The sequence below is a fragment of the Microcebus murinus genome, chromosome X, assembly GCF_040939455.1.
Source record: "Microcebus murinus isolate Inina chromosome X, M.murinus_Inina_mat1.0, whole genome shotgun sequence".
NCBI lineage: Eukaryota > Metazoa > Chordata > Mammalia > Primates > Cheirogaleidae > Microcebus > Microcebus murinus.
The window spans coordinates 23,534,543-23,606,631 of NC_134136.1; the positions used below are offsets into that span (position 1 = coordinate 23,534,543).

Sequence of the window (72,089 nt, forward strand, 5' to 3'; positions counted from 1 at the left end):
GTCATCCAAGCAGAATTTGTTCCTCCTATTTAACCATGACGAATCAATTTTGGTCAGTTTTACCATTGACCAATCTCTCCTTATCCCCATCCTTCTCCCTACCCTCCCCATCTCTAGTAACCACTATTCTACTCTCTAATGCTATGAAAACAACTTTTTAGATTATAGATATGACACATATGAGTGAGAGCATGTGGTATCTGTCTGTCTTTGGCTTATTTCACTTAATGTAATGCCCTCTATGTTCATCCATGTTGCTGCAAATGACAGGATTTCATTTTTTTTATGGCTAAATAGGATTCCAGTGTGTGTATACACCATATTTTCTTTATCCATTTATCCACTGATGGACAATTAGGTTGATTCCATATCTTGGCTATCGTGAATAGTGCTATAATAAACATAGGAGTGCAGATATCATATCAACATACTGACTTCATATCCCTTGGATATATACCCAGTAATAGGATTGCTGGATCATATGGTATTAATAGTTCTATTTTTAATTTTTGAGGAACTTCTAAACTGTTTTTTTAAAATAGCTGTACTAATTTACATTCCCACCAACAGTGTGTAAGGGTTGCTTTCTCCCCACATATCTCACTTTTTAATATTCAACTTATCTCTTCTAAGGCTCATCTTAGCTTTCCTTTTTCTGATCCTGAAAACACTAATTTTGTTTCCTCATTTTCTCTTAATCATGGATTCCTTTTTGATAACATTTTTGATGGTAGTCTTGTATTGTTGTCTCACCATTCATGTACCTTACTTCTTCCAGATACATTATAAAGTCCTTGAGAGATCATATATCATTTATTTATTTGTTTTCTTAATGGCACTTAACCAAGTGTTATGCACATAATAGGTGCTCATAAACTTGCAGTAAATGAATGCAAAAATGTGAATTATTTGTTAAAATCAACACTAATTTAATGATCACCTACTGTCTACTCAGCATTGTAGTAGCTGCTTTGAGGGTATAGAAAAATCAAACAACCTTGAAAGTTGCCTTAGGAGTATCTCACAACATAATTTAGATAAAAGCATGAAGCATCCCTGGAGCAATTATATAAATAAGTAAAAAGTAGCATGTGAAAATTATATATATCAGTGCTAGTCACATAAAAAGATGTAAAATGCAGGACTTAATTAGATATATATGAAGTACAAGCAGATTGATTTGTCTGGGATAAAGGGTTTAACTTGGAAAATGTTGAGATGGTATTGGAGAACATAAGGGTTGGAGAAGACTTTGAAAAAGAATGTTATAAATTTAGATTTAATATAATAGGTAGCAGTAATCATTTTTAAATTTTTAGAAATATTTTGGTAACAGCAATAGTTTGATTAAATAAAACAAAATCCATCTACGTAAAGGAACACTAAACTACTATCAACAGTGATAAATATTTATTGACTTAGAAAAATAGTCATAGTATTCAGTCCTTTAAGTAGGTTACCAAATATTATGTATATGACCTTATTTTTTAAATAAAGAGTATAAATCTGCATAAATATATCTGGAAGTAGGGCCAAGCATGATAGTCTACCCCTATAATCCCAGCACTTTGGGAGGCTAAAGTGGAAGGATTGCATAAAGCCAGAAGTTTGAGACCAGCCTGGGCAACATAGTGAGACCCTTTCTCTACAAAAAATTAGAAAAATTAGCGTGGCATGGTGGCACATGCCAGTAGTCCTAGCTACTCAGTAGGCTACAGCAGGAGGATTGCTTGAGCCCAAGAGTTCTAGCCTGCAGTGAGGTATGGTAGTGCCACTGCACTCCAGTCTGAGTGACACAGCAAATCCCTGTCTCTAAAAAAAAAACTAAAAAAATAAAAAAGCTTTATTGAAATATAATTACATACTATAAAATTCACTTATTACTAGTGTATAATTCAATGATTTTAGTAAACTTATAGATTTGTAGAAGCATTACTACATTAAGTTTTAGAATTTTTTTCATCTCAAACTGTTCTCTGAGGGCTCTTAGCAGTTAGTTAATTCTTGCACCCACGTCCAGGCTTAAGCAAACACTCTTGTTTTCTGTCTTTATAAATTTACTTCTTCTATGCTTTTCATATAAATGGAATCATACAATATGTGGCCCATTGTGCCTGGCTTCTTTGAGCATAAAGTTTTTGAGTTTTTTATTCCTCCTAGGAATATATCCATGCGAAATGAAACATATGTCCACACAAAGACATGTAAATATTTATTGTGGCATTGCTAATAATAGTGAAAAGTGGAAACAATCCAAATGTCCATTACCTGGTAAATGGATGAACAAAATATGATATAGTCATACAATGGAACTATTAATCCTTCAAAATGAATAAACTATTGATGCATTCTATAAATGGATGAACCTCAAAAACTTTATGTTCTCAGTGAAAAGAGCCAGGCATAATGGGCCACATATTGTATTATTCCATTTATATGGAAAATACAGAAGAGACAAATTCATAAAGATGGAAAACAAGAATATTTGCTTAAACCTGGATGTGGGAAGAAGTATTAATCTTTCAATCAATTTGAGAATAATTGCCATCCTGACAATATTGAATCTTCCAACTCAAGAACATGAAGTATCTCTTCATTTATTTACATACATATTTTTTAAATTTTTCTCAGCAGTGCTTTGTGGTTTTCAGTGAAGTCCTGGCAGAAACTCTGATCCAAATGAGCTGGGGGCGGGATGTATGGGAACAGCTCTCATAGTGGGCTACATATACCCACTGTTCTTATCCCAAGGTCAGCAATTTTTCAAGCATAAATGTTTTTCAAATGGATGTTTGTTTTTGCTCAATTTCCACAGTGCTGAGATGGTTCCTTTTGCTAAGTCTGTCCAGGTTTGTACAGGTTGAGTATCACTCGTCTGAATTACTTGCAATGAGAAGTGTTTTGGATTTCAGATTTTTTCAAATTTTGGAATATTTGCATTATACTTACTGGTGCAACAGCTCTAATCCAAATATCTGAAATCCAAAATGCTCTAGTGAGCATTTTGTATAAGTGTCATTTTGGCACTCAAAAAGTTTCAGGTTTGGGAGCATTTTGGATTTCTGATTTTCAGATTAGGGATATTCAACCTGTAGTGCTTTTGGGGAAAGGATTTCCTGATTTCTCACCCATAAATGAAAGTTCTATCATCTGTGTATTTTTATGATAATTTATGTTCCATTTGCTTCTGACTTCAAAAGATCAGTGACAATATGTAGTGAGTATGCCAATTCAGTCAAAAAAAATGTTGAATTACCACTTGTCTTATAAAGACAAAACATTTAGATTACTGAATAGGTCTTTTGTTTTTGCTTTGAATCGATTATATACTTAAGAGTTGTGATGAAATTGCTACTAAAATTGGCTATATAATTTAATTTGAATAAATAACCATATATATCTCATACTTCTTATGTGTTTGAAAGCATGGGAAATAATAGATGAGTAGATCATTATTGCTGCCGTAAAGGTACTAGTTATATGCTGTCATGGAATCCTATACATTTTCTTTATGGCACTATTACAGTTTTAATTATGTAGTTATTTGTGGATTCTTTATTTAATATAAGCATCCATAAAATCTATGCAATTAGGGACCATGATTGTATTGTTAATTTCTATGTCACCAGCATTTCCTAGCACAGTGCTGGGAACATAATAGACACTCAGTAAATATTCTACAAATGAATGAGTGAACAACATGCCATGGAAATATAGAATAGAAATAAATTGTGTACTATTAGGTAGATCTGGAAACTCTGGGATTAAATGAAAGCTTTCCAGCTCAACTAAACAACATGCTTGTTCAAAGTCAAAGAATTAGAAAAGATTTCAATATTTAGGGAGTGCTAGGGTATTTTTTGTGGCTGTAGCAAAGAGGTCAAAGTGATAGACTCAGGAAGAGAAGAGAATAAGGGGAAGAAAGTTACAGGGAGATGAGTTTGGAGAAGGAAGTTGAGGCCAGGGTCTTTCTGCCAAACTAATGAATTGGAATTTAATTAAATAAACATTAGGGGCTGATCAAATCAGCCTTTTTTTAAGGTAGGGAACTTGAGTTGGCAGTGTCAAAGATGGAATGGACAGAGAGAAAAGAGTAAAGAATAATATGCATGCAAGCTCGGCATACCCAGTGTACAGCATTTGCATGGCAGTCTGTATTATTTATAAAACCCTCCTAAAAGCTTATCAATGAGAGAAAAGAAAGTTTGTGTGTGTGTGTGGGGGGTGATGTTATTTAGATATTATTCCTTAATTTCAAAACATGCTTTCAAATTTTTGTTAAATGGAGTCATGGTTCTCTCTTTATGTGCCTATGGTATTATGACATGACAATTCTTAATATTAACAATTCTAATAATATGAAATTATATTACATCAGTATGATACATTTAAATTTCTGAAGTGTGTTCACATAGAGTTCACATATAGTACCATATAACAAATAGTACCATATAACAAATAGTACCATATTGGGTTTTTACAAAAAGTCATAAAATACAGATTGCTTTTCTCATTTTATCAATGTGAAGACTAGAGTAATAGAGGCTAAAAGACCAGCATATAGTTGGACAGCTAGTATATGTGAGATGTAATATTAGAACCCTTTTTAAAAAAATTTTCAAAATATTAAGGGGGTACAAATGTTTTTGTTATATGGATACCTTTTATAATGCTTAAGTTGGGGATTTTAGTGAGCCCATCACCCAAATAGTGTTCATTTTATCTGATAGGTAGGTTTTTACCCCTCCTTTTCTCCCCTCTCCCCCCTTCTTGATTCCCTATGACATTTACATCCCTTTGTGCCGATGTGTGCCCATCAATTAGCTCTCAGTTATTAGAGACTATATGTGGTGTTTGTTTTTCCATTCCTGAGATATATTACTTAGGATCATGTTCTCCAGTTCCATCCAAGTTGCTGCAAATGGCATTACTTCATTCCTTTTTATGGCTGAGTAGTACTCCAATATATATGTGTGTGTGTGTGTGTGTGTGTGTGTGTGTGTGTGTGTGTGTGTATTCCCCCATATTTCCTCAATCCACAAATGAATTGATGGGCACTTAGGTTGATTCCACATCTTTGCAACTGTGAATTTTGAGACAGTAAACATTTGAGTACAGCTGTCTTTTTGATAAAATGACTTCTTTTCCTTTGGGTAGATACCCAGAGGTGGGATTGCTGGATAGAATGGTAGGTCTACTTTTCGTTCTTTGAGAAACCTCCATACCATTTTCCATAGAGCTGGTACTGTTTTGCAGTCCCACCAAGAGTGTATAAGCATTCCTTTCTGTCCACATCCACACCAGCATCTATCATTTTTTGACTTTTTAATAATGGTCATTCTGACAGGGGTAAGGTGATATCTCATTGTGGTTTTGATTTGCATTTCCTTGATGATTAGTGATGTTGAGCCTTTTATCATATGTTTATTGGCCATTTGTCTATCTTCTTTTGAAAAGCTTCTATTCATGTCTTTTTCCCACTTTTTAATGGGGTTGTTGAGAACCTTTTCTTGTTTTAAGTACAAAGCCCTTCTTAATGCAGTGCCCATCCATGATGTTACTACTAATTTTGCTATTATCGCTTTTTTATCTCATGCTTCTTATAAAAGTTTTATAACAAAGTTTCATAACGTTGAACTAACAGCTAGGTTAGCATTTGCTTCCTTCAGGTGGTTATTTTGAAGTAGTTCCACAATGTGAAATGCTTGAACAAAGACTGACCAAAGAATTACCTAGATAAATGGATTAGAAATGTAATCTTCATTAAAATGCAAACGTTGATTATTAATCAGTACAATAAAAACACCTATATTTTAGACCTTTTAAAACAGCCAGGGATTATTTTTTAAAAAGGGAAACAATTAGTGACCAGCAAGGGGAATTACATTGGGTTAGCAAAACAGGAATCGTCTTATGTCTAGAAGGTGAAGGTAAAATCAAGAGTAGCTAGAGTTGAGATGCAAAAAGATGAAAATGCCAGTAAGACTAAACATGTTTTGGGAAAGATTATAAGGCATGCTTGTTGTTTATCATAATTTCATTTGGAATGATCTTTTAACACAGTATACATTTTGAAAATATTCTCCAATTACTAAAATAATTACAGTGCAAAACTTCTGACATGATGCTACCATTAGAATACAGGTATAGACATTATTCCGAAATTTGTAAGCACTCTTTAAAAGTTTATTGCTTACATTTTTAAAATTCCAAGTGTCTAATAAAATCAATACAGAGAGGTCAGAAATTCAAAGTGGATTTAGGAAAAATTAAAATCCCCAGTGAGATTAACTGCCTGCAAAAGTAATCTAAGAGGTAGTTTGTTGAGTGGGTAATTCAATTTGGAAACACTCAGAGTGTGGTTGAGTCTCAGGGAGTCATGAACAGACCGTTATTAGAAATTTAAAAAGTAAAATGTAATTATTTAACAAGAAACTGAACTATCAGGAAAAAAAAATAGTCACAGTAGGGAAAATCGGAGAAGTAGTTGTGGGTTCCCATCACATCTGGGAAAGGGAGTGCCCTGATTACAGTCCCCATCTCAGTGATGGATATGGATAAGAATATCAAATTAAACCTTGAGTCAGTACTCATTAATAAGATTTACTGATTCCCTTTTTAATGATTCCAGGTTCACCAAGGAACTCTCTGATTATAATTTTGTTTTGTTATGTGTTTTGTCCAATAGTTACTAAATATGGTGGTTATCAAACTGAGCATCATGCGTTTGCAGTATTTCCCATCATAAGCTAATAATGGGCATTCTTGGATATCTTATGCCGTTAGTGAGTGTGAATTACCCTCACCAATCCTGATATTACTGGCACTTTGGCAGAAAAGTAGATAGTGTCTACATGAAAGGAAGCAAATATTATTATGTCTTTTTGGAAGGGCATGTAGGTGACATCATCCGTTCATTTATCATCAGTAAAAGAACTAGGTGATAACAGAATATGTATATTTTTCCTATTCTTTTATTGTTTTTTGATGAAGTATTTCCTATGGCAATGGTTTTCAGACATTAGTTTCTACCACAATAATCCGAGGACATTTTAAAAATTCCTGAGTCTTACTCTCAGAGATTATAATACACTTGGTCTAGGGTAGAGCGCAGGAATCTGCATTTTTAAAAATCACCCTGTATGATTCTGAACCTGAGGAGTAGGGAACTATAACTTGAGCAGCACTGCCCTACAGAGGAGAATTTTTCCTTCTTTAAATAACCCTGTGATTTTTGAAGAGTTTGTTCACTGCTGGGCGACATTTTGTGGGTTTCTGTTAGGTTTCTGTTAACTGGCTGAATCGATAACCGTCATAACCAGTTCCAGGCCTCTGATTGGCCAGAACTGTGTATTCCGTTGAGGAAGTAGATGGCAGCTTTATAAGGATAACGGATTTGGGGCGGGGCTAGGGGAAGACAAAATGGCTGCCAGCCTCATGGCGCCAAGCACTCAAATGTGAAGAACAGAAAATAAAATCTTCTGGGGAGGTCTTCCCTGTTCAGTAGCAGAAACAAATAGGTAAGTGATGAAGCCGAGGAATAGCCTGGGAAAAGAGTATGCCCCTAGAATTGCCATCATTTCCCCATAGCCACCTCAAATAAGACAATCTAAGTAAAAGTGTGTTTCCTATGAAGTGCAATTTTTTAAAGTGACTACAAGACCCAGACTGCTATCCCTGGAACTTCCCTGATGTAAAAACTTCGAGCTTCCTGAACAAATGATCAGTTATTTAATTGAGGATATGTAGTTAGAAAAGGATTCCGTAAATAACGGGAGGGGAAACTAAAAGCTGGAAGTTGCTTAAGAATGATAACTGACTACGGTTACAATCGGAAAGTGGCAGACCTGGGGTTTGAATTCATCACACTCCGAACTTGATATACCTCTCCTTTTGATTTTTCTAACTTTAGTGTACAGATGAATCACCTTGGGGCCATGTTGAAAATGTAAATTCATGACCAGTCTCCCCCAAATTATGAGTTAGTAGGTCTTCTGTGGAGTCAAAAACCTATAATATTAACAAGTATCCCAGATGACTCTGATGCAGGTGGTCAGTGGACATTATTTGAGAAACTTTTTTTTCAGTGCAATTGTTCTGAAACTTTTTGGTCTCAGGATTGCCTTACACTATTACAAAATTACTGAAGACCTTAAGGAGCATGTGGTAAATGATATCTGATATATAATAGCTATTGATAAATGTGGTATTCAAACTAAAACTGAGAAATATTTAAAATACTTAACTGATTTGAAAATGCCAAGAATAAGGCCATTACTAGAAAACATTTTATTAAAACTCTGTATTTTCAAAATGAAAAATATTTAGTGAGATTATATTTTTCAGATTTCTTTACTGCCCCAATAATAATTCATTAATTCTCATATCTGCTTCCGTATGCAGTTTGTTGTGAGATGATATTATGGCCTCACACAAATAATGTAGTCAGAAAAAGGAGAACCTTGGAGACTCCCATGGTCCTGGGATCACACTTCAAGTTCCTATCTCAGGGATACTGAGGAAAACAGAAAATGAATATTTCTTAGATTGTTTAGGGTGGGGAAAATTATTATGAGTTGTACTTTGTAAAAATCACCCAAATATCGCTCTTTCATTAATTTGCTTTGTTAAGTTTAAAGCACAATTGAATTATAAAATAGCAATGTAGGTATTGGGCAGAATTTTGCTTAAAAAGATAGTTTTTTTTGAACAATGATTAGATTGAGGGTAGAGGGGTTTTAATTGGCACTGAAGAAGGAATACACTAGGTAAACAATTATTGGTAGAGAAAATAAGAGAGCAGGGAGCAATCTGTAGTTATTTATAGTAGATAGAATTGAATAAATAACTTCTCGTGAGAAAGTGCTAATCATAACCTTCTTAGGAGAGTGATTAGTTTCTCTGAATAAAAGAACTATTTTGTTCTTTTATTCTGGTCAGCCTACCTCCTCAAATTTGGTTACATTTTTTGTTAGTTTAACTTCTAGTTGTTTAACCTAAAATTTACTGCCAAGTAGGTGCAAGAATTTTAACAAACATTATCTCATTTCTCATTTATCTGTGATCAAAGTAGAAGAACCTGAAAAGGAAACTGAAAAGAGGCAGTTGGAAAGGTGAAGGGGAAACAAGAGTGTGTGCTATCTTGGAAGACAATTGAGGTAAGTGTTTCAAGGAAGAGGGAGTGATCCACTCTGTGAAATGATGCTGATTGACGAGCTTAAGATAAAAAAGTATTGGTCATTAGATTTAGTGACATAGAGATCATTAATGACCTGTATAAGAAAAGTTCCCACGTAGTGGTTGAGGTGAAAGCCCCAGTGGTGTGAGTTCAGGAGAGACTGGGAGGAAGGGAATTGAAAATTCTATTAACAGCTCTTTCCAGGTGTTTTGCTAAAAATGGAAGCAGAGAAATGAAGCAATAGATGATGAGGAAATTGGGTTAAGAGAGATGGTTTCTGTTAGTTTTTAAATGAGAGAAATAATAGTGTGTTTGCTGATTTTTTTTTGAGAACTTCATTGGTGAGTTTTGAATAGACAATATGCACAAATCCTTTCCTTATAGAAACCATAATCTAGTGTGAGGAAATGCTGTTAAAAAATTATTATACAAATAATTAGATAATTATAATTGTGATTAATATTTAAAAAGTACAAGGTCCTATTAGAATATAATTATCAGACCAAACTTTTTCAAGGATATTAAGAAAACCTTCTTTAAATAAATGATGTTCATGTTGCACTTAGGGAATAAGGCCCTGGACAGACGGAATATGGGATATCAGGGATACTGAAAGAAAAAAGGCCATTGAGTTTGAGTACAGAGAGGGAAAAGGATGAGTATGGCAGAAGGCAAGATAGAAGAGGTAGTCAGGACCAGATTATTTAGGTTGGAGCCCAAAGACTCGGTTAAGGTCTTTGGTTTTTATGCCAAGAGCATTAGGGATCCTTTACTTTATATGTTGCATATAGCAGAAGTGAACCTACCAAAATTGAAAGATAAAAGGTGGAACAGATAAGCAGCAGAATGAAAAGGTGAATTGCATTATGACTATTTATGCTACTGCAGACATGATTAGGCCAAGTCTATTTGTAGCTTCATAATCAATTAGTTTCTAATATACTTAATTTATTCAAATTTAGGCAATTGAGCTATTTCTGTCTAATTGATCAAATCATACAGTAATCATGTCCAATTTGTTTGTTAAGATGGCCAATAACAATAGATTATACTAAATAGACTCCAGTGACTCTTTTTTATCTTAAAAAATATGTTTTCAAACTTTTTATTATGAAAATTTTGAGTGCTTGGAAAACTTGAAAGAACATTACAGTGGACACTTATCTACCCACAATCTAGAGTCAAGAACTTTTATCATTTGTTGTATTTGGTTCCTCTGTTTTGCTGCATAATTTGAAAGTAAGTTATAGACCTTATGATGCTTCACATGCACATCTTTCAGCATGCATTGCCTAAAAATAAGGGTACTCTCCATACCCTCAATACTATCATGTTTAAGCTACTTAAAAATAATTCTGTATCATCTAGTACTTAATCAATATTTGATATTTTAGATGTTTCCCCCCAATTTTTTACAACTTTTTGAGTGTAGAATTTTTATACCATGAAAATTCTTCATTTTAAGTGTACAGCTTGATGATTTATTGCAAATTTATAAAATTTGTACAGCCATCACTAAAACCTAATTTCAGAGCATTCCATCTTTCTAAGACTTTAAGAAGAAGCCTCATATATGTGTTTTTCATTGAATCAGGATTAAATCAAGGTTCATACAAGGCATTTAATTATGTCTGTTTAAATCTTTATTTCTTAAAATAATTTTTTTTCCATTAAATTGATTTTTAGAAGAGACCAGCTATTTTAGGAAATCTCCCACATTCTAGAGTTTTCTTCCTATTTCCTCATTATGTTGTTTAACTTTTTCCTCTTTCTGCTCCCTAACCCCACCCCCAGTATTTACTATTGAAGTCCTGGTTAAACTCATTCTAACATATTTGGAATAAAACCCCAATTTACTAATTATTTTCCCTCTCTAAAATGTAAGCCTGATAAAGCTATGGACTTTGTCTTGTCTAATACCAAATTCAGGCTCATAGTTGGATTTCAATAAACATTTGTTGAATGAATAAGTGGATCACCTATATTCAGATTATATATTTTTGTCATACAGATTCAACCTCAGTTTAAGATATTTTTTCATTTTAAATTGTGTTATGGTTAAAATAAAGTTATAAAACAATGGTTTATTTTCTAAGCCAGTAATTCAGACAGATGGAAAGCAAGTTGTATTCCATGTTAGTGTGTCATAAACATTTTAAGTATTAATATTTCTTTCTTTTTTTTTTTTTTTTTTGAGACAGAGTCTCGCTTCATTGCCCAGGCTAGAGTGAGTGCTGTGGCGTCAGTCTAGCTCACAGCAACCTCAAACTCCTGGGCTCAAGCAATCCTGCTGCCTCAGCCTCCCGAGTAGCTGGGACTACAGGCATGTGCCACCATGCCCGGCTAATTTATTCTATATATATATGAGGTGGCCAATTAATTTCTTTCTATTTATAGTAGAGATGGGGTCTCGCTCTTGCTCTGGCTGGTTTTGAACTCCTGACCTCAAGTAATTCGCCCGCCTCGGCCTCCCAGAGTGCTAGGATTACAGGCATGAGCCACTGCGCCCGGCCTTAAAATTTCTTTAATATGTTAAGACACCAAATTAATTTCCATGATAAGGAATTTCATGCTGAAACATTTTGGAACTGGTTACAACAAATAGATTAGAAGGCTTTGATGGGTCTGTTTATCAGAAGATTTAAGGAATTACATAAGTAATCTGTGTGCCCATCATATTCAGGGCTGTTGATGTATTTGAGGCTGAAATTAACTTCTTCCTCCGTGTAGGAAAAAAAAAAGTTTTCTGGAGTTACTGATTTTGAGGTAAATCAAGTAAATGCACTGGGATCTTCAGATTCCTGATTCAGGTAATTATATGGGTAGATTAATTCAGTGTTGGTTAAAGGATGAAAAAGATTCAGAGGACTCTAGGTGAAAACAGCTGACTTCCCAGTATGGAATCATCTTATATTCCTGATTACTACATGACAAATGCTGCTGGCAGTGACACAGTAGGTAAGTAAAAATAATCGATAAGCTAGATCTATATGACATGGTGTTGAGTACCAAGTTAGCAAATTCTGTGATTTAGAATATTGTATCAAAGCCGTGGATACAGCATGGTAGTCTGGGAAATGCCAGAGCCTTTACTCTTTAGATCTTCAGGGATCTGCAATTTAATGAGGGAAAAGAAAATCACAAATGACAATCTACAAATATAAATGGCAGAAACATATACCACCATGCAAAGTAACACAAATAGCTAGTAAATAATCTGGAATATAAGAGGACACTTTCAGTAGAATTTATAGATTATTCAGGCTGATTTGGGTAGTTTCCATTTTCTTTTTGCTGGTTATAGTATATCACTATTTCTTTAGCATTCCCATAATGGTAGGTGTGAAGAGAGAGGGAAAACTTTAATCAGTCCATTTTAACAGCTTTGTTAATCAGGTTGAGTAAGGAAAGAAGTTGAAGATAATAACTTAAATATTATATATTGAGTTTTCTGTACATTTTCATTTTCTCAAGTTATCCTCATTATTGTAAAAGTTGTATCTAGCCACATGGTAATGTGGAAAAACACATTGACTAGTTTAGCTTAGACTCCCATCTCTACCCCCATTATACAATAGAGATTTATGTTTCATATATCTGCAAATTTTAGATTGATTTGACAAATTACTGGAATACTTGCTTTAAGTTGTCCCAATTTATAAAAACTTATCAATCAATTTAAATTTTATTAACATTAGACTCTTCTCAGCCCTTTCAAGGCAGCATTTGGCCTGTGACCTTACAAACATGAGGTGTAGATGTATAGGTTCAAATAACCATTGTATTTTCATCATAGTCCTCAGCTAGAATTCAGAGCCACCTTTCCTACTATAACATTCTTTTTTCTTAATTTCCTATTCTCATTTTTTCCTATTTGTCGGCATTTAAAAATAGTTTAGGGTGATGTAAAATAAAGTTGCCAGTGTGGGTTGCCCATTGTGAAGATGCAGTCATTTCATGGTAGTAGGGCTCTATCAGAACTCCACAGATCATTCTCTAAACAAGCCCTAAATAGGAGAGCCTAGAGCAGAGGTGTTTGCTCACTTGCACTATTTCTGACATGAAGTCTTTTGACATCTTTATGTCTTTTCTTTTTTTCAACATAACATGTGTTGTTTTTTTTTTTCTTTGTTTCATGGCTGTTTTTTTCCTTGTCATTGATTTTGAGCAATTAGATTACAATGGATATTGCTCTAGTTAAAATAGTTTTTTTTTTTTTCCCTTACTTTGGAGTTTATCAAGATTCTTGGATCTATACATTTTTGGTTATCTAATCTGGAAAAATTTTGGCCCATTACTACTTTAAATATTTTTCTTTCCTCACCTTATTTTAATTTATTTTATTTTATTTTTTAACCTTTACAGATTTCAACAACACTCAAATTAGGCCACTTGAAGTTGCCTATGGCTCACTGATATTTTGATCATATTTTAAAATTCTCCATTCTGTTTCATTTTGTATTTAATGCTTTGTCTTTACATCTACTAATCTAATCTTATGCACTGTCTAATCTCTCATTAATCTCAGTCAATGTATTTTTCATTACAGAAGTTATAGTTTATTTAATAGTACAGTCTTTAAATCAGGCTGCTAAGAGTCCAAGATTGGCTTTAGCATCTACTAGCTATGAGACCTTGGATAAATTATTTAACCTTTCTGAGATAGAGTTTCCTCATCTGTCAAATAGGGAAAATAGTAGTACCTACTTCATGGAATTGCTGTTGTTGAGAATTAAGTGAGAGAATCCATGCAAACCACTCAGAGCAGTACTTGTTCATGGTAAGAGTTGAATAGTTATAATCATTATTATATGATTAATAATGATAGTCATAAGAATATCAACTCTTTCCATTTATATAGACTTTTACAGTTTTCAAACAATCACCAAAGAGTATTTCATTTACATTTGGAGGTAGGGGATGAGGTTGTAAAAGAGAATGGTAATATATCAACTCCATTTACAGATATGAGAACTGAGATAAAGAGAAGTTATATGATTTGCCTGAGAGAACTCAGGAAGTAAATGGGGGAGCTGGGCCTTCAACTGTAATGATAACTGAAATCTAAGCTGCATTAGTGAAGTTAATATAGCCTACCTAGTGAATTTTCTTAAAATGCTTATCGCCCTCATCCAGCCAACTCTTCCTTAGTGTTTTTCCTGGAATTGGGAGCTATTTTTTCTCGCCAAGGATGAATGCTGAGTGATCTCTCCACATGTCTTTCCAAATCAGGCCAGTCATGGAAATGTAGTCCTTTTTGATTCCAGCATAATAAAGTAATGTAAATACAAATTAGCACACTTTCTGATGTCTCTGAGCAGTCCCGGCTATTATTTCCAGTGGTGATCTATAAATTATTGTAAAAAATAAATCTATGTGTGGTGTTTGTTTTTCCATTCCTGAGATATATTACTTAGGATCATGTTCTCCAGTTCCATCCAAGTTGCTGCAAATGGCATTACTTCATTCCTTTTTATGGCTGAGTAGTACTCCAATATATATATGTGTGTGTGTGTGTGTGTGTGTGTGTGTGTGTGTGTGTGTGTGTATATTCCCCCATATTTCCTCAATCCACAAATGAATTGATGGGCACTTAGGTTGATTCCACATCTTTGCAACTGTGAATTTTGAGACAGTAAACATTTGAGTACAGCTGTCTTTTTGATAAAATGACTTCTTTTCCTTTGGGTAGATACCCAGAGGTGGGATTGCTGGATAGAATGGTAGGTCTACTTTTCGTTCTTTGAGAAACCTCCATACCATTTTCCATAGAGCTGGTACTGTTTTGCAGTCCCACCAAGAGTGTATAAGCATTCCTTTCTGTCCACATCCACACCAGCATCTATCATTTTTTGACTTTTTAATAATGGTCATTCTGACAGGGGTAAGGTGATATCTCATTGTGGTTTTGATTTGCATTTCCTTGATGATTAGTGATGTTGAGCCTTTTATCATATGTTTATTGGCCATTTGTCTATCTTCTTTTGAAAAGCTTCTATTCATGTCTTTTTCCCACTTTTTAATGGGGTTGTTGAGAACCTTTTCTTGTTTTAAGTACAAAGCCCTTCTTAATGCAGTGCCCATCCATGATGTTACTACTAATTTTGCTATTATCGCTTTTTTATCTCATGCTTCTTATAAAAGTTTTATAACAAAGTTTCATAACGTTGAACTAACAGCTAGGTTAGCATTTGCTTCCTTCAGGTGGTTATTTTGAAGTAGTTCCACAATGTGAAATGCTTGAACAAAGACTGACCAAAGAATTACCTAGATAAATGGATTAGAAATGTAATCTTCATTAAAATGCAAACGTTGATTATTAATCAGTACAATAAAAACACCTATATTTTAGACCTTTTAAAACAGCCAGGGATTATTTTTTAAAAAGGGAAACAATTAGTGACCAGCAAGGGGAATTACATTGGGTTAGCAAAACAGGAATCGTCTTATGTCTAGAAGGTGAAGGTAAAATCAAGAGTAGCTAGAGTTGAGATGCAAAAAGATGAAAATGCCAGTAAGACTAAACATGTTTTGGGAAAGATTATAAGGCATGCTTGTTGTTTATCATAATTTCATTTGGAATGATCTTTTAACACAGTATACATTTTGAAAATATTCTCCAATTACTAAAATAATTACAGTGCAAAACTTCTGACATGATGCTACCATTAGAATACAGGTATAGACATTATTCCGAAATTTGTAAGCACTCTTTAAAAGTTTATTGCTTACATTTTTAAAATTCCAAGTGTCTAATAAAATCAATACAGAGAGGTCAGAAATTCAAAGTGGATTTAGGAAAAATTAAAATCCCCAGTGAGATTAACTGCCTGCAAAAGTAATCTAAGAGGTAGTTTGTTGAGTGGGTAATTCAATTTGGAAACACTCAGAGTGTGGTTGAGTCTCAGGGAGTCATGAACAGACCGTTATTAGAAATTTAAAAAGTAAAATGTAATTATTTAACAAGAAACTGAACTATCAGGAAAAAAAAATAGTCACAGTAGGGAAAATCGGAGAAGTAGTTGTGGGTTCCCATCACATCTGGGAAAGGGAGTGCCCTGATTACAGTCCCCATCTCAGTGATGGATATGGATAAGAATATCAAATTAAACCTTGAGTCAGTACTCATTAATAAGATTTACTGATTCCCTTTTTAATGATTCCAGGTTCACCAAGGAACTCTCTGATTATAATTTTGTTTTGTTATGTGTTTTGTCCAATAGTTACTAAATATGGTGGTTATCAAACTGAGCATCATGCGTTTGCAGTATTTCCCATCATAAGCTAATAATGGGCATTCTTGGATATCTTATGCCGTTAGTGAGTGTGAATTACCCTCACCAATCCTGATATTACTGGCACTTTGGCAGAAAAGTAGATAGTGTCTACATGAAAGGAAGCAAATATTATTATGTCTTTTTGGAAGGGCATGTAGGTGACATCATCCGTTCATTTATCATCAGTAAAAGAACTAGGTGATAACAGAATATGTATATTTTTCCTATTCTTTTATTGTTTTTTGATGAAGTATTTCCTATGGCAATGGTTTTCAGACATTAGTTTCTACCACAATAATCCGAGGACATTTTAAAAATTCCTGAGTCTTACTCTCAGAGATTATAATACACTTGGTCTAGGGTAGAGCGCAGGAATCTGCATTTTTAAAAATCACCCTGTATGATTCTGAACCTGAGGAGTAGGGAACTATAACTTGAGCAGCACTGCCCTACAGAGGAGAATTTTTCCTTCTTTAAATAACCCTGTGATTTTTGAAGAGTTTGTTCACTGCTGGGCGACATTTTGTGGGTTTCTGTTAGGTTTCTGTTAACTGGCTGAATCGATAACCGTCATAACCAGTTCCAGGCCTCTGATTGGCCAGAACTGTGTATTCCGTTGAGGAAGTAGATGGCAGCTTTATAAGGATAACGGATTTGGGGCGGGGCTAGGGGAAGACAAAATGGCTGCCAGCCTCATGGCGCCAAGCACTCAAATGTGAAGAACAGAAAATAAAATCTTCTGGGGAGGTCTTCCCTGTTCAGTAGCAGAAACAAATAGGTAAGTGATGAAGCCGAGGAATAGCCTGGGAAAAGAGTATGCCCCTAGAATTGCCATCATTTCCCCATAGCCACCTCAAATAAGACAATCTAAGTAAAAGTGTGTTTCCTATGAAGTGCAATTTTTTAAAGTGACTACAAGACCCAGACTGCTATCCCTGGAACTTCCCTGATGTAAAAACTTCGAGCTTCCTGAACAAATGATCAGTTATTTAATTGAGGATATGTAGTTAGAAAAGGATTCCGTAAATAACGGGAGGGGAAACTAAAAGCTGGAAGTTGCTTAAGAATGATAACTGACTACGGTTACAATCGGAAAGTGGCAGACCTGGGGTTTGAATTCATCACACTCCGAACTTGATATACCTCTCCTTTTGATTTTTCTAACTTTAGTGTACAGATGAATCACCTTGGGGCCATGTTGAAAATGTAAATTCATGACCAGTCTCCCCCAAATTATGAGTTAGTAGGTCTTCTGTGGAGTCAAAAACCTATAATATTAACAAGTATCCCAGATGACTCTGATGCAGGTGGTCAGTGGACATTATTTGAGAAACTTTTTTTTCAGTGCAATTGTTCTGAAACTTTTTGGTCTCAGGATTGCCTTACACTATTACAAAATTACTGAAGACCTTAAGGAGCATGTGGTAAATGATATCTGATATATAATAGCTATTGATAAATGTGGTATTCAAACTAAAACTGAGAAATATTTAAAATACTTAACTGATTTGAAAATGCCAAGAATAAGGCCATTACTAGAAAACATTTTATTAAAACTCTGTATTTTCAAAATGAAAAATATTTAGTGAGATTATATTTTTCAGATTTCTTTACTGCCCCAATAATAATTCATTAATTCTCATATCTGCTTCCGTATGCAGTTTGTTGTGAGATGATATTATGGCCTCACACAAATAATGTAGTCAGAAAAAGGAGAACCTTGGAGACTCCCATGGTCCTGGGATCACACTTCAAGTTCCTATCTCAGGGATACTGAGGAAAACAGAAAATGAATATTTCTTAGATTGTTTAGGGTGGGGAAAATTATTATGAGTTGTACTTTGTAAAAATCACCCAAATATCGCTCTTTCATTAATTTGCTTTGTTAAGTTTAAAGCACAATTGAATTATAAAATAGCAATGTAGGTATTGGGCAGAATTTTGCTTAAAAAGATAGTTTTTTTTGAACAATGATTAGATTGAGGGTAGAGGGGTTTTAATTGGCACTGAAGAAGGAATACACTAGGTAAACAATTATTGGTAGAGAAAATAAGAGAGCAGGGAGCAATCTGTAGTTATTTATAGTAGATAGAATTGAATAAATAACTTCTCGTGAGAAAGTGCTAATCATAACCTTCTTAGGAGAGTGATTAGTTTCTCTGAATAAAAGAACTATTTTGTTCTTTTATTCTGGTCAGCCTACCTCCTCAAATTTGGTTACATTTTTTGTTAGTTTAACTTCTAGTTGTTTAACCTAAAATTTACTGCCAAGTAGGTGCAAGAATTTTAACAAACATTATCTCATTTCTCATTTATCTGTGATCAAAGTAGAAGAACCTGAAAAGGAAACTGAAAAGAGGCAGTTGGAAAGGTGAAGGGGAAACAAGAGTGTGTGCTATCTTGGAAGACAATTGAGGTAAGTGTTTCAAGGAAGAGGGAGTGATCCACTCTGTGAAATGATGCTGATTGACGAGCTTAAGATAAAAAAGTATTGGTCATTAGATTTAGTGACATAGAGATCATTAATGACCTGTATAAGAAAAGTTCCCACGTAGTGGTTGAGGTGAAAGCCCCAGTGGTGTGAGTTCAGGAGAGACTGGGAGGAAGGGAATTGAAAATTCTATTAACAGCTCTTTCCAGGTGTTTTGCTAAAAATGGAAGCAGAGAAATGAAGCAATAGATGATGAGGAAATTGGGTTAAGAGAGATGGTTTCTGTTAGTTTTTAAATGAGAGAAATAATAGTGTGTTTGCTGATTTTTTTTTGAGAACTTCATTGGTGAGTTTTGAATAGACAATATGCACAAATCCTTTCCTTATAGAAACCATAATCTAGTGTGAGGAAATGCTGTTAAAAAATTATTATACAAATAATTAGATAATTATAATTGTGATTAATATTTAAAAAGTACAAGGTCCTATTAGAATATAATTATCAGACCAAACTTTTTCAAGGATATTAAGAAAACCTTCTTTAAATAAATGATGTTCATGTTGCACTTAGGGAATAAGGCCCTGGACAGACGGAATATGGGATATCAGGGATACTGAAAGAAAAAAGGCCATTGAGTTTGAGTACAGAGAGGGAAAAGGATGAGTATGGCAGAAGGCAAGATAGAAGAGGTAGTCAGGACCAGATTATTTAGGTTGGAGCCCAAAGACTCGGTTAAGGTCTTTGGTTTTTATGCCAAGAGCATTAGGGATCCTTTACTTTATATGTTGCATATAGCAGAAGTGAACCTACCAAAATTGAAAGATAAAAGGTGGAACAGATAAGCAGCAGAATGAAAAGGTGAATTGCATTATGACTATTTATGCTACTGCAGACATGATTAGGCCAAGTCTATTTGTAGCTTCATAATCAATTAGTTTCTAATATACTTAATTTATTCAAATTTAGGCAATTGAGCTATTTCTGTCTAATTGATCAAATCATACAGTAATCATGTCCAATTTGTTTGTTAAGATGGCCAATAACAATAGATTATACTAAATAGACTCCAGTGACTCTTTTTTATCTTAAAAAATATGTTTTCAAACTTTTTATTATGAAAATTTTGAGTGCTTGGAAAACTTGAAAGAACATTACAGTGGACACTTATCTACCCACAATCTAGAGTCAAGAACTTTTATCATTTGTTGTATTTGGTTCCTCTGTTTTGCTGCATAATTTGAAAGTAAGTTATAGACCTTATGATGCTTCACATGCACATCTTTCAGCATGCATTGCCTAAAAATAAGGGTACTCTCCATACCCTCAATACTATCATGTTTAAGCTACTTAAAAATAATTCTGTATCATCTAGTACTTAATCAATATTTGATATTTTAGATGTTTCCCCCCAATTTTTTACAACTTTTTGAGTGTAGAATTTTTATACCATGAAAATTCTTCATTTTAAGTGTACAGCTTGATGATTTATTGCAAATTTATAAAATTTGTACAGCCATCACTAAAACCTAATTTCAGAGCATTCCATCTTTCTAAGACTTTAAGAAGAAGCCTCATATATGTGTTTTTCATTGAATCAGGATTAAATCAAGGTTCATACAAGGCATTTAATTATGTCTGTTTAAATCTTTATTTCTTAAAATAATTTTTTTTCCATTAAATTGATTTTTAGAAGAGACCAGCTATTTTAGGAAATCTCCCACATTCTAGAGTTTTCTTCCTATTTCCTCATTATGTTGTTTAACTTTTTCCTCTTTCTGCTCCCTAACCCCACCCCCAGTATTTACTATTGAAGTCCTGGTTAAACTCATTCTAACATATTTGGAATAAAACCCCAATTTACTAATTATTTTCCCTCTCTAAAATGTAAGCCTGATAAAGCTATGGACTTTGTCTTGTCTAATACCAAATTCAGGCTCATAGTTGGATTTCAATAAACATTTGTTGAATGAATAAGTGGATCACCTATATTCAGATTATATATTTTTGTCATACAGATTCAACCTCAGTTTAAGATATTTTTTCATTTTAAATTGTGTTATGGTTAAAATAAAGTTATAAAACAATGGTTTATTTTCTAAGCCAGTAATTCAGACAGATGGAAAGCAAGTTGTATTCCATGTTAGTGTGTCATAAACATTTTAAGTATTAATATTTCTTTCTTTTTTTTTTTTTTTTTTGAGACAGAGTCTCGCTTCATTGCCCAGGCTAGAGTGAGTGCTGTGGCGTCAGTCTAGCTCACAGCAACCTCAAACTCCTGGGCTCAAGCAATCCTGCTGCCTCAGCCTCCCGAGTAGCTGGGACTACAGGCATGTGCCACCATGCCCGGCTAATTTATTCTATATATATATGAGGTGGCCAATTAATTTCTTTCTATTTATAGTAGAGATGGGGTCTCGCTCTTGCTCTGGCTGGTTTTGAACTCCTGACCTCAAGTAATTCGCCCGCCTCGGCCTCCCAGAGTGCTAGGATTACAGGCATGAGCCACTGCGCCCGGCCTTAAAATTTCTTTAATATGTTAAGACACCAAATTAATTTCCATGATAAGGAATTTCATGCTGAAACATTTTGGAACTGGTTACAACAAATAGATTAGAAGGCTTTGATGGGTCTGTTTATCAGAAGATTTAAGGAATTACATAAGTAATCTGTGTGCCCATCATATTCAGGGCTGTTGATGTATTTGAGGCTGAAATTAACTTCTTCCTCCGTGTAGGAAAAAAAAAAGTTTTCTGGAGTTACTGATTTTGAGGTAAATCAAGTAAATGCACTGGGATCTTCAGATTCCTGATTCAGGTAATTATATGGGTAGATTAATTCAGTGTTGGTTAAAGGATGAAAAAGATTCAGAGGACTCTAGGTGAAAACAGCTGACTTCCCAGTATGGAATCATCTTATATTCCTGATTACTACATGACAAATGCTGCTGGCAGTGACACAGTAGGTAAGTAAAAATAATCGATAAGCTAGATCTATATGACATGGTGTTGAGTACCAAGTTAGCAAATTCTGTGATTTAGAATATTGTATCAAAGCCGTGGATACAGCATGGTAGTCTGGGAAATGCCAGAGCCTTTACTCTTTAGATCTTCAGGGATCTGCAATTTAATGAGGGAAAAGAAAATCACAAATGACAATCTACAAATATAAATGGCAGAAACATATACCACCATGCAAAGTAACACAAATAGCTAGTAAATAATCTGGAATATAAGAGGACACTTTCAGTAGAATTTATAGATTATTCAGGCTGATTTGGGTAGTTTCCATTTTCTTTTTGCTGGTTATAGTATATCACTATTTCTTTAGCATTCCCATAATGGTAGGTGTGAAGAGAGAGGGAAAACTTTAATCAGTCCATTTTAACAGCTTTGTTAATCAGGTTGAGTAAGGAAAGAAGTTGAAGATAATAACTTAAATATTATATATTGAGTTTTCTGTACATTTTCATTTTCTCAAGTTATCCTCATTATTGTAAAAGTTGTATCTAGCCACATGGTAATGTGGAAAAACACATTGACTAGTTTAGCTTAGACTCCCATCTCTACCCCCATTATACAATAGAGATTTATGTTTCATATATCTGCAAATTTTAGATTGATTTGACAAATTACTGGAATACTTGCTTTAAGTTGTCCCAATTTATAAAAACTTATCAATCAATTTAAATTTTATTAACATTAGACTCTTCTCAGCCCTTTCAAGGCAGCATTTGGCCTGTGACCTTACAAACATGAGGTGTAGATGTATAGGTTCAAATAACCATTGTATTTTCATCATAGTCCTCAGCTAGAATTCAGAGCCACCTTTCCTACTATAACATTCTTTTTTCTTAATTTCCTATTCTCATTTTTTCCTATTTGTCGGCATTTAAAAATAGTTTAGGGTGATGTAAAATAAAGTTGCCAGTGTGGGTTGCCCATTGTGAAGATGCAGTCATTTCATGGTAGTAGGGCTCTATCAGAACTCCACAGATCATTCTCTAAACAAGCCCTAAATAGGAGAGCCTAGAGCAGAGGTGTTTGCTCACTTGCACTATTTCTGACATGAAGTCTTTTGACATCTTTATGTCTTTTCTTTTTTTCAACATAACATGTGTTGTTTTTTTTTTTCTTTGTTTCATGGCTGTTTTTTTCCTTGTCATTGATTTTGAGCAATTAGATTACAATGGATATTGCTCTAGTTAAAATAGTTTTTTTTTTTTTCCCTTACTTTGGAGTTTATCAAGATTCTTGGATCTATACATTTTTGGTTATCTAATCTGGAAAAATTTTGGCCCATTACTACTTTAAATATTTTTCTTTCCTCACCTTATTTTAATTTATTTTATTTTATTTTTTAACCTTTACAGATTTCAACAACACTCAAATTAGGCCACTTGAAGTTGCCTATGGCTCACTGATATTTTGATCATATTTTAAAATTCTCCATTCTGTTTCATTTTGTATTTAATGCTTTGTCTTTACATCTACTAATCTAATCTTATGCACTGTCTAATCTCTCATTAATCTCAGTCAATGTATTTTTCATTACAGAAGTTATAGTTTATTTAATAGTACAGTCTTTAAATCAGGCTGCTAAGAGTCCAAGATTGGCTTTAGCATCTACTAGCTATGAGACCTTGGATAAATTATTTAACCTTTCTGAGATAGAGTTTCCTCATCTGTCAAATAGGGAAAATAGTAGTACCTACTTCATGGAATTGCTGTTGTTGAGAATTAAGTGAGAGAATCCATGCAAACCACTCAGAGCAGTACTTGTTCATGGTAAGAGTTGAATAGTTATAATCATTATTATATGATTAATAATGATAGTCATAAGAATATCAACTCTTTCCATTTATATAGACTTTTACAGTTTTCAAACAATCACCAAAGAGTATTTCATTTACATTTGGAGGTAGGGGATGAGGTTGTAAAAGAGAATGGTAATATATCAACTCCATTTACAGATATGAGAACTGAGATAAAGAGAAGTTATATGATTTGCCTGAGAGAACTCAGGAAGTAAATGGGGGAGCTGGGCCTTCAACTGTAATGATAACTGAAATCTAAGCTGCATTAGTGAAGTTAATATAGCCTACCTAGTGAATTTTCTTAAAATGCTTATCGCCCTCATCCAGCCAACTCTTCCTTAGTGTTTTTCCTGGAATTGGGAGCTATTTTTTCTCGCCAAGGATGAATGCTGAGTGATCTCTCCACATGTCTTTCCAAATCAGGCCAGTCATGGAAATGTAGTCCTTTTTGATTCCAGCATAATAAAGTAATGTAAATACAAATTAGCACACTTTCTGATGTCTCTGAGCAGTCCCGGCTATTATTTCCAGTGGTGATCTATAAATTATTGTAAAAAATAAATCTATGTGTGGTGTTTGTTTTTCCATTCCTGAGATATATTACTTAGGATCATGTTCTCCAGTTCCATCCAAGTTGCTGCAAATGGCATTACTTCATTCCTTTTTATGGCTGAGTAGTACTCCAATATATATATGTGTGTGTGTGTGTGTGTGTGTGTGTGTGTGTGTGTGTGTGTGTATATTCCCCCATATTTCCTCAATCCACAAATGAATTGATGGGCACTTAGGTTGATTCCACATCTTTGCAACTGTGAATTTTGAGACAGTAAACATTTGAGTACAGCTGTCTTTTTGATAAAATGACTTCTTTTCCTTTGGGTAGATACCCAGAGGTGGGATTGCTGGATAGAATGGTAGGTCTACTTTTCGTTCTTTGAGAAACCTCCATACCATTTTCCATAGAGCTGGTACTGTTTTGCAGTCCCACCAAGAGTGTATAAGCATTCCTTTCTGTCCACATCCACACCAGCATCTATCATTTTTTGACTTTTTAATAATGGTCATTCTGACAGGGGTAAGGTGATATCTCATTGTGGTTTTGATTTGCATTTCCTTGATGATTAGTGATGTTGAGCCTTTTATCATATGTTTATTGGCCATTTGTCTATCTTCTTTTGAAAAGCTTCTATTCATGTCTTTTTCCCACTTTTTAATGGGGTTGTTGAGAACCTTTTCTTGTTTTAAGTACAAAGCCCTTCTTAATGCAGTGCCCATCCATGATGTTACTACTAATTTTGCTATTATCGCTTTTTTATCTCATGCTTCTTATAAAAGTTTTATAACAAAGTTTCATAACGTTGAACTAACAGCTAGGTTAGCATTTGCTTCCTTCAGGTGGTTATTTTGAAGTAGTTCCACAATGTGAAATGCTTGAACAAAGACTGACCAAAGAATTACCTAGATAAATGGATTAGAAATGTAATCTTCATTAAAATGCAAACGTTGATTATTAATCAGTACAATAAAAACACCTATATTTTAGACCTTTTAAAACAGCCAGGGATTATTTTTTAAAAAGGGAAACAATTAGTGACCAGCAAGGGGAATTACATTGGGTTAGCAAAACAGGAATCGTCTTATGTCTAGAAGGTGAAGGTAAAATCAAGAGTAGCTAGAGTTGAGATGCAAAAAGATGAAAATGCCAGTAAGACTAAACATGTTTTGGGAAAGATTATAAGGCATGCTTGTTGTTTATCATAATTTCATTTGGAATGATCTTTTAACACAGTATACATTTTGAAAATATTCTCCAATTACTAAAATAATTACAGTGCAAAACTTCTGACATGATGCTACCATTAGAATACAGGTATAGACATTATTCCGAAATTTGTAAGCACTCTTTAAAAGTTTATTGCTTACATTTTTAAAATTCCAAGTGTCTAATAAAATCAATACAGAGAGGTCAGAAATTCAAAGTGGATTTAGGAAAAATTAAAATCCCCAGTGAGATTAACTGCCTGCAAAAGTAATCTAAGAGGTAGTTTGTTGAGTGGGTAATTCAATTTGGAAACACTCAGAGTGTGGTTGAGTCTCAGGGAGTCATGAACAGACCGTTATTAGAAATTTAAAAAGTAAAATGTAATTATTTAACAAGAAACTGAACTATCAGGAAAAAAAAATAGTCACAGTAGGGAAAATCGGAGAAGTAGTTGTGGGTTCCCATCACATCTGGGAAAGGGAGTGCCCTGATTACAGTCCCCATCTCAGTGATGGATATGGATAAGAATATCAAATTAAACCTTGAGTCAGTACTCATTAATAAGATTTACTGATTCCCTTTTTAATGATTCCAGGTTCACCAAGGAACTCTCTGATTATAATTTTGTTTTGTTATGTGTTTTGTCCAATAGTTACTAAATATGGTGGTTATCAAACTGAGCATCATGCGTTTGCAGTATTTCCCATCATAAGCTAATAATGGGCATTCTTGGATATCTTATGCCGTTAGTGAGTGTGAATTACCCTCACCAATCCTGATATTACTGGCACTTTGGCAGAAAAGTAGATAGTGTCTACATGAAAGGAAGCAAATATTATTATGTCTTTTTGGAAGGGCATGTAGGTGACATCATCCGTTCATTTATCATCAGTAAAAGAACTAGGTGATAACAGAATATGTATATTTTTCCTATTCTTTTATTGTTTTTTGATGAAGTATTTCCTATGGCAATGGTTTTCAGACATTAGTTTCTACCACAATAATCCGAGGACATTTTAAAAATTCCTGAGTCTTACTCTCAGAGATTATAATACACTTGGTCTAGGGTAGAGCGCAGGAATCTGCATTTTTAAAAATCACCCTGTATGATTCTGAACCTGAGGAGTAGGGAACTATAACTTGAGCAGCACTGCTCTACAGAGGAGAATTTTTCCTTCTTTAAATAACCCTGTGATTTTTGAAGAGTTTGTTCACTGCTGGGCGACATTTTGTGGGTTTCTGTTAGGTTTCTGTTAACTGGCTGAATCGATAACCGTCATAACCAGTTCCAGGCCTCTGATTGGCCAGAACTGTGTATTCCGTTGAGGAAGTAGATGGCAGCTTTATAAGGATAACGGATTTGGGGCGGGGCTAGGGGAAGACAAAATGGCTGCCAGCCTCATGGCGCCAAGCACTCAAATGTGAAGAACAGAAAATAAAATCTTCTGGGGAGGTCTTCCCTGTTCAGTAGCAGAAACAAATAGGTAAGTGATGAAGCCGAGGAATAGCCTGGGAAAAGAGTATGCCCCTAGAATTGCCATCATTTCCCCATAGCCACCTCAAATAAGACAATCTAAGTAAAAGTGTGTTTCCTATGAAGTGCAATTTTTTAAAGTGACTACAAGACCCAGACTGCTATCCCTGGAACTTCCCTGATGTAAAAACTTCGAGCTTCCTGAACAAATGATCAGTTATTTAATTGAGGATATGTAGTTAGAAAAGGATTCCGTAAATAACGGGAGGGGAAACTAAAAGCTGGAAGTTGCTTAAGAATGATAACTGACTACGGTTACAATCGGAAAGTGGCAGACCTGGGGTTTGAATTCATCACACTCCGAACTTGATATACCTCTCCTTTTGATTTTTCTAACTTTAGTGTACAGATGAATCACCTTGGGGCCATGTTGAAAATGTAAATTCATGACCAGTCTCCCCCAAATTATGAGTTAGTAGGTCTTCTGTGGAGTCAAAAACCTATAATATTAACAAGTATCCCAGATGACTCTGATGCAGGTGGTCAGTGGACATTATTTGAGAAACTTTTTTTTCAGTGCAATTGTTCTGAAACTTTTTGGTCTCAGGATTGCCTTACACTATTACAAAATTACTGAAGACCTTAAGGAGCATGTGGTAAATGATATCTGATATATAATAGCTATTGATAAATGTGGTATTCAAACTAAAACTGAGAAATATTTAAAATACTTAACTGATTTGAAAATGCCAAGAATAAGGCCATTACTAGAAAACATTTTATTAAAACTCTGTATTTTCAAAATGAAAAATATTTAGTGAGATTATATTTTTCAGATTTCTTTACTGCCCCAATAATAATTCATTAATTCTCATATCTGCTTCCGTATGCAGTTTGTTGTGAGATGATATTATGGCCTCACACAAATAATGTAGTCAGAAAAAGGAGAACCTTGGAGACTCCCATGGTCCTGGGATCACACTTCAAGTTCCTATCTCAGGGATACTGAGGAAAACAGAAAATGAATATTTCTTAGATTGTTTAGGGTGGGGAAAATTATTATGAGTTGTACTTTGTAAAAATCACCCAAATATCGCTCTTTCATTAATTTGCTTTGTTAAGTTTAAAGCACAATTGAATTATAAAATAGCAATGTAGGTATTGGGCAGAATTTTGTTTAAAAATATAGGGTTTTACAAGCACCAGATATATTCTCCAGCAAACTGGTATTAACTGAGTAGCACCTAAGTGGACACATAGGTACTACAGTAATAGGGTATTTGGCAGGTGGGAGGGGGGAGGGGGGTGGGTGTATACATCCATAATGAGTGAGATGTGCACCATCTGGGGCATGGTCATGATGGAGACTCAGACTTTTGGGGGAAAGGGGGGAAATGGGCATTTATTGAAACCTTAAAATCTGTACCCCCATAATATGCCGAAATTAAAAAAAATATATATATAGGGTTTTAGATCAGTGATTATTGTGTTCTAATTGTTATTTTGAAATTAAAAAAAAATAGAGCTATATATTCTGTCCTTTGAATTTTAAGGAAATGTCCCTTTGTAGTCATTTGTAATGTGAGAAAATATGTAACTCATGTAAGTTCACCCAGCTTCAATAAATAACTGTGATATTTTTAACTATTTCATAGCCAGTATATTCACATCACATTCTCTTTTCTCTGTTTTAGAAATACATTTAAAAATTCACGTCAGGTTGGCAGGTTGCAGAAGGTAGTGATTGAGGCATTGATATATGTAAAACCAAGTAAGGCTCTTTAAAGCCATGCATAAATGCATGTGTTTTGAACTATGTTTTCTGGGAAAATAGTAAGGAACTCCCCTGGTATTTTTATTCCTATGCTTAAAGCCTTATCTTTTATAAGTTATTAGAAGCAGTGACAAGTATATCTTTGCACAACTAGATCCTAGGGAAATGTTGACAGATTTTAGATTGCAAATCAGTTTGTATGCATAGTGCATTGCCTCAAGAGGCATATGATGGTCCTATACCATAAAATATGTCTCTTTAGTTTAAAATGTAGACGAAATTATAAAGAATAAATGGAAGGTCCAATTTTATCATACTGTGAAAGTTTGAAATAATATTCCATTTGCATACTAATCAAATGTGAATGAAATGATTTTAGATGTTCTGTGCTGAACAACACACTGATTTAACAAGTTTAGTGACTTGAGGGATCTTGTCAAGGATTTCTACAAAATTCATGTTGCAAGACATTTGTTAAATGAAAACTGTGACTATGAACAGGGGATATGGGACAAATAATACTGTTTTGGGGTGTATTTTTATAGTAGTCATGTCACACACAGATGGAAAGAAACTAGTATTCAATTAGCTTTGATTCATGTAAGATGATCCCTTGAATAGAGGTACTGGAATTTTCAGGGCTGTATGACATTTTGGTTATATAATTTATAGCCATGTCTCACCACATCTAAACATAGCATTCTAGAGCAAAATCTTTTGTCAAGGGAGAATGAAGAAATTTGCTAGTGAGTATCCAAAGCATATCAAGTGCACTGACAAGAACCTTTTTGGCAAATGCTTATTTGAATTTAATACTCAGGTATATAATGTATTTCTACAGAGGATTTCCTAAAGCACTGACTCTGGCACTGTAGACACTATTGTTACTTTGTTCATGCCTTCTTAGCTAGTGCACAGTGCTTAAGGGACGAACCTTGTGAATTTAGTTCTTCTGAGGGCTTTTGCTCTTTTCTTTGGACTGTACTTAGCCTTTCAATTTCTTAAATGTGTGCAGGAGAAATCTATTCCCACTACTTGAGAAATAACCATAACATGCACTTTTTTGATGATAAGTCAATCATGCCACCCAGATGTCACATTTTGGTCAACATAGTGTTTTGTATACTGTCTCTAAATAATTCATATCTGTAGTCCAAGTGCCAAGTACTTAGTTCAAACTTAATACGTGATCGAATTAATTAAAGGCATTTAATATACTTCCTAACTCTATCTGCTGAGAGAGCTTAGAAACAAAAATATCCAAATAGCAATGAGCACATGTCAGTACCCAGGTCTTGTTTTCTAATGTCATTCTACACCGAAAGGAACCAGAGCTCTTTGTAGAAATGACTGATTCTAGGGCTAATGCAGGGGATATGCAAAATAATCCCAGAGTATCTTGTAAAAGCCAGAAAGTAAGAATGTACTTAAGAAACAAAATGATGGAGTTATGTCAGAGGGACAGAGGAGCTAACTTAAAAAAGCTTCCAATGGCCAAAGCTGGAACAATTTAAGCAACAATATAAAGTAATATTTTGTCACCCAAAGTATAAAATCATTATTCATGAATCCATACTGATATACATATATTACTGAATAAATAAATTAATGGAGATGAATAGACAAATCTCTTGTATAGATGAATTACAAATAATTTATATATGCATTCTCCCAGCAAGGAGGTGGAACATAACTCCCCATTCCTTAAGTATGGGCTGCACATAGTGACTTCCTTTCAAAGAGTACAGTATGGAAAAGTGGGAGAGTAATCTTACAGTGGAGAAAACTGATAAATACAAGCTCAGACTGGTGATCAAGGTTAACAACATTAGTGATAAGTTACGTTAGTAGCGTGTACCCTCAATATGATATGATGAGGATGGTACTTGACCTCTGTGTTCTTTGTCCCCAAAACTTACATCCTAAGTCTAGCTATGATAAAAATATCACACCAACCCAAATTGAAGAAAATTATATATAATGATCAATCTTAAAAGCAGTCAACATCATCAGAAGCAAATTCTGATGAGCTGCCACTGTCTAGAGGAGCCTAGGAGACATGATGACTAAATGTAATATGGTGTCTTTAGATGGATTCTTGGGACAGAAAAAGGACGTTAGCTAAAAACTAAGGAGCTTTGAATAAAGAATGGACTTTAGTTAATAATAATGTGGTTTCAGTATTGATTCATTAATTGTGGCAGATGTTCCATATCAGTGTACGATATTAATCATAAGGGAAACTGGGTGGAGGGGATAAGGAATTGTCTGTATTATACTTCTAACTTTTCTGTAAATCTAAAACTATTTTAAATCAAGAGTTTGTTTAAAAATACATTTCACTTCCTTAGCATAAAATACAAACAATAATGATGATTTGTTTTTATGAATTTAAAATCAAAAATGTATTACTATATTAAAATAAATAAGAGGGTGAAGTGCTTGTTTCTTTAAAAAGAACACTTGACTAAAAATTTATTTGGAGCTTCTGCCCTCTCATAGCCATTCTTTTCTTTTTTATCACTTGCATCTATAGTATTTTGTTGCTGCTGTAAGCTTTCTGGTATCATCCTTAAGATGGTAGAGATTGATTCTTTATCATTTGATAATTCTGTAAAGGAAAGAAAACGGAAGCAGTATTTTAAATTTTATATGTTTTCCTTAGAATGATGAATGTTCCATGACACAAATATGCTGGAGGGAATTTACATGAGGAGAATGGTTTCAACACAGCATAGTATTCATTCATTTCTCCTTCAGAAGAGTTGTGTTTACAACTAGAATAGGATGTGTTTATGCTGTTATTTTTTCTTTTTTTGGAAAAAGGATATCTATCATATTATACACCCTTACTAGAGCTAAGTGTTTCTAGGAAGTTGTGAAATGCCATTAAATTTTTTCATAATCTCTATTTCTTATTTGGCCTATGAATTAGATTGCACTATGGTGGTTCTCTATGTTATCATCTGTTGTGAAATGGCAAAACATATTGTGGTAATTAAAGGTATTAGTATATATGTGTAGTTATTATCATTTTATAATTTAATAGACCCATGGCTATCTTAAATACTTTAAGTAGCTTTCTAGGAAACATTTATTTCAGTAGCATGGTACTTAAACTTATATGAACTAGTATGAACAAAGAGCATTAAGGTTTTTTTAATAGGAGCCTCATCCAAATGCCCATACACTTGCATGAGAGTTAGATGTTTCAGATTAAGTCTCAGAGGATCTGCCAACTATTTTGAAAAATATTTTCAACTCAAGTGCATCTGTCTGTGAGAATTCATCTACAATTATACATCTCACTGAATTCAATGAAATGATTTATAAAATAGAAAATATCTCCAAAATAATTAGTTCTGGTGATATTTATGATAGAAATTACACTGTGAAACATTAGACTATGTTTTCAATTAACTTAAATTCATATTGACTTTTACCTGACCATGTTCAATAACAAATCATATTAATGTAATCACTTTCAAGGAGAAATTGGGGTGATAACTAGTTTATAACAGCATAACAATGTGAATATTTTGCATTATATTCAGCTTTTCTATTTTACTTCAAGGCTTTAACATATGATAGTCCTTCTGCTTGTAAAATTCATTTAGATTTGGATCTTTTATTACTATCATCCAGTTTAACCCCTTCATGTGGCTAGCTCTGCTGTATTCATCAGGTCTCAGATTATGTCAGTATCTCAGACTTGAACTTACCTTCTTAATTAGGCCCCTCATTATATCATTAATAACATCCTGTACTTTTTCTTCATCTTTCCAGTCTTGATTATATACCCATTTGATATTTGTGTAATGACTATTACCTTTACTAGACCAGAATCTCCATGACATATAATATAGTGTCTGAAATATAATACAAGATCAAAAGGGAATTGTTATAAGAATCAATGAATAAATGCTATTATAACATCCAGATTAATAGCATGGTTGTCACAAGTTACATTTCATCTTTATAAGATTTTAGCATATTTCATGCAAATAAGTAGAGATACAGAGAATCAAGTTTCTCTTTGTTCTATAATAGAAACAGAGAAGGTAAACCACAATACTTTTAAAACAAAGAGTGTTTAAAACCACAATACTTTTAAAACCACAATACTTTTAAAACAAAGAGACTTTCTTAGTTTTACTTTTTCTCTTTTTTCAGTGTGCTTTATCTTCTGGGAAAGGAGCACACAGATTCTGCAGTTCCAAAGGCTTCCCACAACACTTGTGTGGTGTCAGTGCCCTCTGCTATCCTCCTCTGCTGTTATTCCAAGTTTTAACTAGTGATCTCAAAACTCCTATGCTGTCTTAATCTTAGAGGATGATCTTGGCACTTACCATTGAGTTAAAACGAAGGCTTGTATGTGAGAAATAGTCAACTTTCTCCCTTTCGCCTCCTACCACCTTTCAAAAAACCCCTACATTCATATGCTTTATGCATTCATTGCCTCTGCTCTTGGAAAAAGAGGTGCCTTATACCTCTCAGTTTGATTTGATTCCTTTCTGCTGCTTTTTTGGTCTTGCCACATCAGGTATTCCTCACTTTCCTATCTTTTAAAAATGTTTTCACTTTGTACTTTTTTTCCTTCTAGAATCCTATGAATATGTTCAATATTCTTCCATACTAAAATTGAAGAACAAAAAATAATTTTCTTTAACTCTGTATCACTTATAATTATTTTCTTCTCTCTTTACTTTCCTTCTCAACTAAGTCTATGTACTCTAAGTCTCTAGTTTCTCACTTCCATTCAGTCTTTAACTCACTGTCATCTGGCTTCTGCCATCACTAATTGAAATTACACTAGCAGGCCAGTGTGGTGGCTTGCGGCTGTAATCCTAGCACTCTGGGAGGCCGAGGAGGGCAGATTGCTCAAGATCAGGAATTTGAAATCAGCCTGAGCAAGAGCGAAACCCCATCTCTACTAAAAATAGAAAGAAATTGATTGGCCAAGTAAAAAAGTATATATAGAGAGAAAAAAATAGCTGGTCATGTGGTGCGTGCCTGTAGTCCCAGCTACCCGGGAGGCTGAGGCAGGAGGATTGCTTAAGCCCAGGAGTTTGAGGTTGCTGTCAGCTAGGCTGATGCCATGGCACTGTAGCTTGGGCAACAGAGTGAGACTCTGTCAAGAAAGAAAGAAAGGAAGAAAGGAAGAAAAGAAAGGAAGAAAGGAAGAAAGGAAGAAAGGAAGAAAGGAAGAAAGGAAGAAAGGAAGAAAGAAAGAAAGAAAGAAAGAAAGAAAGAAAGAAAGAAAGAAAGAAAGAAAGAAAGAAAGAAAGAAAGAAAGAAAAGGAGGGAGGGAGGGAGGGAGGGAGGGAGGGAGGGAGGGAGGGAGGGAGGGAGGGAGGGAAAGAAATTGCATTAGCAAAGATTTATAATGACGTAATAGCTATGTATGCTGGACATTTTCAGATGTTATTATATTTTACCTATCTGTTGCATTTAATGTTGTTTTCTATGACATATTTTCTTTCTTTTTCTTCTGGATTTATCAAAGTTAAAGATAATACCTGCTTATTGTAGAAAAGTAGAAAAGTAAACATTATGGAGTCATAAGGACTATTGCCATCACCTTGGAACTTTATTTTCCTTGTGTTTCTGTGACTCTTACTTTGTATTCTGATACCAGTCTAGCCTAGCTCTTACTTATTGTAGAAAATGTAAACATTACAGAGTCATGAGGATTATTGCCTTCACCTTGAAACTTTATTCTCCCTGTGTTTCCATGACTCTTTTTATTTTTCTGGTACCAATCTAGCTCTTACCGCACTGGCTAATTTCCTAAAGCATAGTTTACAGGCTTCTTTAAATCTCTTCTAGTCCCTTGCATTTTGGTGTTCAATTGGATCCAATGTTCAATCTTTTTCTCATTTGAAATCCTTTCTCTCATGACTTCAGTCATCACTCAGTGACTTCCCAATCCTGTATCTCTAACTCAGATCACCTTCTAAAGTGCCAACACCCATACATTCAGTTACCTACATGCAGATTTATTCTGATGTCTCCTCGGTACTTTATGAGTCCAAAATGAAACCTAGACCTTTTCTCAAAGTTGGTGTCATTTCTTTTATTACCTAGTCATTGGCAGTGCCTTTTATCTGGTGTCTTAAGCCAGAGCCTTGCCCTGGATTCCTTTCTCTCTCACCCTTTGTATCCAATTGGTCACTAATTTCAGCAGAATCTCCTCAAAATGTCTCATATATTTCCCCTTCTTCTCATTCACAATATCACTGTTTTAGTTCAAATTCTTTTGTTTCTTGTCTGCATGAATACTTAAGTTATTTCTGACTCCAATTCATCTTTCCCTCTGTAAGTAATTGTCTATTAAGTATTCAAGTATGACCATATCACTCTTCTGCTTAAAATAGTATCTCTCCATTAGCTTCAGTATAAGTCCTACAGAATTGCAGCCTCCTTATTATAGCCTCCAAAGCCTTTGTGAGTTGGCCTTTGCCTATTTTTCTAGCTGATGTCAGGAGTATATCTCAAGAAACTGAAATTAGAACGGATTATATTATTCTAAGTGTCAAGTAACAGAAAAATCCTGCAAGTTGAGTATGAACTAAAGTCTTTAAGGGCTTCTGATGATCAAGTCAGGGATATGATTATGTTTGACAAGTTTTTAAGGTAGGAATAAGAAGAAAAAAATACATAAGAGGAGCTGGAGAGAACTAAAGGAAAAAGAGAATAAGATCAAGAATAGCAAATCTAATGCAGGAAACTATCATCAAGAGTCACTGAACTGTCTGTACCATTGAGTTTATGATGGGTAGGTATGTTAGGTTGATTTAAAGGGTTAGAGTCAAGATGGAGACTGACAGAAAAATCTATGATAAGTCTGATCGTCTTTCTCTTCTGTTTAGAATACTTTACTGGCTCCTTCTCAACTATAGGGAGAAATCCAAGATTTTAAAATGACCCAAGAGGACCTCCATAATCAGGCTTCTTCCTGTCTATGCAATCTTGTCTCCTACCCCCTGCTCTATTGCTCTTTGGGCTCTATCAACACTAAATACTTGGTGCTCTTTCAAATCCTTGTGTTTTTCACATATTGTTTCCTCTGCCTGGAATGCCTTTCATTTCCTCATTTCCTGGGTGAACACCTGTTCATTTGTTAAAATCCTGTGTAGACATCACCAACTCCAGGAGGCTCCCTCTGAATGCTTCTCTTTCCCAGAGTTACCCATCCATCCATTTATCCATGCATTCGTTTATTTTTTACTGAGCAAATATTTATTGAGTACTTAGTATGTGTCTGATGCTATCCTAGGGACTGGGAACATCATGGTGAATAAAATAGGCCAAACAGGACCTCTGCCCTTCTTGGTTTTACATTTAACAGTAGAATAATACAACTGAACAATCAATTACCAATTTAACAAATGCTATGAATAAAAGAAACAAGGAACTGTGATACAAGAAAATGAGGATGATGGGTAGACAGAGAGGTGACCTAATTTAGTATAAGGTTGAGCCGTATAAAATTAACAGTATTTGAATTGTGTGTGTCCTGTAAAATGGGAAGTTTTATATAGTTTAACCTAATAGTTGCTTTTCTGAGCAATTGACATTTAAGCTGAGATCTGAAAGACAAGGTATAATTGTCCATGCTGGCTAAGCTTAGCATGTTCCAGAAATCAAGAGAAGATTGGAAGAGAAAGAATTGAGAAAAGGGCTGAGTGACAGTGTAGATGAAAGTAAGAGACATAGGGAAGATCATATAGGACCTTTATGGGAGTTTAGATTTGACTTTCATTAATATGTAAAGCCACTGGAGTATTTTAAGTTCCCTCTGATTACAGTGTGGGACTAGAAGAGAAGGGAGTGAAGGTAGAAATAAGGCTACCGATTAAAAGGTTGGTATAAGGAGATAGTATATTGTTATGTAATATGTGCAGGCTTTGGAATCAGGCTTCCTTGGTTTAAATTCTGGTTCTGTCATTTATTAGCCATGTTACTTTATGCAATTATACTCATATTTTCTAAGCCTCAGTTTCTCCAACCATGAAATAGGGATAATAATGAATCAAATTCATAGGTTTAGTCTAGTGATTGAATGACATAATCCATTGTAAACACTAAGCAGTCCCTGACAGATAATAAACATTTAATAGATAGTAGAGATTAATAGTCCAAGTGAGAGATGATAGTGACCTGGACCAAGTCGATGACAGTATATTTGGAGAGAAGTGAATGGATATGAGTCCTATTGTGGAGGTTTAAACAGCAGGATTTATTAATGGATTGAATGTGAGAGTCGATAGAGAAAGATTTTTCAGGTGTGATTCCCAAGTTTCTCTCAAAAGGAGTGGAGTGCATTATGCTGCACTTTCATAAGTTGGAGATGATCTGCTGGGAACAGATTTTTAATTAAATTTATGTGTTTATTTTATCTCATATTAAAGGTGTTTTATAATCATTCTATCTGCTTCTCTCACAGAATGCAGGCTGCTTGATATACCAGCAAGTGAAGAACTAAGGAGAGTATCTATCCTTGTTCTCCTTGGCAACTGAGAGTCTGCTCTGAAAACCATCAGGCACCATGGGGAAGCGGGATAATCGGGTGGCCTACATGAATCCTATAGCAATGGCCAGATGGAGAGGCCCAACTCAATCTGCAGGCCCAACAATCCAAGATTACCTAAATCGACCAAGGCCCACCTGGGAAGAAGTGAAGAAACAATTAGAAAAGAAAAAGAAAGGCTCTAAAGCATTGGCTGAATTTGAAGAAAAAATGAATGAGAATTGGAAGAAAGAGCTTGAAAAAAGCAGAGAGAAATTATTAAGTGGAAATGAGAGCTCATCTAAAAAAAGAGAAAGAAAGAAAAGGAAAAAAAAGAAATCGTGTCAGCCTTCATCTTCTTCTTCATCAAGCTCTGATTCTTCAAGCAGTTCTTCAGATTCTGAGGATGAGGAAAAGAAACAAGGAAAAAAGAGAAAGAAAAAGAAGAACCGTTCATATAAATCATCACAAAGCTCTACATGTGAATCGGAATCAGAAAGCAAGGAATCTTCAAAAAAGAAAAAGAAGTCAGAGGATGAAACAGAGAAAGAAAAGTATGCTAGAAGCCTCAGCAAGAAAAGAAAGAAAACTTATCCTGAAGAAAAACCTTTATCATCTGAGTCCTCATCAGAATCAGATTATGAAGAAGAGATGCAATCAAAAAAGAAGAGAAGACATGAAGAGCGAGAAAAAGTAGTGGATAAAGTGAAGAAGAAGAAGAAGAAGAAACAGCACAAGAAACATAGTAAGAAGAAGAAAAAGAAGTCTGCTTCCAGTCACAAGTCAGGGTAACATCAAGAAAAAAAAGCAAGATTTCCATGCTTTAAAAAAGCAAAGTCAAAAGGAAACTTCAACTGTGAAAGTTAGGGCATATTTACCAAATGCATGAATTTACCTGTGTTAGTAGAATTATTCCTGGACTTTGAGTTGCCAGTCAAATGCCACTGTGCCAGAAAGGGCCGTAATTGTTGCCTGCAGCTTAAATATTAATATATGGTTTGTTTTGTTTGTTTGTTTGTTTGTTTGTTTGTCTGTGTTTCCTTCCAGTGGTTAATTCCTCTGGGAACTAAAACTGTTGTTATACTAGTGGTTAAAATGTTGGGAATTAAAGTAAAATGCTTTAGATAATGAATAATTTTGACCAAAAATATGTATCTATGGTTAAATGTATCTAATTTGGATACATCTTTAAAATATAATCAGAAATTTCCAGATGATTGTAGCTGACATTTTTGAAGTAAGGAATTAACATTGATGTCTCAAAATCCTTACTTTTATGGATGAGTTGAGTTTATTTTACTTTTTTCCTTAATAAACTTTTGTTTACATGGGGAAAGGGCTTGTGGGGGTGGGAGGGGAAGTGTTTGCTAATCAGTTTGGCTAGCTGAATAGTGTGCCTTTGATCCTTACACACCCTAATTTTGCCAGTGCAGCAGCCATTCTTTTCTTACTTAGTGAAATTCTGGGATGTTGTATGCTTCTCTACGTGAACAAGAAAGACACCAGTTTACAGCATAAGTATGTCTCCATAGCTATGAAATTTACCTCCACTTAAGCACTAGTCACTATACAGTACTGAGTAGTATTTAGTATTTGAATATTACATGATTTGAATTAACTTTGGTACCCTTTCAAAGGGAATCATTTTAAATAGACCCTGATATTTTTGATTACGAAAGATTATGAATTTTTTTGCACGTTTTATACTATTGTTTTAATTATCCAGCAATATTCTATATAACCAGTTTTTTTAAATATAATTTATGCTTAGCATACAAGTTTCAAGTTTGTAGTTTCTTAATCTTGCTATATTAATTTTGTTACTGTGTTTAATTGCACACTTGCCAAAATACTTAGCATGTGAAAAGAAGGTTTTTAAAAAATATTCAATGCCTTCATATTGAAGCTGGTTTACTGTAAGCAAGTTGAGTGCCAGACCTCTAGTACGCTCTGTGTCTTCTTACGTAAAACTACTGCCAAAATCTTAGTAAGTATGCTGTTAAAAGTTTGTTGTCTTAAGCATTAATATTGAATTAAAATAGGAGTTAAATTTAGGTAATAGTGACATCTTTGATCTTACTGTGTCCATATTTTACTAAGATTTGGTGCCTTGTGTATGTTGCTGATTCACTTTTGCCACTAATGTTAAAAGGAGTTGAAAAATTTATTTTTACTTTACATTTTTATATATCAGAGTAACATCAATTATAAATTTATGTATCAAAAACACCTATAACAGAGGATGTGCTGATTGTAATGTCATAGGTACAAAGTATTTTGGTGTGATGAGAAGCTCAATAGCTATTGTTTTTACATTGCTGATTTTGTCTCAGATCCCTTGGATCACAAGTAAAATTATAATGATAGAAAACATCTAGTAGATAAATAACCTGTCATCTCACCAAATTTTTGCAGTGGAAGTATCGGAACCTCTCAGTAAGGTTCTTGGAACGTTATGGTAATGCCATGTTAGATCACCTTGGAGCTTCATAACTAGCTTTTTCCTAAAAATATATCTATATGTATATGCTGGTAAAAACTATTACATTTATGGGATATTTTGTATTCATATAGAGTTTTTCAAAATTGTTGTTCATTAAAATGTTTTTTAAAAGCTTATATTATTTGTAGAATATGGCAAAGACATTTACAGCTCATCATATATCTATGTGCTCCCATTCACTTCCCAGCCCCTTATAGTTAGGCGATGCCATTCGACTACTTCTAGCAGAGGGATTGTACACAGAAGTGATGTTTTGTTTCCATACTGGAGCAGTAAAAAGTCCTGCATGACCCTCCAGCTCTCTCTTACCTGCCTCAGTGGCCTGAATGAAATGTGTTCCAAATGGCATACCTACAAGATGGATGCACCCTGGATCTCTAAGTTGCTGTTTAGAAGGGACCTGCCCTGGAGTGCTGATGGACTTGCAGTACACTTTTTGAGAATAAGAAATAAACTGTTATGTGTTAAGCCACTGAGATTGTGGGTCTCTTTATTACTGCAGAATCACCTAACTTAATCTGACCAATAACACAGAACACTAGAACATCTATTTCATTATATATATAAAATAACATACTTCTACTACATCTTCCTGTAGTGTATAGATTGACCCAGAAGTGATCATTTATGCCATAGTGGAAGGAAATACTCATTTTAGTTACATTGGTTTTTATGGTAATGACTGAGGAGAATGGTCTATCATAATATTTCATGCTTATTAGCATTGCTGACTTAGAAATAAAACTGTATCATTATTCCTTTGATTATAGCCAAAACAATGTTCCAGTAAAGGGTCTGTGAAGGAAATTTTAAAAGCACTCATGAGGACTTGATAAAGAGGAAGGATATTTTTTAGATTAAGTATAGAACTTATGGTAGAGAAAAGTGCTATAGAAATATGTAGAGGACAATAGACTAAATTGATTTAGGTGAGCATTTAATAAGTAGCTTCCAGATTGAAAGCAAAGTAATTTGTCCCTATGCAAAAAGCACTAAAGTTGTTCTTAGTGATTTGCTTTGTGATTAGTAAGGAGAATAGCTTTAGCTATAACATTCAACTAGCTTTGACTATAGGAAAGGGAAGCAGTGCAAAAGTCAATAAGAAAGAAGACGGGAGATGGGAAAAATCAATACAGTCTGTATTAGAAATTTAATTGAGAGCACAAAAAGAAGAATTTAAAAGATCCCAGGCTGATGAAGGTTTGATTGGAGATAGGAGAATAAATACAATTTGGGGTCCTTGTTTTCTATCTTGTGACAACTCTCTTGATAATTAAAATTTTATTTTCAGAAGAAAGTTTACATTTGGCATTGTGACATTTCTTATAGTCATTTCTGTTTGAACATGTTTATTTTACAAAAAGTATTTAATCTAGGTTTGTAGCTACTTCATACCTCATGAAAATTGTAGTCAAACATGCAAAAACATATGTATTTTAGAGCTGAACTTTCTCATTCCTTTCTGAGCTGCAAACAAGGTGTGTTCTTTCATCAAATGGGTCTAGAACTTTTTTTTTACTCTTGTCATGGCACTTACCTTAATTTGCTTTATATTATGTAGTTGCTAAGAGCCCTGGCTCTCAACTCAGCCCTCAGTTGAAGTTCTCATTCTGCCATTTCTTGTTATCTGACTCTAAATAAGTTATTTCACCTCTATGTGACTCAATTTCCTCATATACAAAATCAGAGAAAAATAATAGTATCTAAATCTAGGATTGTTATGAGAATAAGAAAAAATAGCATTTAAAGTATTTAACATAGTTCCAGGCACATAAGTTAATATTCGATTAGTATTGTGTGTTCTCCTCCTACTGTTACCATCATTAATGTTTGTCATAATTATCATCATCATTATTATATCATCCCCCCATACTGCGTTTTAACCTCCTTAAAGGTAGAAGCTGTTTCATCTTTTATCTCTGGCAATGATGTTACACAGTGTTTTGCCTACAATGAGGGCCTCCTCATTTTTATTAAATTGAATTAGTTGTTCAGGCCCTGGAACAAAGGAGATTCTGAATCAATGCAGTGTACTAGGTGTTATGTATAAGCTTCCTGCCTTACTTGTTACAATAGCTTAATTGAGATATAATTAACCCATACAATTCACCTCTTCAAAGTATGCAATTCAATGGTTTTTAGTATATTCGTAACTATATGCAAGCATAAACAAAGTCAATGTTAGAACATTTTAATCACCTCAAAAAGAAACTCTGTATCCTTTATCCTCCCAACTTACCCAGTCTCTCTAGCTCTAAGCAACTACTGATATACTTACTGAAGATTTCCCTGTTCTGGACATTTCATATAAATGGAATCATGTAATATGTGTGCTCTTTTATGACTGGCTTCTTTCATTTAGCATAATGTTTTCAAGGTTCATCCATTTTGTAGCATGTATTAAGAATGTTTATACCAATATAAAATGAAAGAAAATCTAGGGCAGCCTACAGAATTTCTGTTAGAACCAGGAGAAATACAATTTTCCATATTTAAATATGCTGAGCATCATTAATCCAATTTTGACTGTTTTAAAAATCCTAATTGTACAGAAGCCTATTGAGGGTTTATATTTCCTGGTTGTGAAAATGTTCCAAATAAGTATTCATAAGAGAGAAGTTACATCAGTTTTTATGATGGAGGCTGATAACATTAACCCAGCATGTGTACAATTTGTGTTCAGAAACTGGGCAAGTGTAGAACTGTTTTAAGGAGAGCATAAATGTGCTAATTTTCCCTCCAACAAGCTACTACTTTGAACGATTCAATCAAGAAGTCTATATGGTGTTTTGTGATGTCTTCTCCCAGAAGCTGTTTTTGAAAAATGATTATCATTATTAATAATGTCATTAGAAATGATCTTATTGTTACTTATTGTTAGCATCTTGTTGACCATGTGGGAGAAGTAAATATTTTACTTTTTCCTTGAGATTGAGCTGAAATCAAGTTTGTAGAATTATTGTATATACTGCAAAATTATTACCCATTCTGCCATCTTACTGGGAACCCAAAAAGCTATAGCTCTATGGAAATTTAACAGTGAAATATTAATATGAAGCAAATTATTTACCATTAAAATAACCATTTGTATCACTTAAAATTATTTATTAAGTCATCAAAAATTTGCATCAACTTTATTTTCCAAAAAATCTTGATCAAATAGTAAAAATATGACCTTGCAAAAGCTGTACCTGGGTAGTCTGATAGTTTTTGCATTTAGTTTGTACATCCTGCTGCGTGACAAGCCTGCAGACTGTGAGATTAATGTCCACAGCATTTAGACAACTTCCTGTGGTAGTTCTAGACTCTATGGAATTGCATCAAATAATTTTAGACAATCATGCTAACAACCTGGGAAACCTTTCCTTTTTTTGACTGAAGGAATCTGACCACATAGTACTTATGCAAGAATACTGTTTCACGGAAGTAATTCTAAAGGCAACAGAAATTAAAGAACCACAGTTAAAATCCTATTACACTGAGGTGGGAAGATTACTTGAGCCCAGGATTTTGAGACAAGCCTGAACAGCATAATGAGACACTGTCTTTAAAAAGAAAAAAAAAAATCACAAATGAACCAGAAGGAAACCAGTGGATAAAGTCCATGACATAGTATGACTCAAAACAATGTCAATAATGTTCTAGTACATAAAGCAAGATAAATATAGATAAATATATCAACCCCCAAATTTGAAACTTTAAAAAAGACATACTATAGCCATAAAGCAGTCATTGCTCCTACTTGATGGACATATATTTCTGGACCTAAGCAAGAATCTCATGACTGATTCTTGTAAATCCAATGATCCTTTGAAATACTGCATAGATAACTATAAAATTCTAAAAGTCAATTCCAGTTAGCTGGACAAAATTTCATTATCTCCAATATATATCCATATATGCACATGTATAAAGTAACCCTTTAAAAAACTGCCCATAGGTATCTGGCACATACCTAGCCAGGCATAGTAGGCTGTACCAAGAATACTGCCTGGGGAATTGTATCAAACAGAGATCCACTAATTTAACAGATGGAACACTCAAGATAATTTGAAAATGGTTTATTTACGAAAGGGCTATTTAAAAAGATGTTGGCAGAGTGTAGGAGAACTACATGATAATGCAGCAACCCAGGGCTAGTAACGAGGAGCTGTTACTGCTTTGGGGCTGAAAGATACTAGAACTATAAAGGTGAAAGTTGTGTATAGAAGGCCACTTTGAGCTGAAGATGGTTACAGTCAGCCTGAGCTGACATTTCAGTGAATAAATACCCTCAGTTTACTTCCCTCTTTTCTTCTAATATGTCCTGGTTCCCCATAAGCTGAACCCAATTGGAAATCAGAAGTCATAGGATCTCATCAGTCAATGTAGTCTATACAGGTCAGCCTCCTGGGGCACAGGGCAGGTTGAAGAAGGGTGGAGAGTGGAGCTGGAGGGGCAAATGAAAGTTATATCCAGCACTTCCTACCCTTTTTGTACCTAATCATTGATTCTTGTCCTTCAACTGAGTGAAAATTACATTTTTTCAACCAAGAAGTTGCATAAAGTCACATAAGTTACCATGTTATTTCAGGGTGATGTCAGTTTCATCATACTTCAACTAAAATATTAGCCACTACTGACATTATTCATTAAAATAATGATGGGCATGGGGAGGGGAGAGGAATGTGAAACATAGTGCTACATTTTTCTCCTCTGTAACTTCATGAGGCTATACCAGTAACCATAGCTGCCTTTCCTCTCCACTCTATGCTCCTGTTACCCTTGGTCAACACCTGGATAGATGGGGTTATTTACCTGGTTGGGTATAACAAACCTTTATTCCTAATGTAGTTGAGTCCTTATGGTCCTGCCTTTATTGGATTGTTGCAGTTTTCAGTTGATAAAGACAGTTGGGCAAGAGAGTAGCAAAAGGCACCCCAGTGAAGCACCAGGATTCCAGACATAATCCTTTTTGCTCAATTGTATAGCAACAATCCAAAATTTTCCTTAAAATTAGAATCAGTTACCTAGTCCAATACAGTGACTCTCTTCTTTTCCTATTGGTTTAGTGGCATGAAGAGCTCAAAGACAAAGCGATAGGGAAGTCTCAGCTTCCCACCCTTCAGACTCATGACCTTGTTTCCTGGTGAAAGTACTCCTCCCTTGTACACTAGACTTTCTAAACTCACAAAGACCAAGATTATGGGAATGGAAGCCAAAATTATGCGAGTAATAGTAAGAACAACCACTCCCTCTCCAATCCCCCGGTTCCTGGCTATGGAAGAAATTGCACCACTCATTGGTCACTGTTTTAAGCCACATATTTTATCCTTTAGGACAGCATTCTAACCTTACAGGTTGTTTTCTCCTATTTGGTATAACAAATGAATCTTCAGTAGGCCACATTAGACACATAAAATGAGTTAATCCTATGGGTGTGAACCCACTACTGTAAAGCATATATCTGCTGCTTAGAGAAAATATTGTGAGGGACACTATGGCAATGGATAAAGGCATTTTATAAATCCAAGAAAAATTGTGCTGACACAATCTCTCCACACAAAGAAAGTAAATCCATATCCAGAATACATGTCTATCCCACCAGGGACAAAGTGTTGCCTCCTTCATAAGGGCAGGAGTCCAATATAATCATTCTGCCACCATATAGTCTGCTAACCTATTGAAAATAATACCATATTTGGGACTCAACATTATCTCCTACTATTAGCAGGTTGGGCATTCAGAAGTTGTGGTAGCCAAGTCAGCTCTGGCAATGGAAAGACCATATTTTTTAAGTCCATACTTAGCCTCTATCTTTGCCAACAGGTACATTTTGCACATTAGCCCATTGAACAAGCATCAGGGTGTCTGGGCAAAGAGGTTGACTAACCAGCAGAACAGGTCATCTTGTCCACCTGATTATTGAGAATCTCTTCTGATATGGATGCCCTCTGGTCAGCATTTGTATACGCTATGAATGTCTTCATACTTTTAGGGCATTCCAAGAGGTACATCCAAATACTTCCCTCCTCTCCTATAACTTCCTTGTCACTGATTTACCAATTCTGATCTTTCCAAACACCTAACCAAACTTTTAGACTTTGCTCATGAATTGACATAGATCCATACTTCAGGACATCTTTCCTTCCACTGATGTGTCAAATTGGATATATTGCCAAATATTCTGCCTACTAGAAGGATTTGATTTCACCAGTGATTTTCATGGCCTTTCCTTCTCAATGATATCATCATACCATGCAGATTCATCTGTAAATAAAGCATGTGCTTTATTCTCCTCACTAACTACTAATAAAGAAGTCGTCATAAGGTAATAGGTGTGGCTGAGGAAGAGTTGGTAAAGCAGTTTAACTAGGTATCCTGAGAGTATTGAGATATCTGCTAATCATTTTTAATAGAGTTTATTTTTAGAGCAGTTTTAGGTTCACAGCAAAATTGAGCAGAAAGTACAGAATTTACATATACCTCCTTTCCAAGAAATGCACAGCCTCCTTTACTATGATTATTCCACATCAGAGTGGTAGATTTGTTATACTCAATGGTCCTTCATTGACAAATCATTATCACCCGAAGTCCATAGTTCACATTAGAGTTCACAATTGGTATACATTCTATGGGTTTTGACAAATATATAATGACATGCATCCACAATTAAAGCATTATATAAAATAGTTTCATGGCCCTAAAAATCCTCTGTGGTCCACCCATTCATCCCTTGCTCCTTCCTAACCCCTGGCAACCACTGAACCTTTTACTGTCTCCATAATCTTGCCTTTTCCAAGATGTCATACAGTTGGAATCAAACAGTATGTAGCCTTTTCATATTGTTTTTTTTTCCACTTAATAATATGTATTTAAGTTTCCTTCATGTCATTTCATGGCTTGATAGCTAATTCCATTTGAGCTCTAAATAATATTCCGTTGTCTGGATATACCACAGTTTATTTATCTGTTCATCTACTGAAGAATATAATATCTTGGTTGCTTCCAAATTTTGGCAATTTTGAAAAGGCTACTATAAACATCTGTGTGCAAGGTTTTGTGTGGTCATATTTTTTTTAACTCATTTGGTTAAATACCAAGAAGTGTGATTGCTGGATGTCTTCTCATAATGTTTACATTGCTTTTTGGATACATTTAGGCCAGGTATATGGCACTGCCATTTTATAATGAAATAATGCTGTGCACATCCAAATTCATGGTTGTTTGAATCACATAACACCCGTTTAAGCTGAGCAATACAATCTCTTCTAAGGATCATTCATAAACCAAGAGCTGCTTTTCAAATGGAGAATAGAGTATGGTGAGGCCTTTCCTCTAAACTCAAGAGTTTTGTGCTGTTATCCTCCCATTGGGGTTTGTCAGAGAATGCATACAACATATCTTTCTGCCACGGAAACTTTGCATACCTTCAGGACCTCTTGTTCATAAAGCCTTAGTAGTTGAGCATGTTTCATTGCAGCCCAGAACTGATGGAGAGCCCATTCTTTTCAGCACTCATTTAAAGTTAGAAGCTCTACAGATCACCAATAGGTCTGTCAGAGTAGCACACTAACTGTGATATATGTTGCCTTCCCAATCCAAAAAGGTCCACTAAGCATTATGCATATTATTTTATGGTGGGTAGTAAAAGGTGGAGCAACTTGACTCTCATCTTGGAAGGAATTTTTTCAGTATACTTTAGACCATTAGATTCTTGGAAATTTCACTAATGTGGCAGGTCCTGAACTTTTGATAGTTTATCTTTGGCATTCATATGCCTTACTAAGGCATCTGCAGCAGTGCTACTCAAAGTATGGTCCATGGACTCATGTCAGTTCCTAAACTGTTTGCCATTAGTCTGCAACAAGATAAATGTAGAAAATGAAATATATTAAAACTTATATAGCAATTTGGTATACTTGCAACACCCAAGCCCATAAGTATTTTTCTAGTACTTTATGTTTATTATATTTTATAAAAGTGTCAGTCCCTGATGAAATGAAAAAAAATTAAATGTTTTAAATTGGAAATATAAAGAATTATTCTTTGCCAGTGACATTTGGTAAGAACTGATCTAGGGTGCTTATTACTTCCAACTCAATAGGTCTGATTAGTGTACTATCATCAATCTAATCAGACAAAGTGATATTCTGTGGGATATCAAGATGATCAAAGTCTCTCTCAACTATATTTTGACTGAGAGCAGGAGCGTTCATGGTCCTGAGGTGATATGTTAAATAATTTATTGTTGTCCATGCCGTGTAAATGTAAACTGTTTCTGATAGTTCTTAAAGCATTTTATAGGTTAGTACCATGTTTCCCTGAAAATAAGACCTACCCATAAAATAAGCCCTAGCAGGATTTCTAAGCATTTGTGCAATATAAGCCCTACCCCCAAAATAAGACCTAGTGATGGGCGTAGCTACACAGCGTATCTGCACAACCCATGCATTTCATCGCAGAGCAGTAAAGAAGACAAGCAGCCCTTCTCATCTGCCTCATGGTGACAGCTACTATCCCAGAGGTGACCTGAAAGGTGCGGGCAGACCCACCAACAAGGTCGGCTCCCCCTTTCAGGTCCCAGCCATCCTGTGCATGCTGCAAGCTGAGACTTTGAGGGGAAAATAACACATCTCCAGAAAATAAGCCTTAGGGTGTCTTCTTGAGGAAAAATAAATATAAGACCCTGTCTTATTTTTGGGGAAACATGGTAGCTGCATACTAGATTCCAGGTACTGTGTTAATTTGCTCCAGTAAAGATACCTCATTGGAGGCAAATGGCATCACCTCCTGATTATTTGCAATAATTTACTGTCATTTTCCATGATCTACCTGCCTTTTGCATCAACCAAACAAGCGAGATAAATGAGAGTGCTGTAGGGAATCATTTCCCGCGCATCTCTAAAGACTGATGGTGGCACTAATCTGCAAATTCCTCCAGGTGTTTTGGTTTGCTATCTTGGAAGGAGGTCGCACTTCACTTTTTCTACCATAATGTTATTACTGGAAGTGTTTTACGCAGAGAGGCTGTTCCTGCCGGTAAGAGAGATTAATGAACACCTGACATAAATAAACCTGACATCACTGGGAGAATGCCTGGAAGATTCATACTCTGGGCTCACAGTGCTCCCTCTCTTCTACCTCTTTCCAGGGCTCTGTTTTGGCTAAACCCAATTATATACCAGAGATCTTGGGAGTCTATTGATGTAACCCATAATTGTTAGATGCCCAGTGCAGAAATCAAAGTATGGAGAATGGAGCTGGTGGGGGAAATATTAATAGATATTAAGCACAAGGATCCATCTCTTGGTGATCAGTCTACTCCTGTGGAAACCTGAGCCCTGTGAGGAGGGAGCTCTGTGGCTAGCGTGTGTTTCCGTGCAAGCTTCGGAAATTGGAAGAAAAGGCGAGTGGCAGCGGGCAAGTAAGACATGATTTTTATTGTCGGGGGATACAACAATGGCAAAAAGCATGGCCGAGAACGTGGCGAGCGCTTATATATGGCTCAGTACAATAGTGGCAACATGCCATGGAAAAGCGTGATCACATGGGTTCACATAGGAGATAACAGCTTGGTTACATAAGTATTCTGGCTCATGCCTTCCCGGAAGGCTGGCTAGCTGGGAGGCCAGGCTGGAAAAAGCATGGCAACAGTCATCTTAGTTTGTCCTAGTAAACCTATTGCTTATACAAATGCATTTTCCTTTACAATTCCTAATTGATCTTCTCTCCAGTCTGCTCTCAAATCCTATCCATTTTGTTTCCTGTGTCCTAAATTCAACTTGACACATCATAAGTTCCAACTTGACTGATGTTATAAAGTATTCAACCTACTAGCTGCCTAATGTTTCCCTTAATGTGATCATCATTAGTGCTATTCAATAGATATTTATGGTTTTCCTTCTGAAAACATGGTAAGATTGCACTTGTGTACCTCATTCAAGTTCAATGTCACCGTGTCTGCATATTAACATAGATGTCCTCTGTATCCCATGTGTATTCAAAAAGTTTCAATAAACATAAATTTTTGTATAATCTCAACTTTTAATTCTAGAAAAAAATATTTGCATGTCTACTTTGACATTTTCATTTTAATTGTCAAAAAACTTCATATAAATTAGGATTTAGAAAGATCTAAGAAAATTGATGGTGGTAGTAGAAAATGGGAAGAATTTGAGCCTCTCAAGTTTATCAAAAGGCAATCAGACAAATTAGGAACATTAGAAAGGACCCTTGGAACTGAAAGGTTAAAACTGGAAAATTTTAAAACTCTAGGTTGACATAAGAACTGTAACCTTAATAGGAGAAAGGACAAATAAATTGTAGTATAGAGATATAATGAAATAGTATAAATAATACCATATTTTGCTTATGGATGAATACATTTTTTATAAAAGTAGAAAGTTATTCTTGGGAATGATAACCACCAAATTCAGGATATTGGTTACTTGTGAGTATGAGGAGGGAAAATTGATTGGGGAACAGTATACCAGAGTGTAACTCTATTTATAGTGTTTTATTTCTTAAACTGGGTGGTGGGTACAGGGTATGTACATGGTATCATTCTTTTTATCTTTTTTATATATTCAATATATTACATAATAAAAGGGAATTGCAATCATGAAAACCCCTTTCTTTGTTTTATTTAATCAAATAATTGTTAGTCTTTATGACCTATTGAACAAAATTTCTGATACTTTGTTAATTAGCAAATTAACTGCTTCCATTACTGATGCTTGGACAAAGCTGTGGAAGAAATCAAATTCCTGTCATGTTGGAATTTTGTTCTGCATTATATCTGTAGCTATCTTTTCCTTTTGTATAAGACACACTGTACTATCAACTGTTCTACTCATATTTAGACATATTTATAAAACATTGTTATGAAAACTAACTTGTACATGACTGAATCATAGTCAATCATGACAAAATCCATGTCAGAGATGAAAAATGCTAAAACAGTCATACCAAATATGTCTTTCATGGCATTCTTTATAAATCATTAACCTAGCCTTATCTCAAATATTTGATTTAAGGAAATGTTTTTCAAAATGTGATGCTCAGAATACATGTATCAGAATCACATGTGTTACTGCTTAAAAATAGATTTCTAAGCTGCAAGCTGGATTTTCTGAATAAATATTTCTAGGCATAGGCCCAAGATTCTTCATTTTTAACAAAGTTTTATGACAAGCCTTGAATAATTATTTCTAGATAAGAAGAAGTTTGTGAAAGAAAATAAAAATTAGTTGTAATGTTTTTAACTTACATATTGGGTTGGGGTTTTGACATGAGAGTGAAGTAAAATCATAGTAATATTAACTAAAAAAAATACTCATTCAACACACATTTATAGAGTGCGTACTGTGTGTCATATACTGCTAGGAAGGAACTAGGAATAGAGTGGTTATTATACCATGGTCCTAATAGACATGCAAGTTGATCATTACAATATTGTGATTAGTGAATTTATGGTGATAGGCACAGAGTACGTACGGAAACGCAATCCAGACAGTCAACAGTGTCTCTCTGGAGGTGGTGATACCTGAGGTTACTCTTAAATGATAGGTAGAAACTAATTCAGTGAAGGGAGAGATGTGTGGGGTATGTGCATTCTCAATAAAGGGGATGGATGGAACAGGTTCAGATATACATGTCTTATGTAAGAGTGAAGCTGAAAGCCTTCTAAGTTCTGGAGTATTTTTCTATCACTTTTGCACTCTAACCTCCCTTTGAAGCCGCCACATTTCCCCCCACCCTATTCCTAAACTCAGTTTTTTGTTTGTTTTTTTTAACCTAATAGTATGTTAGACTCTCCTCATCTCCAGGGAGGAATCTGACACTCACTCACAGTTTTCCCATTCATTTATTTCCTGTCATCCTGAGAAAATGCATTCTTAGAAAATTCAAAATCATGGTGGTGACTCATTTAACAATGCAGCTTCACAATTCTGATATCTATCTTGCACTCCACCAAAGATTCTGACCAACACTCCTATCATTCCCTGTCATGGGCACACCCTAGGCCTTGTAAATATCTGGAACCATGCAAGCATTGTGTTTTTGAATTCTGAAACTATTTTCTCTCAACACATTTTCATATCTTTCCACTTCTTTCCCTCTCTCGTTTCCCACTTTTGACCTTCTATATTTGTCCTGTGATCTCTTCCAATTCTCCCAGGTTGGCAGGCCCCTCCAGGCTTCACTACTTCTCATTCTAGCCTAAATATCTTGTCAACTACACCTTTAGGCACAAAGCCCCTCAATTTCAATTTTTATTCACCTTCACATTTATCTATCCTCAAAGAGTCTTGCCTTTGTCCATTCTTATTCTTTACTGTCTACCTGAGGAATAATTTCTATTTATGAATATGGCACAGTTTTTGCCCTGAAGAAGCTCAAAGTCTCATTTTAATACATATATATTTATTTATTTTATAAATATATAATATGTATATTTGTTATCAGAAGATAGCCTGTGACATTTCTACACAGTTAACAGATTTTAATTCTGTGTATATATATATACACAGATTGATATAACATAGCAAGGTTAATTGCTTCAGCTATTAACTAGGGGCTGATGTTCTCCAGCTCTGCAAAATTCCAGCCATGATCTTTCTCTCCTGTGATTCAGGCTATAGATACAAACTCCTGATGGATAACTTCATTTTCATGTTCTCAAGGATTTCTAACTCAAGATGCTCCAACTGAACTTGTTATGTACCTATACATTTTTTGTAGGTCTTAATTTGATGAGTTCTATCTGGACAGTCATTAGTTGCTTTAACTATTTAAAGAAGCCTCTAAAGTTAATTTACTTCTGAATACTTCTTTGCCTGCCTATCTCCACTGTAAAATAAGAATTGTTATAATAATAGTTACACACACATATATCTCATAGGGTCGTTGAGATGAATAAAATGGTTACTATATATGTAAAGACCCTGAAACAATGCCTTATATATACCAAGTGCTATTTATATAACTATTATTTTCTAAATATTATTTTTAGACAGTCAAATATTTTCAATTTGTCTTTGACCAAGTCTTTACTTAGCAGTACACTATTTTGGGTTTTAAGCATTTGTTATTTTTGATATTACTAATTTTATTTTATTTTTTTGTTATCAGAAGATAGCCTGTGACATTTCCACACAGTTAACACTTCAATTTTTCTTAGTAGCTTGCTATATTGTCAAATTTTTATACAACGACATTTTTGAAAAGAAGGTATGATTTCAATTAGTAAGTTAGAATTCAAAACACATTTAATTCTATTAATACTTTTTATTGTCTATATGCTATTTATTTTTTGTTTCATGTTATCTGTTATAGATTGATATGAGTTCAACATATCATTTTATTAATACTATTTTGTTTCTCTAATTTTCTCTTTGTGTCTAGTAATTTATAAGGACTTTTGCTTTTTATATTTTCACTTTTCTTTATCATTTTTCTCAAAGCATGTGTCTTATAAGCAATGTATTATAGAATTTTATTTCTAATTCAGTCTGAGGCGTTATATGATTTGATGGATGAAGCTAGGCCATTTACATTTCTTGTAATAATTATTTTATTTTGCTGCCAGGGTTAGATTACAGTTTGTTCATTTATTCATTTATTTGCATATGGACATCCAATTGCAGTTGTAGGAATGAGGTCCCTGTTTCCTTGTTGCCTGTCAACTGGGGCAGGTCTTTGCTCCTAGAGGGCACCTGCATTACTTCTCATGCTTTCTGTGTGTTCCTCTTCTACAACAGTGGGTTAAGTCTCTCTTGTGCTTTGAATCTTTCTGACATTCCCTGATACTGCATCTCTCTGACCTCCACTGGCCCAAGTTATTCAGTCCACCTTAATAATCAAGGCTACTCTCTATTTTAATGTTGGTGGTGACCTTAATTACATGTGAATTTTCCCTTCTGCCATGTAATGTAACATATTAATAGGTTCTTGGGGTTGGGATTGTGGACATCTTGGGCATTACTGTATCTATCACAATCTACCCTCTGGCCCACAAAGATTCATGTCCTTCTCAAATTAAAAATATATTGACTTCATCCTAAGGATTTTAAAGATGTCATCTCATTATAATATCAACTCCAAAAATAGCATATAAATCTTAACAACTCCAATATCCCTAGTATTTTAATCTGAATCAGGTATGGAAGAACCTCTAGATATAATCCATTAAATACAATTCTTAGGGCATAATTCCTCTCCATCTGTGGACCTGTGAAACTAAAGAAACAAGTTACTCTCAACATATATGCGGTACACAGGTAGGAAAACAGTTAAAGTGTCAGATCATAGTTGTCTGTTCTTGAGTCTTGGTGTGCTCTTGGCCAGAGAATGAACTGATACACCAAAAACAAGGCAACCACAAAATGAGGCTTATTGAGCAAGGACAAGAGAAGTTTACAGAGCAATGGCAAGAGAGATTTACAGAACAAGGGCAAGATATGTTTGCCACAGACAAACGGACCCCCTGTAGTAACAAATGGGGCTTTGATTATGGTCTGGGGTCCTGTTTTATACTTTCCAGATTGGGGCTTCCTCGTGGTTCAGATGTCGCCATGGAACCATTTTGATGGACAGTTAATGACATGATAATTAGCCTAGGTTACTCTAGGTCACTGTCCAAATCCTATTGTGCCTGGGCTGCATGGTCTGTGGGCTAGGGAATTCCCTGCATTCTTTTGCATATTAGCAGGGGTACCTCCTTCTTCCCAGATGTGGCAGTTGCTCTGGGGCAGTTGCTCTGGGGCAGTACCCCAAGATGGGGTGCTGGCTCTTGTCCTTCTTCCCAGGGGGGGGGGGGCAATTGCTCAAGGCAACGCCAAGGCAAGGTGCCCACCTTTGTCCCTTTGAGAGCCAGATTCCCTCACTATCTACCTAACAAAAATATACTCATTTTATTTACAAAAAGAGAAAATGTTTTAGGCATATAACCTTTGCCAGACATCTAGGGAGATAAAAGAATGAAATGCAAAAGGGGAACTTCCATTCCTTTTCCCCCAGATAAGGAAGAGAAAGTTTATCCATCCCTGTCTCTCTTGATAAGGACAAAGTTTATTCCTCCCTATCTCTCCTGATAAGGAAGACACTGAAGCTGCAGGATGGATGTGACTGAGGCCAGAAGCCTAGGAGCTGGTCATTTGAAAAAGAATTTATTATGAGCAGCTGTTCTGGCCCAGTTATTTACTCACCCCCTGGAAAAACAGTCTTAAAAATCCACTGCTCTCCTCTTCCTGGGGTGGACACTTTTCTGGCCTCCACACATCTGTACCCAGATACTCAAATAAACACCATTTTGCTAAACCTGAAGCTTCGTGTGTCTCCCTCTCGGCTCCCATCTAACAAAATGGATAGTAAAAAAGAATCATCAATAAAAAGCAGTTTTGAAATCAGGCATTTAATCTCCCTTGTAGCTCAATATCTGGGAATAGTTTTCTCTGGTTTTCAGCTTTTCCCTTTGTGTTCTATGCCCTATCCTCTATGCTCTTGGCTCTGCCCTCTGAGTTATCTTTCTTTTTTCATGGGAAGTAGCATGTGTTTGCAGCTGAATAATTTTATTAGCCTGCTTCCTGCCAGCAGCATTTTGGAGGTTCAGCAGCCTTCTTTAATTGTGTACTCTCTCTGTCCTTTTCAATCCAAGCTGGCAATATTTATGCTGATATAAAATTCTCAAGAACTTTGTGGGTTTCATCTTGATGTCACAAGGATTTACCTCATTAGACAGAAGTAAAGTCTACAAATCTTTTCAAGATGATCCCTTCTCTATGCTTGGCTTTTGCTGATATGTCTAAAGGACAATTCCCTTAAGATACCTATAGGATCCCTGATTTGTTTGAGGGGAACCATACCCTTAATTTCTTCAAAGAGAATTTTGTATGACTGAATACTCTGACATGCTGGCATTTAAATAGGTTGAGCATTTCCCAAAGTGCTAAGGCCTGGTTCCTTTTATTTCACAGTTCTCTTAATTTATGTCTCTCCTCTTGCATTCTACTATAAGCAGTGAGAAGAAATCAGTCTGCTCTTCAAAATTTTGCTTGGAAATCTCAGCTAAATGACCAGGACATTCATTTATGAGTTCTGCTTTTCACATAACTGCAGGACACAATTCCACTAAACTGTCTGCTAATGCATGACAAGGATTCCCTTTCCTTTAGTTTACAAAAATAGGTTCCTCTCTTCTTTCAGAGCCTTCAAGTACATATTTCTACTAATAGTATATTCAAGTGATTTAGGCTTTCTCTAAAATGATTTAGGATTTCTCTGAAATTCTCTTCTCTTCCTTCTGAATCCTCACAAGCAGGATCCATATTTCTACTGACTGTGCATTCAAGTCTATCTAGTACTTTTCTCTGTAATACTCCTTGAAATTCTTCCCCCCTCTATCTGCTAGGTAGACCTTGAGGGACTTTGACTCTCTTGGGGACAAAGGCAGGTGCCCTAAGCAATTGCCACATATGAGGGAGGAAGAAACACCCTACCAATCCACCAATCAGAATGTAGTGTGCCAACTGTAGAAGAATGCAGAGGATTCCCTAGACTGTGCACCAAGCAGCACAGGTACAATAGGGTCTGGAAGGTGACCTAGAGCAGCCTAAGGCTAATTATAATGTCATTAGCTTAACAACTTCAGTAGGGTGCTCACCAGCTGTGAAACCTTGCCCACAGCCAGCACTCATAGTCCGCATGATAGTTTGTGCTGTGCATTGACGGCGAATCCATTTTGCTCTTGTGTGATGAGGAAAGCTTTAAAGCACTGAAAGCTTGTTTTACTTTACAGGCAGCTTTACTTGTAATGTAAATCAGAATAGGTAGCACATGCATATATGTTTCCATTGCGTTATTTTTAAATGTTCACAATTTTATTTTGATAAATGAAAAATTAGAAATGTCAATTCAAAATTATAGTTTTATTTCATTCATATCATAAAGAAATAAGGCAAGTTTTTGAATATTATGATAAATTTTATTCTTCGGTATGATAAATTTCGAAGAATGGGGCTACACATAGGCCAAAATTACATTGTTTACAGTAGTATCTAGTACTACACATTTTATTATTTTTTGAGCATGCAATACATCTTCTTAATGGATTTTTCCTTTTTGTTTTATCACTATTGTAAGGTGCTGGAAAATGTCTTTCTCTAAAACACATGAGATTTTCTGATGCAGTATTAGGGTTGTATTGTCTCAATTCGGAGTATTGTTGTAGAAGTTTTGTCATTAACACTAAAGTCGACGCTTGGCTGTGCACGTTCGTTCATCTGTGGCTATTGACTATAGTCGACGCTCGTACCGAAGTGGTTAAATCTACATTGTGGTTCACCCCACAAATGGGCTTTCAGAGAGGCTCATGGGAGATCTGCATGCAGTAAGACTCAGGTCATATAACTCCGAACTGTCCATCAAAGTGGTTTGATGGTGACGTCTGAACCACCAGGAGGGCCCAATCCAAACAGTATAAAACAAAACAAGCACCACATATACTCACCAGCGAATTGGTATTAACTGAGCAGCACCTAAGTGGACACATAGATACTACAGTAATAGGGTATTGGGCAGGTGGGAGGGGGGAGGGGGGTATATACATACATAATGAGTGAGATGTGCACCATCTGGGGGATGGTCATGCTGGAGACTCAGACTTGTGGGGGGAGGGGAGGAAAGGGCATTTATTGAAAACTTAAAATCTGTACCCGTATAATACGCCGAAATAAAAAAAAAAAACAACAAGACCCCAGACCATAACCAAGCCCTTTTGTTACAACAGACATGTCCCTTCATTGTCTGTGGTGAACGTATTTTGCTCTGTGAACCTATGTTTCACTCTTGCTATGTAAACCTATCTTGTCCTTCCTCAATAAATTTGTTTCACACTTGCCTTGCTTTTGGTGTGTCTGGTCATTCTTCAGCAAAGAACACACCAAGAACCAAGAATAGACTACATATGACCCAACATATCCACTATCCAATTCCAAACCCACTTTCACATATTTTATTTGTGATATATAACCACTTCTGGTACCAAAATATTCAGTGTTTTTCTACTGCTGCCATAACAAATTACCACAAACAGCTTAAAGTAACATCCATTTATTATCTCAGTTCTGTGGATCAGAAGCCTACACACTATATGGCTCAGCTGGATCTTTCGCTCAAGAACTCACAAAGCCTAAATCAAGGTGTCAGCAGAGCTGCATTTGTTCTTTACTGGAGAATCTGGGGAAAAATTTGCTTCTGAGCTTATTCAGGTTCTTGGCCAAATATTTTTCCTTGTATCTGGGGCACTGAGGTCCCCCTGTCATTGCTTATTGTCATCTGGGGTAAGTCTTTGTTCATACAGGCTGCCCACATTCCTTTTCCTGCTTTCCATGTGCTCTCCGTCAACAATGTTATATTGAGTCCCTTTCATGCTTTGAATCTGACTTATTTTTCTTCTGACTCTGACTCCAGCCATAACCGTAATTATATAGGTGCTGTCCCTTTTGTCATATAATATAACATATTCACAGGTTCTTAGGATTACTGCGTGAACATCTTTGGGGACCATTTTACCTACTACGATATTTTAAACAAGTTAACAGAATAAAAAAAGTCCTTTTGGTAGTTGATTCTTACAATTTGTACAGAGGCTTTAGTTGTAATCAGTGGAAGAGATAGGCTATAGCTGACTTACTCTGTCTTGGCTGGCACTAGAAGTCCCAATCTTTGATTTTTAATAAATTTTAAAAATGTACCTCCATAATATTCTGAAATTTAAAAAAGAAAATAAATAAATCAATAAATTAAAAAATGATTATTGAATGACTTCTATGCACTTGACACTGTGATATACAAGGCAAAATAATATATAGGATATTGTAAATGGCCTTCAAGAATTTGTAGTATTTTTGATAAAAAATAAAAGCTCAGTAATTCTGAAATTGAGGAAACTTGGGCTATATTGCTTTTGTAAAGAACAGATTTTCTAAAAGTTATTTGACTCTGTCCTCCTATAGCTGTAATTCACTAATAGAAGTTCATCAGAATGAGAAAAATTCAGTTCTTGAAATATCAGCATATTCAGGAATAGCTAATTTAATTTTCTGATTGACCTTAAAAATCTGTACCAATTAGAAAAAAATCAAAGTTATTTGAAAACTGTTGTTATAGAAACATTCTTATTTCAGCATTTCCTAAAGGTTTTTTTGTATGAGTTCAAGGGTGAATGTTAAGGGAGAGAATGAGAGTTAAAAAGGAAGGCAGCACACATACCAAAAGGAATTTGGAAATATATATATAAGAGAAAAGAAATATGAGAGAAAGAATGAGATGGAAAGAAAATATTGAGAAATTGAATAGACATTTGAGGAACTCTTCCAAGGCTGAGTTTAGTGCCTTTAGTTTGCAGGGTCAATGGAGTAAAGGAGAAAGTACTAGTTATTTGATTAACAGTTCACAGAAGTAATTAGTCAATCTAATCAATACTGTAGGAAAAACTGCTACTGTTTGTTACAAGTGCTTCAGGCAGATTTCTCTGCTACTGAGTTATCAGGTAATTATGTTCCTTGACACGAAAAAGAAACACTACCACACTGGTTGAGAGCACAATTTCTGGAGATAGATGGTCTAGATTTGACACCTGATTCCAAACCATCTGTGAACCCTTGGACAAGTTGCTTAATCTCTTTATGCCTCACATTCCTGATTTTTAGAATGGAAAGGTTAATAATAGTACCTGCCTCATCAGGTTATTGTGAGAATTAAATGAGTTTTTATATGTAAAATCTTAGAATAGTATTTGACACATAGAAAGCATTATATTAGTTATTATTATTACTGCAGCCAGCAACAAGTGGGAAGTTAAGTCTAATTGTGTGTCTTTAGGGTACAGGCTGTTGCAGAAGCCTAGAAGTCTAGTTTGAGGAGACAATGTAAGGCCAGCAGGACCTATCCCACACATTACTCATGATTTTGGGGGGGCTTTAGTGATAATCAAGTTAGAGGCTCTTGGTAAATGTAATATTAAAATATTTTCTTGATTTTATAGTGTCACCAATGCTATAGGTTTTAAGTCAAAGACCTAGGTCAAGTCTGACAGTGAAAAAGAAAGAGAGACAGAGAGAGAAAGACAGATGTTTTCACCAAGATTCATTAGAAGGTAAACTTTATGAAGGTAGAAATGTTGTTTTGTTCTGTTCATTGATGTATTACAAGCTTCTAGAACAGTTGCTGGCACACAGTAGATACCCACTTGTTCAAAGAATGGCTATTATACACAGTTCCTAGTACTCTCCCAATTCCATTTCTCCTCCAACATAATACTACATCATTCACATGACTTTGGGGCAGGGACACAGTAGGGGAAACTTGCATGAGTGAATATAATCAATTAGTAATTTCCTCCATGAACCTAAGATATGTCAAATCCCATCTGACCTAGATATTCCAGATAGGTCATGACCATACCTCCTAATGTGTAGCCTTTTTTGTAGGTGGATGTGAATAGTGTTCTAACTTAATTGATGGTGAATTAAAGAAAAAAAAAGGAAGTCATTATGGAGATGTCTGCCCATTCAAAGCAATCAGACCTTAAATGCACACCACCTGGAAGCTGGAAACGCTAGAAACTCTGGCATAGCGGGGCGGGGGAGGGGGGGCAGGGGCAAGATATGTAACCCCAACAGTATCTGTACCCCCATAATATGAAGAAATAAAAAAATTTTTAAAAATTCCTTTATTTTTCTACAGGTGTTTTTCAAACTTTTGCAAAGATTACAATCTCTTGGAAGGCATGTTAAAATAGAGATTATTGTTCTTCACTCAGCATTTCTGTGTCAGCTGGTCTGGGGAGAGGCCTCTAATTTGCATTTTTAACAAGTTCCAGGGTGCTGCTGCTGCTGCTACTACAGAGATAACACCAGGCACTGTTCTGGGTATTGGAGATAAATGGTAAAAATAATAAGGTCCATGTGCTCATGGGGATTATAGTATATTGTGGGAAATAGACAAACAAAAATATGATATCATTTATGAAAATTGCCATGAAGGGAAAACAACGTAAGGTAAGAAGAGAGAAAGTGATGGGTGATTTTGTAGACAGGATAGTCAGAGAAGACCTCTGTGTTGAGTGACATCCAAGTAGATATCTCAAGGAATATAAGCCAATGGGGAAGGAATGAAGTTTCTTAAACCACTCTAGAATTAATCAGCTTCTTTATAATTTTTAATATATTTTATAAATTGGTTCCCATTTCAAATATAGAGTTTTTGTGACATCCGTTTAAAGTATTCTGAGATAATTAGCAGTTGGATAAAATTCTTAACAATTTTTCTGTTCAAAACAAAGAGAAAGCACATTTCCTCTCTAAAGACAGAAGTTAAATCAATTAGTTGTTCTCTGCTCCTCTCTGAGTGGTAATAATGGTCCCCATTGTGCACAAAGTAATAGACTCTAAGAGGGTCAATATGACCTTCATGACAAAAGAAAACTAGGGTATTTTAGGCATATGTTTAATATTTTGAAGAGACTAAAAAACAGCAGCCTTCCTCAAATTCTTCCTTAGCATCCTTGACAAAGGCAGACTTCTGGACCTCTCCTAAGGGGAAAATGGATGCTAGTCCAGTGTACTATGCTGAAATGTAGTTTTCCTCTAGCCTCAGTGTAGATCTCTAGGCATCAGTTTTTCCTCTTTGTGCCTCAGTTTTACCCCTTCTTTGGATCAAACCTTAGTTATGGTTTGTCTATCGTGTGGTGTACAATCCACTGCTTCAATTCTTCTTTCTCACAACTATAGGACACGGTGTGCATTGTAGGGGGAGGGAAGGGCAGGCCTCTAACCTTCACTAGGGAGAGGCAATGATATAAAATGTAACCAAAATGTTTGTACCCTCACAATATCCTGAAATAAAAAAAAATAGATGAAAGTAAACATAGGCAAACATATACAATTTACTTAAGTATACCATTCGGAAACATTTCTGTACTTTCTAGGATGCAAAGATGTAAAGTGAGCCTAAGTACAAAGCTTTGAGTCAGACTTAGTGGCATCCCAGTTATGCCACTTTATTTTCCTTTACAAATTATTTATTCTATCTAAGCCTATTTCTTAACTTCAGAAAAGGATGAAGAGCTAGAAGATGTTCTTTAAAATTATACTTTCTTTAGGTAAGAGGTCCCATGTATTCATCCTCTCACTTTCTTTATTGTGATTTGCTTCTAAATTTAACATTTTCTATATAGGACGAACCCACATCTATACCTGGACGAGGTAAGAAGGGAATTCTGAACATTTTTTTTTCTTCCATAGCCCTTTGCTCAAATATCACCTTTTATCTTGATAACAATAGGGGACTTTAATGGGTTATCCAATCCAAAGTCTGTTCTTTGAGTCTCCCTAACCTGACATGCTTCTCTTTCGACCATTTTCTCTTATCATCAACCTATGGGCTTTTCTTTAGCTTTTCTTCTTTTCTTACCCTTCCAAATATTCACATACCCACCCCCCACCCAGTCATACATGCATATGTGTCTTTTGCTCTGTTGAACCCTAGCTTTTCCTAGGTTTGTTTTATATACCTTGTCACTGCGATATTTATTCTTTTGCTCACTATGCTATACAAATATTAAAAAACCTTGCCTTATTTATCAGTTTCCTGCTTAGCTTACTAATTATTTCCTTATTTTTATGACTGGTACTTTAAAATGTAACCACCTGGAGTGTTGAGTTCCATAATACCTAGAGTTTCTTAGCCATATTCATACAAAAAATGAATCCTGATTTCAAATGTAATCATTTGAAAGATGAAATAAGTTCTGTTTCTTATGTAACTATGGTAATATAAAGAAAAATATGTTTTAAAAACAAGTTATGAAATGGAATTCTTAGAACTAGTTGCTAGTTGCAATTGACTGAGGTTTAGAATTCATAATTTTTCTTTCTGAGCCTTTATTACATCAGTTCCCTGATGCATGAAAGTAACACTGTCTTATAATTTTTAAAGAAAAAGTAATTTTCTCAATTTTACCCTTAATCATCTCAATTCCAGGGTTTTGTTTGTCTGTTTTGTTTTTCTTTTGTAATAGCACATTTTATCTAAATTCTCTCAGCTTTAAAATTCTTTGCAGTTTGACAATCATTCAGGCTAGGATGACACTATGCAGAAAAGAACTTTCTGCCTAAGTGAGAGGAACAGTTCTCCAGTAGAGTTCACAAAGTTAGATAATAACTTTTATGTGTGTCAAATATGCAGATATAAGAAGATATAGGAAGAGACTAAAAATTTACATTCATGCTTCCTTCATGTTCTTCCATGTTAAGCTGCTCATTGTGTAGGTTGGAGAGATGTTATACACAGAGATAAAATTGATTTAGAGGCACAAAATGAATGACAAGTGCATCCTCAAATAGCACCTGAGAATACATGAATATGGAGGAAAGACCTTACTCAAGGAAGATTTTCTGGATCCTCAAATGGTGTCTGATGTCAGGTTTAGGCATCAGGACATTAATAAAGTACTCCATGTATACTTAAAATACTAAGCCATACATTGGAGGCAGTGGGGTAGGATGTGGAGGAAGCATTACTCCTTGATAAAAAGGTAATTGCCATCTTACCCAACAAATACCTTGACACATGAACTGACTGAAATTTCTGTATTAGCCACATCTTTGCAAGATATTGAAGAACCCTATTAAAATACACGAGTCAATAGAAATCATTAATTCGTTAATCAAATATTAATTGAATACCTACTATGCACTATGTGCTGTGCTTGGCATGGTGGGCTTAACAATGAACAGAATTTGGTCTCTGACTTCAAGGAATTTCTAGCCTGGTAGGGGAAATGGACAAGTAAATGTGCCATTACAATATAAGATAAACAGTGTAGGTAGAGGTGATGGGCTAAGTATTCAGAGAAGGGCCACCTAACTCAAAATGGTTGGGTCAAGAATGGCTTCTGAAGAGAAGTAATGTGTGAGCAGAGACCAACAGCACATATAAGGTTTAAATAATGAATAGGAGTTAGCTACATCAAGGAATTGGAGATAGAGAGGAACTTTCAATAACAGACTTATTACATGGGTAAAGGAAGTAGCAGACAAGTAAATAGAGAGCAACACATGAGGTTGTATGCATACACACATGCAAACAAGCAAAAATCATTTTATATTTGGTTCCTTGTCATAGCATTTAAGGTTAAGCACCATTTTTGACCCTAACCTTCCTTTCCAATCTCATCTTCTATAATCCCCCCAATTCAAATCTTTCTCAATGTAGACAATATTTTCATCAGAAAACAGAATTGTTAGGTAGTTTTTATTTTTTGTCATTATGTATTTGTTTTAATTTCTTGGGACTGAGGTTTGTGAATTGTTTAAGCTCTTAAGAGCTTACAATCCTCAAATATTTTTTAAAAAATTCACATTCTGAAATAACTTAAGACATTAACTGTAAACCTGCAAAATGTTTAAGAAATAATAACACAGTGTTCAAAAAGGAGATGTACTGAACTTCAATGTGTATTTAGGGCTTCAGAGCCATTGCATCGTAAGGACAGAGGGATTTGGAATGATGTTTTAGCATCATGCTTTGTCATTTGGCTAACCCTTATACTGGGATGAGTGCTTTTAGTGATTTAAATATGACAGTTGAAATACATATGCTTAATTATTATTTATTTCTCAAATAATATTATGAAAAAATACAAAATCCTAATGAGATACCACTGTACATAACTAGAATGGCTAAAATTAAAAAGACTGGCAATGCCAAGTTTTGACAAGGATAAGGAACAATTGGAACCCTCATGAATTTCCAGTGAGAATGAAAATTGGTTCATCCACTGTGATAAACAGTTTGACAGTTTCTTAAATTGATACATATACAACTACCATATGATTCAGCCATTGTACTCCTAGGTAGTTACACACACTAAACAATTAAATATATATCTCTACTAAGACCTTATATGAATGTTATTAGCAGCACTATTCATAACAGCCACAAACTGGAAATAGCCAAGCTGTCCATGAATAGGAAATGTATATGAATAATAAAAAACCTGAGTTATATTCATACAATGTATTACCTGTCAGCAGTAATGTGCAAAAACATAAATGAATCTTAAAAAGTATTATGCTATTTTAATAGGGATTGCATTGAATCCTTGAATCATTTGGGGTAGTATATATATTTTAACAATGTTAATTCTGCTGATCCATGAGCATGATATGTTATTCCATCTGTTTATGTGCTCTGCTATTTTCTTCCTCTGTGTTTCATAATTCTCCCTGTAGAGGTATTTCACATTCTTAGTTAAATATATTCCTAGGTGTTTGATTTTTTTTGTTGCTGTTATGAAAGGTATCAACATCGTTTTTCACAGATCTTGAAAAAAATAATTCTATCCTTCATATGGAATCAGAAAAGACCCTCTATAGCCAAAGCAATCTTAAGCAAAAGGAACAAATTGGGAGGCATAAATTTACTAGACATCAAGCTATACTACAAGGTTATAGTAACCAAAACAGCATAGCACTGGCACAAGAGCAGAGACACAGACCAGTGGATCAGAACAGAGAAACTGAATATAAAACTATCCTCATATTAACATCTGATCTTTGACAAAGCAGACAAAAACATACACTGGGGAAAAGAATCCCTATTCAATAAATGGTGCTGGGAGAATTAGATATCCACATGCAGAAAACTGAAACAGAATCCACACCTCTCACTACTCACAAAATCAACTCACAATGGATAACAGACTTAAATCTAAGGCATGAAACTATAAGAATTATAGAAGAAAATGTTGGAAAAACTCATATATATTGGCCTAGGAAAAAAATTTATGAAGAAGGCCCCCAAAGCAATAACAGGAACAACAAAAATAAATAAATGGGACCTTATCAAATCAAAACCTTCTGCACAGCCAAGGAAATAATGAATAGAGCAAAAAGACAACCTACAGAATGGGAGAAAATATCTGCATGCTATACATTTGATAAAGGGCTAATAACCAGAATTTATAAAGAACTCAAGTGAAACAGTAAGTAAACATTAAACAACCCCATTAAAAAGTGGACAAAAGACATGGAGAGAATCTTTTCAAAAGAAGTAAGACTAATGGTCAATAAACATATGTAAAAAGGCTCTCAAACTCTCTAATCATCAGGGAAATGCAAATCAAAACCACCATTAGATATTACCTAACTCCACTGAGAATGACATATATCAAAAAAATCCCAAAACAACAAATCCTAGCATGGCTTCAGAGAGGTAGGAACACTCATATATTGTTCGTGGGAGTGCAAGCTAGTACAACCTCTATGGAAAGGAGTATGGAAATACCTGAAAGAACTCAAAGTAGAACTATCATTTGATCCATCAATCCCGTTACTGGGCATCTACCCAGAGGGAAAAAAAAAGCATTCTATAATAAAAGACATGTGCACTCAAATCTTTATAGCAGCACAATTCACAATTGCAAAGATGTGGAAACAACCCAAGTGCCCATCAATACATGAGTGAATTAATAAAATGTGGTATATGTATACCATGGAGTACTACTCAGCCATAAAAAATGATGAACTAATACCTCTTGTAATAACCTGGATGGAACTGGAGAACATTCTTCTCAGTGAAGTATCACAAGAATAGAAAAACAAACACCACATATACTCACCATTAAATTGGAAGTCATCAATCAACACTTATGTGCACATATGGAAATAACATTCATTGGAAATCAAGCAGGAGGAAGAGGGGTGGAGATGATGGGTAAATTGACACCTAATTGGTATAAGGCACACTATCTGGGAGATAGGTACACTTATAACTTTGACTCAAATGATAGAAAAGCAATTTATGTAACCAAAACGTTTGTGCCCCAGTAATATTCTGAAATAATAATAAAAAAAAAAAACAGAAAAAGAAAAAAAAAACAGAGAAGGAGACAGAAAAAAAGTATTATGCTAAATGGAAGAATCCAGACACAAAAGACTGCACACTGCATGATTCCATGTATATAAAATTCTAAAAAAGGCAACACTGTGTGAATAAAAAACAGATCCATAGTCTCCAGAGTCTGGAAGTTAATAGAACAAGTTTAGTACAGAGAAGCACATGGATACTTTCTGTGGTGATGGAAATAGTTTATGTCTTAATTTTGATGTTAGTTACATGGCTATATATACTTGTCCAAACTCATCAAACTGTGCATTTTAAAAGGGAATTTTTTTTATTTTATTGGAAATATACCTCTAGAACTTTTTTAAATGACTACATCTCTGAAGTGTGTGTTTTCTTAATATCTAAGATAATCTGTAAAAAAAATTAGAGTATTGGTCCCTAATAATGTCATAGAAAGTTGAGTGGAGTAAATTTGTGACAACAAGACTTGTAATTAACAACCCTGACTTTTGTTTTCCTTATTTCCTAGTAATAGGTCAGATAGTTAAGGAAGTGCCTCCAGTTTATAATCAGGATGTTTGTTAGACAAAGGGCAGGCCTCTGTAGGCCTCATGACTCAGAAAGAGAGCAAGGAATCATGTAGCTATGGTATGGCATGGAATTATCTTTCATCAATAATCAGTGCTTTTTCAAATATGGGTTGAGGTTATTAGTAAGTTGTGAAATCAGTTTAGTAGGTCATCGTGTTTCTTTTTTATTTTAAAATTGAGTAAAATAAAATTAAAAATATAAGAGCACATCTCAAGTGATAAGAGAAAGTATTGTTTTGTGGAATTGTTGGTTCATCTTTATATATGCACGCATATATGTGTATACACATATATAATGGAAATGTACACGTGTTGCATAAATGTATAGTTAACAAGTCAAGATATAAAATGTATCTCTTACTATAGATTTTAGTCAAAAAAGTTTAAAAGTTTGAATGTCAGTGATGTATATGATCATAGATCTTTGAGTGTTGATATGGCCCCTCCCAAACCTAATGGGATAAAAGGAAGATAGACATCTCTGACTTCACCAGCTCCTTGTTCTGTATGCCCATCACATATATGATATGCTTCTGCGAGGAACTAGTAAGGCAAGAAGGACTTGCATATATTAGCTCATTTGTATTCTAGTTGGTTCTTGTGCAGTAGCAACTAGTAAGGGCTTTGCAGCCCAGCACCTCAGAGTTTTTCTTCTTAAATAACTGTTAGAAGCCAGAGATAACAAGGTTACAAGGACTAACCTAAGGACAAATGACCAGTTGCATATGCAGTATGAAAGGCAGCAAGTCTTTGTCTGCCTTCAACAGTCTTCCTTTAAAATGTAATATTTCTAGGAGGAGACTACTAAAAGTACTTGATACAGATAACTACTTCTTCTTCTTCTTCATTGTCATCTTCTTCTTCTTCTTCTTCTTCTTCTTCTTCTTCTTCTTCTTCTTCTTCTTCTTCTTCTTCTTCTTTTTTTTTTTTTTAGACAGAATCTCACTTTGTTGCCCAGGCTAAAGTGAGTGCCATGGTGTCAGCCTAGCTCACAGCAACCTCAAACTCCTGGGCTCAAGCAATCCTGCTGCCTCAGCCTCCTGAGTAGCTGGGACTACAGGCATGCGCCACCATGCCCGGCTAATTTTTTCTATATATATTACTTGGCCAATTAATTTCTTTCTATTTATAGTAGAGACAGGGTCTTGCTCTTGCTCAGGCTGGTTTTGAACTCCTGACCTCAAGCAATCTGCCCGACGTGGCCTCCCAGAGTGCTAGGATTACAGGCGGGAGCCACCGCGCCTGGCCAGAGAATTTCTTGATTGGTCATCATTATTATTATATATGATGTTTTATTTTTTCTGGAATGGAAGAGACCTAGTGTAATAGGAAGGTACTTGATATCTAATAGATAACAGAAGTGGAAAGTCTGGCAAAAAAAATTTTTAAATGATAAGATGGGCTATGTCAAAGGTCATTTTCATACAATTTATATTTTTATCCAAAGCTAGTTCTATAGGCTGTTCAATTTATTTTCTTGATGAGCTAGTGATCTTTGCTGTGGCTTATAGTCACAGCAGCCAGCTATGTTTAAAAATATCTGCTGTTGATTACAAAGGATATTGTACAAAAGAGTAGAATATCCATGCACAGCCATTCAACTCCTAATCCAATTTTGAATCACTCCAAACATTGCCATTAATATCATCTTTATACATGAAAGAGAACACATACCCAGTATAGGGAAGAGCGAACTTCCTAAAGATTAAACATCAAATTGGGTCAAAATTTTCTGATGGACACCACAATACATCTCCCTCTTTCTTTCTTTTCCTTGAGATAAGTGGAAATAGCCATTACAATGGTGTGGAATAATAATTGTTTGAAATTCTAGTCAAAACAAACAAAAACTTTGTTTCTGGTTATTATGATGATACTGATTAAATTTATGAGAAGTTTATGTTGATATTGGATTGGGTTGATGCTTACCTCCTGAATTAAAAGTAGAGTGTTCTAATATGTGTTTCTGAGTGTGCCTTTTTATATATGACCTTAAGATGAATTATTTCACTGATTTTGTGGGATTAAGCTACCTAATAGAGGGCAACCTGTTTTCCTGAAGTGTAAGTTCCTTCAGGGCACGGAGTGGGTCTGATCCCTCTCTGAAAAGTCCAGAGCCCAGCATGTGTCTGGCTAAGTGGAGAGGAGCAAAAACTGCTTTTGAATTAACTATTTTGACTGCTTTATGAGTCTACTGAGGGAGAAAGAGAGAAGAGTGAATGATGATATCTAAACAAATGAATTATGGTCAGGAATGGAATTTTTAGTGAGATGGAGACTAGTTATGGGAAGACTGTCAAGAAAGAGTAATGTTTAAATTCTTAAACCGAAAAAAAAAAAATAGGAAGGGGGAGGATACATGGTTAATTTTTTTCTTCAGTACAAACTGTAGTGCACTGTTTTTCAGGAGGCTCTTGGCTAAGACTTTGAAAAGGAACGTGCAGTTATGTTGATGTAAGAAGTGGAGAAAAGCAAATGCTTAGGTCATTCAGCTGTGCTTCCTCCTCAGCAGGTGGCAGGCAGAGGAGGGCAATGGTGTCCAGGGCTGCTGGCAGGGACAGAGGGGACACCTACTACTGCTGTTTCTTCATTGTGTGGGCAGTCATGATGCTTGATGATTCACTCGTGCTGTATGGGCAGAGAGTGGGCTTGGAGAAATAAATGAAATGTGTGCGTGTGTGTGTGTGTCTATTTGCCATAAAGCCAATGCTACACCACACATTGATTTGATATTGATGTGTTACATTTTCTCCAAAACTCCTAAAGGCAGGTTCCTTCCTTATCTTCCTTCCAAAGAAAAACAAATAGACAAACAAAAACTACAGCACCTCCCTTCCCCCATTGCTACAAAATGAGTATATCTGGATTTGTGCTTTTCAAGTTGTCTTGCAAAGTGATTGCTCAAAAAGATGAGCTCTCACTGAGAGGCTGCAGGCGAATGTGGTCTTGAATTCCTAATGAGAACATGCTGCAGTCCCTTTTCAAGCAAAATCTGCTCTGCATGCAGAATGAGGATTAGCACCATTTCTTTTTCCAGTTTCCTACAGAAAAGCAATTGAGAGTCAGAGGAAAGTAGCAATCAGTGTGGAGGCTTTAGAAAACAATTAACTATTTCAAGTCCAACAAAGCCTTAAAGCCTAGTGTCTAGTATAAGTAGCTAAAATTTTGGGAGTACCTACTGAATGTCAGGCACTTTTGTCAGTATTCAGCATAGACAGTTTCTTTTAATCATCATAACTGTTGGTAAGTTTCCAAAACTGAAAACCAAACCTAGGTAGTTGGACTGCAAGCTCCAGATCTAAAGCTATGTATCTGTGCATTCTGCCAGATACATAAACTTTGGGTCAAAACAGCTGTGGAGTAAAATATGGCCTCTGTTAATTACCAGCTTTGCACCTGTAGGCAGATAACCTTACTTACTGCATTTTCTCATCTGTAAAACAGGAAAAATAATACCTAGATCACAGAATTGTCATAAAGCGTAGGTGAAATAAACCTTACACTTGGCATTTAGCAGAGTCTAATACCTAGTAATTCCTCAATCTATGGTAACAATTATTATAAGCAATGGAATACAATCAATATTTATTACATAAATCCTTACTGAACATCTGTATACAGAATGGTGATGAGGTTATATTGATAGGCAATGGGCAAATCAGAAAGGGTCTCGTCTACTTTGTTCCTAAAGAAGAATATCATGAATATTTTTGCCTTTTTAAAAGATAATTCTGGCAGCATAGTAAAAGGATACTGATCTTTGAGGCAAAGAAGATCAGTTAGGATACTACAGCATAGTCCAGGAGAGAAACAGGACTTGATGTAAGGCAGTAGCAGTGGGAAGGAGATGAGAGAATAGAGATATGCAATATTTTAATTAGGTAGTGTTGAAAAAACCTGAAAATTGTTTGGATATGTGGAATAAGGGAGATGGAACTGATAAGACTATTCACCCAAATTTCTGACTTGGACAGATAGGGGGGTAATTGTTGTTATTGACTGAAATGGGGAACACAGCAAGAGGAGTAGGTTTGTAAAGGAATAGTTTTACTTGGATAAAGATGATAAGTTTTATTTTGGACAAATTGAAATAGAGTTGTTTGCGGGATATCTGGAAAGGATGTCCAGTGGACAATTGAAAGTACAAGGTGTTACTCTGGAAATAAAAATATAGCCTGGAGAATTGTCAGCATATTGGTTGAATTATTGGATGTGACTGGGATTAAACTAAGTACCACATTGAGACAAGTAGGTTAAGGGCAAAATCTCGTGACACATCCATATGTAAAAGATAAGCAGGGAGAGAGACAAAGCTAAGGGATGAAGGAAATCAAGAAAGAGCAATTAGGAAGGTCAGAGGGGAAATATTAAGGGCAAAAATGCATAAATTATTGTAGGTAAGAATTTAAAGTGGTCCAAGGGAACAATAATATCAAATGCTGCAGATATTAGATAAGTTCAAAATTGAAAGGTGGTCATTGAATCTGGGCACATGGATGTGCAAAATATCTCCTGTAGGTGTCTCCAGATCTACTCTTCACCATTCTGCACTCCATTCTGATATGTGCCTGGGCAGCTGATGTGTATGGACCTAATCGATGGACTTTGATTTAGGCTCAAATACTGGGGACCCCTTGCAGGAGACCTAAGGGAAACAGGAGAGTGAGGTTTGAATATTTATTCCCCTTTTCCCCTCCCTATGGTCAGCAGCACATGCTAGATTTTTCCTATGACAAAACGTCACAGCTCCTGTCAAGTGTCCATCTCTAGCTAGTTTTCTCTATTTCCATGTTCTAATAACTGATTCTTTCTCTCGTATCTTCAGGTTTAAGGGTACTAAAGCAACCCTACTGTTACTAGCAATGGGATTCTGTGGTAT

The 72,089-nt window shown here is 35.2% G+C and overlaps 1 protein-coding gene across 1 annotated transcript; it reads left to right on the forward strand.

Annotated features, from left to right (window-relative positions):
- The first annotated feature begins 16,925 nt into the window (after positions 1 to 16,925).
- FAM133A (family with sequence similarity 133 member A) lies at positions 16,926 to 40,597 on the forward strand. The gene is made up of 2 exons (XM_012756793.3): positions 16,926 to 18,871; positions 37,160 to 40,597. Exon 2 carries the CDS (start codon positions 37,262 to 37,264, stop codon positions 38,012 to 38,014), a length of 753 nt encoding a protein of 250 aa, XP_012612247.1. The 5' UTR covers positions 16,926 to 18,871; positions 37,160 to 37,261; the 3' UTR covers positions 38,015 to 40,597.
- The last annotated feature ends 31,492 nt before the right edge of the window (positions 40,598 to 72,089 follow it).

Coding starts and splice junctions, on each gene's coding strand:
- FAM133A (XM_012756793.3), top strand. CDS start 37,262: ATGGGGAAGCGGGATAATCGGGTGGCCTACATGAATCCTATAGCAATG.